Consider the following 66,846-nt stretch of genomic DNA (forward strand, 5'->3'; position numbering starts at 1 on the left):
AAATTGAACAATTTAGTACGTATTTGGCACAACTTTTTGGAATTTTGGGTCCTCAATGCTCTTCAACTTTGTATTTGTTTGGCTTTTTAACTTTTTTGATTTGAGCGTCACTGATGAGTCTTATGAGAGGTTTCCAGATTTGCTACCGTACCAACCGTATTACGAAGTTGGAGCCGTCATTTAACTTTTGGAAATTAGTGATGCATACACTTTATATCAACACATGTTTTAGGAATCATATGCAGAACTGTTTTGAGAATTTTTAGCTGTAATTTGGGACTAATTTCACGTGGTTTCTTCTTGTATTCGTAAGAAACAATAGTGTGTGCACTCGAGTATGCTTTCAAGCAACCGTTGCAAGTAACCGTTGGTACGAAAGGTTTATAGTTAAGAGTTATTTCCCCGTGAAACTACATAGATACAAAGAAGCTAAATTACAAAACAAATTTAAAACTTTATAAATTTTGTTTGTAATAACTTTATGTATCATTGTAAAATGTTAAAGTTTTGTATTTATTTTGGTAAGTTTTTAGAAAACATGATCAAATAAAATGAATTTGAACAAAATAAATTGACCTTAATAACAAAAGAAAAATGACAAAATTAATATAAAACCAAATCGTTGTTCAGTCTGTATCCGCGTGAGGTCTAAACCCTCGTGAATGGATATTGAATGGAGATAAAAAAAAAAAAAAAAAAAAAAAGTCCAGGGAGACATACTTTATAAAAATTAATACTCTTAAATAACATTGCCTTGTGATAATTTGGTGTTATATGTAATATATATGTTGTATATATATGTTGAAGAATTAAATAAAGATAAAAAAAAAATCAGATGTCCGGAAAGAAATTATAAAAAATACAAGGTCGTTTACATCTTCAATTTGAACAATTATGCATAGAGATATGGCTGATATCGTATTTACTTGACATCCTTCCTTTTTGGACAATTATCTTTACGGTCGAGCTTAAAGTTTGTCTTTATAAAAAAAAATCTCATAAAATCAATATGCTCTATAAATTTTAGAAACACGACCTTTTTATTAACACAACTGTTCATATATCTCTTTCGCATTAAGCCGAGAGAGAAAACTCAGAAAAATTGGAGTTAACTATTTTAAGTAGTATCGTATTCATGATACTAGTACATATAAACCAGAACAAATTACATAGAAACATTTACCAACCGATGAAAATGATCCTTAATTTTGAGTCCATAAATCAGTTGTAAATGGTGCAAAAGACATTTCATGTATATATCAATATAGGATTTTCCGTACAACATTACGAAGAGTTAGAAAGACATATTCATATATATATTGCATTAGACTAAGTGTAAATATAGCGTCAAATTATTGCCGTTATCAGTGAACAAAATATGCTGTGTTGTATGAAGTTTTTTTGGCAATGCTGTACGACAAAAGGATTAATGGATGGATATTGGTATAACATTACCCCTCGTAGATTATATTATACTACTCCCAGGCACGTGCAATACACAATTTTTCTCGCGACAATATTTACAAATAGTAATGTAATAACAATATCTAGTGACATAATAATAATAAGCGAACACGATGAAGTAACATCGTGATGATAAATATTTCGACTCAAAAAATGGTTTTCTTTAGTGTCATAAAATTTATATTTATTTTTTAAGTAATTAATATAATCAACAATTTTATTAAAAAGTTCAGTGACAAAATATAAGGAAAAAGATAGATCGATGGTTTTACAATGTGTGTTGCGTTTTATGAAAAAATGTTACTCCAATAATCGAAAAGATAGCTTAATTAATAAAAAATTATTTTCAACACAATTTTGAACTCATTTTTGCCATAGGCACGTGAACTAGTTTAGTGACGCATCCAGAACTTCTCATAAAAGGGGGGCGCTCCATCCATGCTTCAGTGATTCCTTGCCACGAAAAGGGGGGCGGGCCCCAAGCCCCTCCCCCTGGATCCGTGTATGTATTCTTTAACGACACCAGTAAGGTTCACGTAAGATATTATTAATAAGTAATTTCTAATTATTCCAATTGATATTTGAGTATTAGGAAACATTTTTTATTCTAATTCTTTTCTTAATATATACAGAAAACAAAAACATAGCCATACAGAAACGCAAATCTATTTTTAGAATATAAAGGTCGAGGCAACTCAGTTCCAGTAAGGACTGTTTGATTCATTCTCTTGTGCATAAAATAAATTTTATCGTATAAAATCACGTGCAAGGTTTTCTAGAAGCAGTGAAATCGTCATAAAATAGAAGATTAAGGTTTTTATCACTGATATGCAATTTTGTTTCTTTATTTTCATCATGATACATACAATAATCGCATGTATTAAATGAAACCTCCCTAACAACACCAACGGTTGTGTTACGTACCAACCGTACCTGATACGTAGCAAATCTGGAAACCTCTATGTAGACGAAACGCGCGTTTGGCGTATAAAATTATAATCCTGGTACTTTTGATAACTATTTACACCACTGGGTCGATGCCACTGCTGGTGGACGTTTCGTCCCCGAGGGTATCACCAGCCCAGTAGTCAGCACTTCGGTGGTGACATGAATATCAATTATATGGTCATTTTATAAATTTTCTGTTTACAAAACTTTGAATTTTTCGAAAAACTAAGGATTTTCTTACCCCAGGAGTAGATTACCTTAGCCGTATTTGGCACAACTTTTTGTAATTTTCTACAGTAACAGTTTAATATAACTAGTATGTGATATCTTGTTTGTAATATTCTACAGTATCTGTTAATTATTATATACTTAGGCTAAATAACATATGATTTTTACCGTATGATAAAAGCATTAAAGTAACGTAAATTCAATATTGTTTCGAATTGGTGCTTAGCGGGCTGATATGAAAAGTTTATCACATGCTTAGGTTGTTATCAAAAGCCTTTCCGTAACGTTATCGCATGGCATTCCGTGATACTCGGCAAATTCCGGAAAATACACCTCAATGGTACATTTGCAGTGAAACAAAACAATAATTTGGATACTGGAAAGTATATTGTGTAAAAAAATAAGAAAAAAACAAACAAAACCAAACAAACAAATTATTTAATAAATGCATTTTTTAAAAGTTTTAAATATTTAGAAAGTTGACTTTTCCAAACAGTCTTCCTTATGTATATTTTTGTCGATTCGTCCATATTAAAATGCTTTTCTTCTCTGTTGATGTATAAGATAGAAAGATTTCATATCAAACATACTAACTTTTGGGTCCTACGTCCATGAACTTTTCACTCTTTGAACTTCTATATGGGACCAACACGTAAAAGGATAAAAATATGAATCTGTTATTTTTCTCCATTGTTGAAGTATATGATAAAAAGATCATAACATGTCATTTTTATATCGCATGTATTATGAACCCTTGATCAACATCAGCCCACGAGCCATGCGGCTCTTGGGCTGATAATACATGCGATATGTAAAATGCCATGTAATAATCTGATGATATCTCGTTTGTAATTTTCTACAGTAACAGTTTCACTTCCAATCTTTGTACCTACCACCGGATGTGTTTGCTAGTATTTGATTATGTTTTAATAAATAAAATTCATATTGTAATGCCTTTAAGATTTTTGTATCTAAATATCATATACACAAAGTTGACATGATTATTTTATACAATAAATTTTGTATGATTAAGATACATATATCCTTGAGCTATATTTAACAGACTTTTGACTAGAATAGATCAGGTGACGTCAAAAAGAAAAATCTTGTCAATTCAATGACATTTGTTACTTTTCGTCACAGAATAAGTCAAAGTATGATCACTATTCTTGTCTTATATACCCCTCATACCAGTTCTTATCCCCTACTTTTATAAAATAAAAATAAAATATACAGTAGAAAAATAAACAAGTAAACTGAGTAAAGTCGAAGAAGTTTGATCTATTGAGTTCTACAAGATGTGGGTTACCTTATGCATGGAGTTATAAATTCATAAGCAATATTTTGTTTTTAATTGCAAACACGACTTCGATCACAAGAGGGGGTTGCGTAAATGATACTCATTATCACCAGTTGGCAAATAATCAATTTGAATAATTGTATTTGTTAGTATCTATTTAAAAACAACTTTAGTTAGCTCTATATGTTACAACAAACAAATGGAAGTTTTTAACGACCTTGACTGGCTATACAGCCCTTGCACGGTCGGCCTATATGTTACCTCTACGTACGATTAGTTGTATATGTTTTCTTCGGTAAAGGAGGTTTCTGCATTCTCGGTACGTTTTGTGAACGTGAATCAAACTTGTTAGAAGTTGATTATAAAACACTTTGTGGTATATGTTTTATGGAAAACACATTATGTAATTGTTTACTAAAGAAAATCTTGCATTAGGTACGGGACTGATGAATATCTCAGAAATGTTAAACCTATTTGTATTGTCTTCATGAACATATTTATATATGTGAAAAGCTTTTTATTTGACTATGCAGTCTGGATAACATGAGTGTTAATCTTAAATTCACAGGTGTAGGATCATCAATATATACCATAGATTTGAAAGATTTTCTTGACATTTGAGCTAGTGCACGGTTCTGATGAACACATGTCATTTAATTATTAAAAAAAGCAACGAAAAGTTAATATAAGAAGCAGCTGTCAACATTTTAAAGTCTTTATCTAGAAAAGTGGTCTTCAATTGTTTATTTCCTGATTTTACTTTTTCTAAGAGGTTTTTGGAAATGTAACATTTCTGAATGTCAAATATATATCTAACTAAAATGAAACATTTTCTAAGCTAAAACAATTATTGTTATTTGATCTTTGGTAGTTTTTTTCCCTCTCTTTGGCACATTCCCCATTTCCATTCTCAATTTTATTGGTTTAAATCTCACATCTAAAAGATTTTTACTACTTTTGAACGAACGAACGAACGAACCCTTTAATAATTAACACATCATAAATAACAGGATTAAAATTTCATAATCACGCCAGACTCGTGTATCGTCTACAAAAGACTCATCAGTGATGCTCGAATAAAAAATGTAACAAAGGCCAAATCGAGTACGAAGTTGAAGAGCATTGAGGACCAAACATTCCTAAAATACAGCTAAGGTGATCTTTCCCTGAATTAGAGAAGCCATATTTTTGTTAACAGTTAATTTATAATTATGAACATATCAATGATGACTCAAGTCAACTCAAAAGTGCTGACTACTGAGCTGGTGATACCTTGGGGAAATAAATCTCCACCAGCATTGGCATCGACCCAGTGGTTGCAAATAGAATCATATTCAAAACAGTGTGGTCCTGGCCATTGATTGACGACCTAAATTATGCCATTGACTGGGACAGATTAGGTGAACGTTTGTCTGTAACGACCATTGCTCACTTCTTTCTTATTATAGAATTTAAACTATGGGGTCACCAAAGGTTCTTAACGCCTTTAATAATAAAATAATTCGAAAAATTATTCAGGAATAACCTTTATGTTTTGATTTATATTATTGATATAAATCAACACATTGTATTATTCGGATTCGTTATTCGAATTGCTTTATTTAGTTGTTGAGAACCTTTGATGACCCCACCGATTCAGTGTCTTTAACAAGTACAAAGTGAGCAGTGATTGTTACCGACAAACGTTCACCTTATCTGTCCCAGTCAATGGGATAATTTAGGTCGTCAATCAATGGTCAGGACCACACTGTTTTGAATATGATTCTAAACTCATCATAGATACCATGCTTCAAATTTTACATTTAAGCCAGACTCGCTTATAATCCGCCAGCTGCAGAATCGACACAGCTCGAGTTAAATAAAGTTAAAGATTTTATAAATCATCTTTACCATGTAAGCCTAATGCCAAATTGTTAAAGCCAAGGATGAGAGATTACAACAACAAAACAAGGATCAAACCGGGAATGATAACAATCATAGCTAAATAAAATAATGGTTTGAGACTCTCTACAAAAATGCTCAGAGTTGTGTAATCAACAATGGCAATTTGTCAATTTTTTTCAATCTTAAGAGAGATTGCAGACAAGGTGACCCGCTCTCCCCTATTTGTTTGTTATTGGTGTAGAGTTATTATCGTTAAAACTTAAGTCAAACCCCAAAATTCACGGTATCCACATTAATGAAAAACAAACACTTTTAAGTCAGTATGCAGATGATACTTTTCTAACTTTAGATGGTAGTGAGACATCACTACAAGAAAGCCTCAATTGTTTTGATTCTTTTTATATGTTATCTGGATTGAAAATGAACAAATCAAAGACAAGAGCTGTTTGGATTGGTAACAAAAAATATTCTGATCAAATATTGTGTCCTAATTACAATCTTATGTGGTCACACACAAACTTTAGACTTTTAGGAATAGATTTTTCGCTTGATTTAAAAAGTATTCTTGATATTAATTTTAGAAAAAAGATCAAAGAGGTTTCAGCTATACTAAAAAGCTGGCAACATAGAAAATTAACATTACTAGGTAAAATTACTGTAATTAAGACTCTGGCATTACCAAGACTGATTCATTTGTTGACTGCCCTGCCAAATTTACCTCACTCACAATTAAATTAGCTGAGTGCTATGTTTTTTAATTTCATTTGGAATGGTAAGACTGATAGAGTAAAGCTTAGTACTCTTATTGCAGATTTTTCACAGGGAGGATTACATATGGTGCATCTGCAGTCTTTCTGTACATATCTTAAATCATCTTGGGTAAAGAGATTTTTATCAAATTCAGAAGGTTCTTGGCAGAATTTATTACTAGCAGAACTAAAACAGTTAGGGTGTGACAGAGTCTTTACATTACAAAAGGATAAGATTAAAGAAATTTCTAATTGTGTAAAAAATCCATTTTGGAAAGACATATTTGAATGTCTACACATGGCAAAGCCTTATACAAAGTTATGTGTTCCAGAAATTTTGTCATTGGATATTCTAAACTTTATACCACTATCTGAATACCCTGTTTATATGAAATGGAAATTATATGGTATACAGTTTATAAGGGACATTGTAGATAGTCAAAGTAAATCACTACTAACATTCCAACAAGTAAGACAAAAACTTAATTTGGAAAATTTTTTGAGATACTATAGTTTATTATCTAACATTCCAAAATATATAAAAAAAATACATCAAAAACTATTGTGATTTGAACATAGAAAATTTTGTTCCTTTTGATGCATTTTCTAAAAGGATCTTGGAAAATAAGAAGTTAAAATTTGTATACAGAGATCTTGTAGATAAAGTATGCATACTCCCATATTAGAAATTTTTAAAATGGGAGGATGTAACAAATTCTGAAATCTCAGAATGGTCTAAGTATTTTTCTCTTTTGAAAAGATGTTGTAGAGATACATATTTAAAGAATTTTCAATATAAAATATTACATAGAATTTTACCTACCAATACATTTTCATATAGAATTAAGCAAAAGGAAACAAGTCTATGTACCTTCTGTAATGAGGAAGAGGAAACAATAGAACATTTTTTTTATGATTGTAATGTTACACACAATTTTTGGTTGTCATTTTTACAGAAAACTAAATTATTTGATGAGCATTTCAGCATTAGCAAGATGGAAATTTTATTAGGATTTATTACCAAGAGTTTGTTTATAAATTTGTTAATAATTATAGCTAAAAACTACATCTTTAGATGTAAGTTAAGAAATATAGCTCCTAGTTTTATAAGACTTAAATTCAGAATAAAACAATACCAATCAAATGACTTTTATATTGCAAACAAAAATAATAGAGCAGCATCTTATGAAAGATTCTGGTCCCCACTACATACAATTTTGTCATGATTTATTATCATTTATACTTTAAATTATTCTATAGTGAGCAGTGGTATTTTGAATTTTTACTTTATATATATACATGCATGCATACTAATGGTAAGATTGCAGCGACTGTGTGTAAGTAGTGAGAGAAAGTGTGAGTGTGAGTAGCTATATTCTTCTTTTCTTTAATAATTATATTCTTGTATTATGAATATAAATTTAAAAAAACCAAATGGATAGTCTTGTATATAACTTTCAATGTTTACCCAAAGAACCATAGTCAGGTGGTGGTTGTAGGGGTATTGTAAAATCCTGACTATTGAAAAACAAATAAAAGATGAAAAAATAAAAAAAATATCGGTCCGTTCATAATCTGGAGGTTGAAACAATAGTTTCCAAATAGTTTCAAATTTTACGGATATAACAGAGGCAAAAGATAGTAAAATGATTGTCAAAATCGTAAATTGAAAATAAAATTTCCATTGCTACGGCAAAGCAAAAACAATGACAAAAAATCTCATACAAATGTCTATAAAACACAACATATAAAGGTTACGACAACACGAGAACGACGTTTATAATATAATATTTTAAAGAACAACATGCATAACATCAAATACAATGTTTCTGATTAGGATTTTTATAATAAGGAGCTGCTTAAAAAATATTATCTCAAATCATACGTATTGATTCGACATTTTGGTCGGTAGTCCCAATTAATTTATCGTTTCGAAGTGTGTATGCATTCAAAGGTACGACGCACTATTTTCAGAGTTACACATTATGATTTAGTCATTGTTTGTTCTGTGACTGCTAACGCGCTTGGGTGGGATCGATGTGTATTCTTTATGTGAACAGTAAAATCACAAAGCTACAAAAGCTACCAAAACTACCAAACTCCATTGAAAATCAAAACTGAAAGACCCTAAGAAAATAATTAATACACATCAAACTAATATATAATGTGAAATACATCGATACTTCATATAATACAAAAACAGCATTTGAATGATTAGCTACAAAATATAAAACATGTACTTTAAACAAACTAATTTTAACTTTATTACATTCTAATAGACTGAAGTATAAATACTAACTTCTAATTTTGACTTCGTAAATTAACAAAATGACTTCTGATTTTTTTATGAATGAAAATTAAGTTGCTTACAAAAAATATGGAAATACTTATTTGTTTATAATGGTGCGACATAATGCAGAGAATACTCCAGATTATAATGAATATTAATATATATATATCAATAGAACACAGAATCTGCTAACTTAAAACATCAAATTATTTAAACTTCATATTTTGATAGATATGAGACCTTTATCTACCTAAAGTGGTCGTCAATCTTAACACATTATTTGATGAGGTGAGGGCGTAACCTATTATTTGTAATTGACAGATTTGACCATAAAATTACTTAAGCGAGTGACATTGACATGTTGGTCATAACCTTAACAAACTGTGATGGTGTAATAAAATAACCTACGTAGTTCAGTTGTTTTATTTTAGGTTTTATTATTCCCTAATTTATATTTCCTTGTAACAAAATAGTATAAAAGAGGAATGCTATCAGAGATCTCTATCCATTTGTGTCTTACAAGCCACTCAAGTACATCAAAGACTAAAAGACAACCATGTAAGTTGTATATTGTTTTGTGTCTTTGATATTTATCTATAATTCCTTTGAATTCAGCTATCAAATACCTCTCAAAGATGATCAAGAATGTTGTCATAACACTGTGCATTCAAAACAATTGCAGGCAAAAGCCATTAAACCCAATAGAAACAACTGTTGTCATTTTTTAATTTGGAAACATACATTGTTTTACATTGTCTTATCGGGGCCTTAATTAGCTGACTTTGCGGTATGGGCTGTGCTCATTATGGAAGGCCTTTCGGTGACCTATAACTGTTAATGTTTGTGTCATTTTGGTCTCTTGTACACAGTTGTTTCATTGGCAATTATACCACATCTTCTTTTATATAAAGTTTCCATACTTAGCGTATATATCTTTTACTTGATTCATAAATTAACTTTTTTTTCTCATTGGCTATCATTCATATATTCCTATATCTATTGTAATAGAAAACGCTTTCAAAAAGATTCAGATATTATAGCAGATATTTAATTCTCTTTTGAAATAAATTGATAGCAAAGAGAACGCCTCACTTTTGTAATGTTCACGATCAAATAACGTTAAACATACAAGAACTTTTATCATAGTTTATTTGATGTTATAATGCTGAAGTGTTTTTTGTTTGACAGAAAATATGAATACATTAGCAATAGTTATCGGGCTTGCTGTGTTGGTTACTTTAGCCTCTGCTCGCAGTTATAGTACCAATCAAGGATCATGGGATGGTCTGAATAATGGCTGGAATAGTGGACATCTGCCTAATAGGTGGAATAGTGGACGTTTGACCGGAGGTTGGAATAGCGGACATCTAGGAGGTGGATTGATTGGTGGACACCGAAGTAAGATTTTACAAACGATATGTCTTATTACCAAATATATTTAAGTTTTACTTGTATTAACTATTGTTAGGGTTGGACATTCACAGTTCAATGTTGGTTACTATCTAACAAATTGGGTATGTCATTGTGTATATTACTCTCGTATGAATATCCTTCAGAAAGTATAGCTTTTTGAACATTCGCCACTATACAATCCATCAATCAAGCAACGAGTTTTCACTTCTATATACTGTTCGTCGAATTTTGTTTTTCCTAAACGTTGAGCATGTAAAGATTCCTTTGCCAATAAGAATCAAAGACATTGTACATTTTAACGTCTTCTTTCATAGCATCAAAATACTGTAAAATATATCCAGGAGATATAGGATCATAATAGACCAAATATAACAATAGTTATGAATTTTCTAGGATACAGAAGAGCAGCTGTTGCTTACGGTTCAGTTGATCCATACAGAAACAGTCATCTTAACAGTGGAGTAGGACTTTTGAACACATGGGGTATTAATTCAGGAAGGAGATCTAATTTAGGTTGGAGATCTGGTTCAAGATGGAGTCAGCGAGGTAGGTTTCGAATTTTTGTTCCTATCAAATGTAACCCGTATTTCATAACTCTCATTATGTTGATTAATGATCAAAATTCAACGTTTGCTTGATTACTTCTAAAGACATAGATGTTACACTGAGTATAAAAATATAATAAGGGAACGTTGCCTTAGATGCTACACTGAGTATATAAATATAATAAGGGAACGTTGCCTTAGATGCTACACTGAGTATATAAATATAATAAGGGAACGTTGCCATAGATGTTACACTGAGTATAAAAATATAATAAGGGAACGTTGCCTTAGATGCTACACTGAGTATATAAATATAATAAGGGAACGTTGCCTTAGATGCTACACTGAGTATATAAATATAATAAGGAAACGTTGCCTTAGATGTTACACTGAGTATAAAAATATAATAAGGGAACGTTGCCTTAGATGCTACACTGAGTATATAAATATAATAAGGGAACGTTGCCATAGATGTTACACTGAGTATAAAAATATAATAAGGGAACGGTGCCTTAGATGCTTCACTGAGTATATAAATATAATAAGGAAACGTCGCCTTAGATGTTACACTGAGTATATAAAGATAATAAGGGAACGTTGCCATAGATGTTACACTGAGTACATAAATATAATAAGGGAACGTTGACATAGATGTTACACTACGTATAAAAATATAATAAGGGAATGTTGCCTGAGATGTTACACTGAGTATAAAAATATAATAATTGAACGTTGCCATAGATGTTACACTGAGTATAATAATATAATAAGGGAACGTTGCCATAGATGTTACACTGAGTATATAAAGATAATAAGGGAACGTTGCCATATATGTTACACTGAGTATATAAAGATAATAAGGGAACGTTGCCATATATGTTACACTGAGTATATAAATATAATAAGGGAACGTTGCCATAGATGCTACACTGAGTATATCAATAAAATAAGGGAACGTGGTCATAATTTAATTTTGACACATTTTATTTATTTAAATATAATATACCTCAGGGAAATATATGAAAACCTATCCAAAATTTCAAAAAATAAATCTAAATACCGAAATCCTAGGTAAATTCAAAAAGGAGAGGTATATAAAAACCGACAACATGTGACGTAATCCAACAACGGAACAAGTAAAAAAGAAATCATCTCTCACATTCCTTTTGGGCAGGATGTGTCTGATAAATATCCACAAACTTTTGATTGGATTGTTTTCCACAAATTTTGGGTTTCTAATTTATATATTACGTTCTGTTTTCGACTTATGAGTTTTAATATTTTATATATAACTTTGATCCTTTTTTTTTTGTCTTAGTACAGGCATTTTACAAAAAAACCTCGGTTACATTGACTTGATTACGAATTAACAATTAAAGAAACTAACAAGCAGATGATACGTCAATATTACTGGTTCGAATTGGTAAAATATAAAATAAGGTTGCAATTTTGAGAGAGAGAAAAAAAAACAGTTATAATTTTTTCTAACGTAGCCATTCAGAGTTTATTTCAATATAATTCAGATATGAAGTAACTTTAGACCATATCGAATATAATCAGCAGTTACATTTATTTGATGCGTACATTATCAAAAAAACAATTTCTCTTCGAATTAACTAAAAGAACTTTTATTTTACAGGATATTGAGAAAAGAGAAGGATAAAAGAAGATCATTACAACATCTGAACATTACATATATCATCCGTAGATTTTTTACTTTTGCAAATAAAACTATAAATATGATATGCATTTGTTCAGATTTTTATAATGTTGAAAATATATTTGAAACTAAATAACATAATAATAATAATACAAATTCATACGAAAATACACGCCTAAACAATCACACAAAATTATTCATAGTTTCTAGAAAAACTATCAACATGGAAAATCATAACAAATCAAAAATGAGAGACAAGAATAAAAATATATCTGAAGGATTGAAGACTTTCTATGGGCGGTATTGGTACATGTATAGATGGATAACAACTGTCATATTCCTGACATGGTACAGGCATTCTTTGATGTAGGAAATAGTTAATTAAACCTGGTGTCATCGCTAGCTAAACCTTATAAATCCCGTATTCCGGTAGGCGCGTGCAATTACGTAGACTTTGCTTTAATAAAACGCAACACAACGGGTTCCACAGGGTGCCACATGTAGAGCAGGATCTGTTCACAGGCGTCGTCAGTTTGATTTAGATTTATGAGTTTGACTTTGACTGTACCTTTGGTATCTTTCGTCCCTCTTTTATCAAAAGGCTATTATAACTGAGGACAGAGGTCTTATTGTAACATGGATATTGAATATTATATTGTAATATTATAAGTTTATCACCTATGTTGTGTGTCCATTGGATTACCTCCCGTCTATTATTTTGTTGTGTATTGTTCGTTTAAATTTGTATTGCAACACACATTGTAAATGTTAAAGGATAATTGATATAAACAAAACTATATTCAATAAATTTATATTATTGAATATTCTTCATGATTCAGACGGATTTAAATAAAAGGTATCTTCTTAATTTTAAAGTAGTTCATAGGAACATACCAAGATCCTGTTAATAAATATTCTGTATCAAATTCACAAACAATACATGATGGTCTTCAAGTATTAATAATAGGTGCTGACGTTGTTAATCAACGTAGTCACGTGTTATAGTGTTCCATTATTTGTCTATAGATATAGGAAGATGTGGTGTGAGTGGCAATGAGACAACTCTTCATTCAAATAACAATTTCAAAAGTAAACCATTATAGGTTAAAGTACGGGCTCTTTGGTCGGGTAGTTGTCTCTTTGACATGTTTTCCATTCCATTCTCAAATGATTTTGATCTCTATTATAATGAAACTGAGAAAAAATATCGTCAAATATGATACATTTAAACTATGTCATACGTCGTCTACGTTTGTGCGTACGTTTTCATATCATTAGCTGTGAATTGATGCCATGATTATTGATGATGTTATCCATTCAAAATTAACATAACAAATAGAACAATTTTAGAATTATGTTTTGTATTTTTGTTTTTCATTTCTGCGTATTTGCTTTGTCTACATAGTGGTAATATGTCATTGTGTTGTCTTATACTAACAAAGTTATTCTATTTTGTATAGTGGTTACATTTCATTGCACACTGTTGACTACTGTAATCAAATTTTGACATTTTTACCTATTACATCTGGTTGTTTTGTTCAATTATTGTTGTCAATATAATAGAAGTATATATTTATCAAATATAACTTCAATATAAAAACTTCATTAAGAGCCAAAACTGTGTAATGCAACGATTTAGTTATCGACGAATATAAGACCGTAAATGTTATAACTGCAAAGTTATGTTTTTAATAGATAACTTATTAGAATAAGTTAATTTTAAGTAAACGTGGAGCGTCCTTAAATTGTGGGCTCTCTACACAATTACTTTGTTATAACTAGTATGTGATATCTCGTTTGTAATTTTCTACAGTAACAATTAAATATAACTAGTATGTGATATCTCGTTTGTAATTTTCTACAATAACAGTTTAATATTACTAGTATGTGATATCTCGTTTGTAATTTTCTACAGTCACAATTAAATATAACTAGTATGTGATATCTCGTTTGTAATTTTCTACAGTAACAGTTTAATATAACTAATATGGGATATCTCGTTTGTAATTTTCTACAGTAACAGCTTAATATAACTAGTATGTGATATCTCGTTTGTAATTTTCCACAGTAACAGTTTAATATAACTAGTATGTGATATCTAGTTTGTAATTTTCTACTGTAACAGTTAAATATAACTAGTATGTAATATCTCGTTTGTAATATTCGGTCAACATCAGCCGTCGAGCCATGCGGCTCTTGGGCTGATATTGAGCCTAGGGCTGATAATACATGCGATATGAAAAATTCCATGTAATAATCTGATAATATAACTAGTATGTGATATCTCGTTTGTAATTTTCTACAGTAACAGTTTCACTTCCAATCTTTGTACCTACCACCGGATGTGTTTGCTAGTATTTGATTATGTTTTTACAAATAAAATTGATATTGTAATGCCTTTAAGATTTTTGTATTTAAATAATTTATACACAAAGTTGACATGATTATTTTATGCAATAAATTTTGTATGATTAAGATACATATATCCTTGAGCTATATTTAACAGACTTTTGACTAGAATAGATCAGGTGACGTCAAAAAGAAAAATCTTGTCAATTCAATGACATTTGTTACTTTCCGTCACAGAATAAGTCAAAGTATGATCACTATTCTTGTCTTATATACCCCTCATACCAGTTCTTATCCCCTACTTTTATAAAATAAAAATTAAAGATACAGTAGAAAAAAAAAAATATCGGTCCGTTCATAATCTGGAGGTTGAAACAATAGTTTCCAAATAGTTTCAAATTTTACGGATATAACAGAGGCAAAAGATATTAAAATGATTGTCAAAATCGTAAATTGAAAATAAAATTTCCATTGCTACGGCAAGGCAAAAACAATGACAAAAAATCTCATACAAATGTCTATAAAACACAACATATAAAGGTTACGACAACACGAGAACGACGTTTATAATATAATATTTTAAAGAACAACATGCATAACATCAAATACAATGTTTCTGATTAGGATTTTTATAATAAGGAGCTGCTTAGAAAATATTATCTCAAATCATACGTATTGATTCGACATTTTGGTCGGTAGTCCCAATTAATTTATCGTTTCGAAGTGTGTATGCATTCAAAGGTACGACGCACTATTTTCAGAGTTACACATTATGATTTTGTCATTGTTTGTTCTGTGACTGCTAACGCGCTTGGGTGGGATCGATGTGTATTCTTTATGTGAACAGTAAAATCACAAAGCTACAAAAGCTACCAAAACTACCAAACTCCATGGAAAATCAAAACTGAAAGACCCTAAGAAAATAATTAATACACATCAAACTAATGAATAATGTGAAATACATCGATACTTCATATAATACAAAAACAGCATTTGAATGATTAGCTACAAAATATAAAACATGTACTTTAAACAAACTAATTTTAACTTTATTACATTCTAATAGACTGAAGTATAAATACTAACTTTTAATTTTGACTTCGTAAATAAACAAAATGACTTCTGAATTTTTTATGAATGAAAGTTAAGTTGCTTACAAAAAATATGGAAAATACTTATTTGTTTATAATGGTTCGACATAATGCAGACAAATACTCCAGATTATAATGAATATTAATATATATATATCAATAGAACACAGAATCTGCTAACTTAAAACATCAAATTATTTAAACTTCATATTTTGATAGATATGAGACCTTTATCTACTAAAGTGGCCGTCAATCTTAACACATTATTTTTGGAAGACTTTGTATTAGTTTCGAAATTAAATTATGTCTTGCAATAGTTTACTATCATGTAAAATAAGTAAAGTGAGGGCGTAACCTATTATTTGTAATTGACAGATTTGACCATAAAATTACTTAAGCGAGTGACATTGACATGTTGGTCATAACCTTAACAACCTGTGATGGTGTAATAAAATAACCTACGTAGTTCAGTTTTTTTATTTTAGGTTTTATTATTCCTTAATTTATATTTCCTTGTAACAAAATAGTATAAAAGAGGAATGCTATCAGAGATCTCTATCCATTTGTGTCTTACAAGCCATTCAAGTACATCAAAGTCTAAAAGACAACCATGTAAGTTGTATATTGTTTTGTGTCTTTCATATTTATCTATAACTCCTTTGAATTCAGCTCTCAAATACCTCTCCAAGATGATCAAGAATGTTGTCATAACACTGTGCATTCAAAAAAATTGCAGGCATTAAACCCAATAGGAACAACTGTTGTCATTTTTTTAATTTGGAAACATACATTGTTTTACATTGTCTCATCGGGGCCTTAAATAGCTGACTTTGCGGTATGGGCTGTGCTCATTGTGGAAGGCCTTTCGATGACCTATAACTGTTAATGTTTGTGCCATTTTGGTCTCTTGTAGACAGTTGTTTCATTGGCAAATATACCACATCTTCTTTTATATAAAGCTTTCCATACTTAGCGTATACTAGTATATCTTTTACTTGATTCATAAATTAACTTTTTTTTCTCATTGGCTATCATTCATATATTCCTATATCTATTACAATAGAAAACGCTTTCAAAAAGATTCAGATATTATAGCAGATATTTAATTCTCTTTTGAAATAAATTGATAGCAAAGAGAACGCATCACTTTTGTAATGTTCACGATCAAATAACGTTAAACATACAAGTCAGGAATCTGATGTACAGTAGTTGTTGTTTGTTTATGTAATATATACGTGTTTCTCGTTTCTCGTTTTGTTTATATAGATTAGACCGTTGGTTTTCCCGTTTGAATGGTTTTACACTAGTAATTTTGGGGCCCTTTATAGCTTGTTGTTCGGTGTGAGCCAAGGCTCCGTGTTGAAGGCCGTACTTTAACCTATAATGGTTTACTTTCTAAATTATTATTTGGATGGAGAGTTGTCTCATTGGCACTCACACCACATCTTCCTATATCTAAGAACTTTCTTTATCATATTTAGTTTGATGTAATAATGCTGAGGTGTTTTTTGTTTGACAGAAACCATGAATACATTAGCAATAGTTATCGGGCTTGCTGTATTGGTTACTTTAGCCACTGCTCGCAGTTATAGTTCCAATCAAGGATCATGGGATGGTCTGAATAATGGCTGGAATAGTGGACGTCTGACTAATAGATGGAATAGTGGACGTTTGACCGGAGGTTGGAATAGTGGACATCTAGGAGGTGGATTAATTGGCGGACACAGAAGTAAGATTTTACAAACGATATGTCTAATTACCAAATATACTTGACAAAAAATGAAAATATCGTTAAGTTTTCCTTGAATAACTATTGTTAGGGTTGGACATTCACAGTTCAATGTTGGTTTCTATCATCAAATGAGGTGTTTCATTGTATATATTACGTCTGGTGTATAATAAATTTAGTCCTGGTATCTATGATGAGTTAACTTACACTCATACTAAAAAAAGAGTAGCTTTTTGAACGTTAGGCACTTTACAATCAATCAATCAAGCAACGAGTTTTCACTTCTAAATACTGTTCGTCGAATTTTGTTTTTTTCTAAACGTTGAGCATGTAAAGATTCCACTGCCTTTTAGAATCAAAGACATCGTACATTTTAACGTCTTTTTTCACAGCATCAAAATACTATGAAATATATCCTGGAGATATAGAATAATAATAGACCAAATATAACAATAGTTATTTATTTTCTAGGATACAGAAGAGCAGCAGGTGCATACAGTTCAGTTGATCCATACAGAAACAGTCATCTTAACAGTGGATTAGGACGTTTGAACACATGGGATATTAATTCAGGAAGGAGATCTAATTTAGGTTGGAGATCTGGTTCAAGATTGAGTCAGCGAGGTAGCTTTTGATTTTTATCCTATCAAATGTAACCCGTATTTCATATCTCTCATTTTGTTGAATAATGATCAAAATTAACGTTTGCTTGATGACAAATTAAGACATAGATGTTTTATTGAGTATATACATATAATAAGGGAACGTTGCCATAGATGTTACACTGAGTATAAAAATATAATAAGGGAACGTTGCCATACTAGTAATTTGATTTTGTCACATTTCATTAACTTTTTATAAGTTATACACATTTCATTTATTTAAATATAATATACCTCAGGGAAATATAAGAAAACCTATCCAAAATGTAAAAAAAAAAATCTAATACCGAAATCCTAGATAAATTAAAAAAGAAGAAGTACATAAAAACCGATAACTTGTGACGTAGTCCAACAACGGAACAAGTAAAACAGAAATGATCTGTCACATTCCTATGTGGCAGGATATATCTGATATATATCCACAAACTTTTGATTGGATTGTTTTCCCAAAATTTTAGTTTTCTAATTTATATTTTACGTTCTGTTTTCGACTTATGAGTTTTAATATCTTATAGATAACTTTTATCCTTTCTTTTTCCTAACTTGGTACAGGCATTTTGCAAACACAACTCAATAACATTCACTTCCTTACGAATTAACAATAAAAGAAACTAACAAGCAGATGATACGTCAATATTACTGATTCGAACTGCTAAAATATAAAATAAGTTTACAATTTTGAGAGAGAAAAAAAAACCCAGTTATAAATCATTTTTTTCTTACGTAGCCTCTCATATTTCATATCAATATAATGCAGATATGAAGTAACTTTAGACCATATCGAATATAATCAGCAGTTATATTTATTTCAAGCGTATATTATCAAAAAACAATTTTTCTTTGAATTAACTAAAAGAACTTTTATTTTACAGGATATTGAGAAAAGAGGAGGATATAAGAAGAACATTACAACATCTGAACATAACAATAATCATTCGTAGATTTTTTACTTTTGCAAATAAAACTATAAATATAATATGCATTTGTTCAGTTTTTCATAATGCTGAAAATGCATTTGAAACTAAATAACAAGATACTGGTGTGAGCTATTGGCCGTGGTTATACATATTCATATGTAAAAACCACGCATAACCAATCATACAAATGTATTCATTGTTTCTAGAATAACCTTCAACTTGCACAATCATAACAAATCAAAAATGAGACACAAGATAAATAACTACCTGAACACTTGAAGAGCTGTGTATTGATGGATGGTTTTTTTTCTAATTTTCGAAGGCCGTACGGTGACCTATAGTTGGTTATTTCTATGTCAGATAGTGTCTAAAGAAGATGTTGTCGTATTGGCAATTTATACCACATCTTCTATTTTATATTTGTGATAAAAAAAAAAATAACAAAAAAAAATAACACCGAGAATAATTCAAACGTAGGTTAATATATACCTGGTTTTATATCTAGCTAAACATTTGACTTGTTTTACAATCGCATAAAATTTCATTATTTGACGATGTGTGAACAAAACAATTAGACATAATAGGTAAAAATATCAAAAATAGCATATCAGCAAGCAACATTGTGAAAATCACTATAAAAACAAGCAAATATTACAACCCACGCAAATAATAAAAAATGTTGATAAAAACACCCATCAAAGTCGAAAGAGTATATTGTAAATTTTGTGTTAACTGGTAATTTTGACAATGTGCACATATTGATTTTGTGTGACTCGACACTTCAAACACAAAATTCATATTAAGAAAACTCATATTTGTTCAAGCAGTTACAGCAACAAATGATTTTCAACAATTTGACAAGCATGAAAAAGATAATAAGCATGAACTTTGTTGTGATAACTTTTTACACCTTTTCCTCGAACGCCAACTTAGTTGTAGGGGTAAATTGTTGATAAATCAAAGAATCTTTGCATTCAAGGAAAATAAACCATTGTTGTCAATAAAGTAGGAATATGCGACTGTCATAAGGTTATAAGTTAAGCATTCTTTAAAACCAGGTTTAGTAAATAAATATCTACATCAAGTAAATGTCTGTACCAAGTCAGTTGTTTTCCATTCGGTTAATGTGTTTTAGCCTTTGATTTTGCAAATTAATAAGGGACTTCCGGTTTTAAAAAAATTGTTTGAATTTCGATTTGTATTTGTTCTTTAATTTTTTTTAATGTAAATACGTCACAGAGGTCAAATTAAGAAATCATTCCTTCATGTCATGCTCTATGTTATTTTAACATGGGTAGGCATTATATTTGTCGATATTTTACACTGAGCGTTAGCGAGGTATAAAATGTGGTCAAATATAATGCCTACCCATGTTAAAATGAGCATAGAGAATGACAGGTAGTAAATATTTCGATTCTAATATGACAAATACAATATATTTATAGATCGAAGCGTACGAAAATAACGTTAGAATGTTTGGCTGTTTTCGTGTCCTCCCCGAGGATTCTGTATATTACATTTCTTATTAAAGTTTAAAACTACGAGCAGGGCAAATATATGTTGTTTGATAAAAATATATAATAAAAGTTTATGTTAGCTGCTTAAATGTAAATATTTAAAAGGATAACGATGGAAATAACGTTAACAAAAACAGTAAGTCCATGCGCATGTGTCAAACATATTTTTTGTGCTCATTAGAACACAGCTTTGTTAACAAATCGTAATAAGGACGTCATATTAGAATGCTGTGTAATTTCCCGATCAAATTATCGACTAAATATTGTTACGGCCAGAAATCGCCTTTAAATTGGAGCCAACAAAAGACACAAATCAATACTAAAATTTAACAATATTTATTATACAAAAGTTTACAAGAAGTATTTTACAAATATTACTGTTAACTTAACTGTCAAAATATGAGTCCACTCTTTTATCTGTATCTGTATCCGGAAATCTTTCGGAATCCAATCTGAATATTATGTGCACTACTAAGGTCACAATCCAGTATGCTGTTGTTTGTAGAATAAAAGTGTCAATCCAAATGCTGTGAATACTAATGTCTATCAATGTCTATGTCCAAGTTTAATTATAATTGTTTAACTTTAGTGTCTGTATATATACAGATGTGACGGAAAATTCTAGAACACGCTAGAATGGAACGTACTAGAAAGTTACAATGGAAGTTTCTAGTAAAATGTAGAAGTTTATATAACACATCTTTTATTAGGATCATTCTAGAATCATCAAATAGAAAGTTCCAATCATTCCATAAGTATCTGTGATTGTTCCAGTGATTTCTAAACTGCACAGTTATAGGATTATTTGGTAAACAACTATCAGGCCATACAACACAAATTAGGCCAACATAAATAAATACAATAATTACAATATCATAAAAATATATAGGACCGTAAATGTTCAGGCTTTAAAGTTATCTTTTAATTTATTGATAACCAAATTAATTGTTTAAACGATGTCAACAATATTCAGATTTTGTGATACATTATTTAATAAATAGCTTACAAGATTCGCTTATTTAAAGTAAAAATTCTAATCCGATGGCAACAATATTCAAATATTGTGATACAGTATTTAATAAATAATTTATAAGATTAGTTTAAATAAAGTTGACATTGAACGGATTGGATTTGAAATTTGGATTTCCATACACAGTGACATCATTATTTCTGACTGTGATATCTTGTTTGTAATTTTCCACGGTAACAGTTGAACTTCCAACCAAATCTTTGTATCTACAACATGTTGTCGTTGCTTGAAATTGACTATTTGATAGGTGTTTTATGAATACTTAGATGCTTAAATTAAATATGTAAGATTGTGTATATGTCAATGATATAAACACAAAGTTGACATGTATGCAATACTTTTTGTAAACATAAGATATATATAACATTGAGCTATATTCAACAGACTTTGACTAGAATAGATCAAGAAATGTCAAAATGAAAATCTTGTTATTTGAATGACATTTGTTACTTTGCTTCACTAAATAAGGCAATTTATAATCATCACTCATTTTTTATATTACCCCTCATATCATTTCTCTTCTTCTTTTGTTATAAAAGGAAGAAATTATAGTACAATAAAATAATATAAATTATTTAAATAAATAAAGATTTGTTTTCATTATAGTGAGTTCAAAACGAATTGAATAAAAAATAAATTCACCGAAAAAAACCAACGTTATTTTTCGTTAATTAGATATTGGAAGATGTGGCATGAGTGCCAATGAGACGATTATCCATCTAAATAATAATTGATAAAAGTAAACCATTATATGTCAAGGTACGGCCTTCAACACGGAGCCTTGGATCACACCGAACAGCAAGCTATAAAGGGCTCCAAAAATTACAAGTGTAAAACCAACGGTCTAATCTATATAAAATTTGAAATAAAATACGTCATATTATACACAAGTAAATGAAAAAAGTGTTTTGGTTAAGTATAATTTTTCTTCAGTGTGTATAATCTACCGTTTAGGAATACCAAGACATGTCTTATATATCAATAAAACTAATGTAAAACTTGGTGCATAAGGGGAAAATATTACTGTGTCCGTCCAGTCGATTCGGGGAGACATTTTCAAATGATTTATGATTTCGACAATGATGATGCTTTGATTCTTGATAAGGGAAAATAAAGTTTCTTAAATTTTTTATTACAAATAAATGCATCAAGTTTAGACAAACATTTCTGTCGAAAAAATTATTAATAAGTGTTATGAATATCAATTTTATTCCAACAACGTTTCTTCTATTTTAAAATCCATGTTATAAATACCTGCCTAAGCCTTAGATTTGTTTTCTCAGTCGAACGATTTTTTCATTTTTTCAAGAATTTTCAAGGAAAAACACATTACCCAACCCCCTCTTTTTGAAATCAAATGGTCGTTCCCTAACTGCTAGAAAGTTGTCCGCTAAATTGTGCATTCAATTCTATCTAATGAACATTTAAATGACATAAAGTTTACAAGTGTAAACAAATTCTATGAACAGGTAATTAAACAAGGTGTATGGATGTGAACAAATTTAATATGAAATCTTTGTTCATTACATTAAACTAATTGTTTGTTTTACTGTACATGGAGTTTGGTGTAAAAATTACCTTAGTTGGGATACGTAGTGTGATTAAAAATGACTCAACTATCCACATGTAAAGTCGGCTTTGTTGATATTCACATTTTTATATCATTGAAATACACACAATCTTAAATTTTCTTTCTAAGCATCAAAGTATTCATAAAACACCTATAAAATAGTCAATTTCAAGCTAAAACAACCTGATACAAAGATTTGATTTGGAAGTTCAACTGTTACCATGGAAAATTACAAACAAGATATCACATCCTAGAAATAATAATGTCACTGTGTATGGAAATCCAAATTTCAAATCGATTACGTTCAATGCTAACTTTATTTAAACTAATCTTATAAATTATTTATTAAATACTGTATCACAATATTTGAATATTGTTGCCATCGGATCAGAATTGATTTTGTTATCAATAAATTAAAAAAATAACTATGAAGCTTAGATCATTAAAGGTCCTTTATTTCATTCTGTCGATAACAGATCGTTGCATTATTTGGTTCCTTATGAGAAATTTACATAAAATATTTAAAATAACATAGATATTTATGGATTGAACTTGGCTTTTAAGCTTGCCTAATCTATAACTTTATGACAGTCAGATATTGCCACTATATTGACAACAAGGGTTTATTCCTTAAATGACAAGATCGTTTGATATATCAACAATTGACCATACAATTATGTTGGCATTCGAGGAACAAATGTAAAAAGTTATTACAACAAAATGCATGATTATCATAACAATCATACGTTAATAACAGGTAACTAAATATTTTTCTTCTTTTTTTATATTCAACATTTGTATGATTGCCAATGAGACAACTATCCACAAAAGACCAAAATGACACAAACATTAACAATTATAAGTCACCGTACGGCCGTACGGCCTTCAACAATGAGCAAAGTCCATATCGCATATAGTCAGCTATAAAAGGTCCCAATAAGATAATGTAAAACAATTCAAGCGAGAAAACTAACGGCTTTATTAATGTAAAACAAATTAACCAAAAACAAATATGTAACACATAAACAAACGACAACCACTGAATTACAGGCTCCTGACTTGGGACAGGTACATACATAAATAATGTGGCGGGGTTAAACATGTTAGCGGGATCCCAACGAAAATCATTTGTTGTTTTGTATTTTTCAATATTTTTCTTCTGTGTGTTTGCTGTTATATCCTCATACATTTCTGTATTTCCTGAAACTTCGTATCTCGTAGATTAATATAATTGTACTAACACTTTGTTGTAAATAAACTCATCATAGATTCCAGGACAAAATTTTAAATATACGCCAGACGCACGTTTCGTCTACAAAAGACTCATTATTGACGCTCGAATCCCCAAAAAGTTTTAAAAAGCCAAATAAAGAACGAAGTTGAAGAGTATTGAGATCACAATTTCCTAAATACAGCTAAGGTTCTCTATGCCTGAGTTAGAAAAGCCTTTGGTTTTCAAAAAATTCAAAATTTTGTAAATAGCTAATTTATGAAAGATATTCTGTATCATCTTCTAAAATAATACACGTCTTAAAGAACATATTCTGGGTACTGACGTTTTTTTCACCTCAATAGAGTGTTACAGTATTCTTTTATGTGTCTGTATGTATATTACTTTTAATGTCTAGTCTGGTAATTATGGATATCCGTGAAATGTGGCTCTGTATTTATACATTCTTGTCGTATTCTTGTTGATTTTTGGTAAAAAATTTGTATTCTTGTATTTCATTTTTTTCATAATGTGCTTTTTTTTATGTCTTTTAGTGTTTCTATGGTACATATCTGCTTGTTTTTTTATTGTTATTAAGATTATTACACAATGTTGACTGCTTTACCCCCATTTTTGAGATTTTTACCTTTTTTGGGTTTTTTTGTTCACACATCGTTGTCAATACAATAGAATTTTCTGCGACTGTCATACAGGTTTAAGGTTTAGTTAGCTATAACACCAGGTTTAATTAACCATTTCCTACATCAAATAATGGCTGTACCAAGTCAGGAATATGACAGTTGTTATCCATCCATACCTAAACCGCCCATACAAAGCTTTTCAATTCTTCAGATATATTTTTATTCTTGTCTCTCATTTGCGATGATTTATTATAATTTTCCATGTTGATAGTTTTTCTAGAAACTATGAATAATTTGTTTGATTGTTTATGCTTGTATTTTAGTATGAATTTGTATAACCACGATTTAAAGCTCACACCAATATCTGGTTATTTAGTTTCAAATGCATTTGCAGCATTATAACAAAACTGAACAAATGCATATCATATTTATAGTTTTATTTGCAAAAGTAAAAAAATCTACGGATGATGAATGTAATGTTCAGATGTTGTAATGTTCTTCTTATATCCTCCTCTTTTCTCAATATCCTGTAAAATAAAAGTTTTTTTAGTTAATTCAAAGAGAAATTTGTTTTTTGTTAATGTACGCATAAAATAAATGTAACTGCTGAGTATAATTGATATGGTCTAAAGTTACTTCATATCTGTATTATATTAAAATGAACTCTGAAAGGCTACGTAAGAAAAAATGGATTATAACTGGGTTTTTCTCTCTCTCAAAATTGCAACCTTATTTTATATTTTAGCAGATCGAACCAGTAGTGCTGACGTATCATCTGCTTGTTAGTTTCTTTTATTGTTAAATTGTAATTAAGTGAATGTAACCGAGTTTTATTTGTAAAATGCCTGTACCAAGTCAGGAAAAAGAAAGGATAAAAGTTATCTAAAATAAGATATTAAAACTCAAAAACTCAAAGTCGAAAACAGAACATAATATATGAATTAGAAAACCGAAATTTGGAGAAAACAATCCAATGAAAAGCTTGTGAATATTTATCAGACATATCCTACCCCATAAGAATGGGACAGATGATTTCTTATTTACTTGTTCCGTTGTTGGATAACGTCATAATTTGTCGGTTTTTATGTACCTTTCCTTTTTTAATTTACCTCGGATGTTTTAGATTTATGTTTTGAATTTTGGATATGTTTTCTTATATTTCCCTGAGGTATATTATATTTTAATCAATGAAATATGTATAACATGTCAATGAAATGTGACAAAATTAAATTATGGCAACGTTCCCTTATTATATTTATATACTCAGTGTAACATCTATGTCTTAATATGTCATCAAGCAAACGTTGAATTTTGATCATTATTCAACAAAATGAGAGATATGAAATACGGGTTACATTTGATAGGATAAAAATCAAAACCTACCTCGCTGACTCCATCTTGAACCAGATCTCCAACCTAAATTAGATCTCCTTCCTGAATTAATACCCGTGTGTTCAAACGTCCTAATCCACTGTTCAGATGACTGTTTCTGTATGGATCAACTGAACCGTATGCAACAGCTGCTCTTCTGTATCCTGGAAAATTAATAACTATTGTTATTTTTGGTCTATTATCATTCTTTATCTCCTGGATATATCTTATAGTATTTTGATGCTATGAAAAAAAGACGTTAAAATGTACTATTTGTTTTATTCTTATTGGCAAAGGAATCTGTACATGCTCAACGTTAAGAAAAACTAAAATTCGACGAACAGTATATAGAAGTGAAAACTGGTTGCTTGATTGATTGATTGTTTAGTGGCGAACGTTCAAAAAGCTACATTTTCTGAAGGAGATAATCATACGAGTATAATATATACAATGCCATACCCTATTTGTTCAATAGTAACTAACATTGAACTGTGAATGTCCAACCCTAACAATAGTTAATATAAGTAAAACTTAACAATATTTGTCAAGTATATTTGGTAATTAGACATATCGTTTGTAAAATCTTACTTCTGTGTCCGCCAATTAATCCACCTTGTAGATGTCCGCTATTCCAACCTCCGGTCAAACGTCCACTATTCCATCTATTAGTCAGACGTCCACTATTCCAGCCATTATTCAGACCATCCCATGATCCTTGATTGGAACTATAACTGCGAGCAGAGGCTAAAGTAACCAACATAGCAAGCCCGATAACTATTGCTAGTGTATTCATGGTTTCTGAAAGAAAAGAAAAAGAAAACACTTCAGAGTTATTACATAAAAATAAACTATGATAAAGAAATCTTGTATGTTTAACGTGTTATTTGATCGTGAATATAACAAAAGTGAGGCGTCTCTTTGTTATCAACTTTATTTCAAAAGAGAATTATATATCTGTTATACTATCTGAATCTTTTTAAAACGTTTTCTATTATAATAGATATAGGAATATAGGAATGAAAGCCAATGAGAAAAATAAGTTCATTATGAATCAAGTAAAAGATGTATATGCTTAGTATGAAAGGCTTTAAAACTGACAACAGTTGTTCCTAATGGCTTTGCTGCCTCCAATTGTTTTATATGCACAGCGTTATGACAACAGTCTTGATCATCTTGGAGAGGTATTTGAAACGCAAAAGAAAGTTTTCTATTGATCAAGTACAATACCAAATAAGATTTAAGAACTGAATTCAAAAGAATTATAGATAAATATGAAAGACACAAAACAATATACTTACATGGTAGTATTTTAGTTTTTGATGTAGTTGATTGACTTGTAAGACACAAATGGATAGAGAGCTCTGATATAAATCTTCTTTTATACTATTTTGTTACAAGGAAATATAAATTTGGGAATAGTAAAACCTAAAATTAGACAACTGAACTACGTAGGTTTTTTTATTACACCATCACAGGTTGTGAAGGTTATGACCATCATGTCAATGTCACTCGCTTGAGTAATTTTATAATCACATATGTCATTTACAAAAAATAGTTTCATTATAACGCATTCACTTTACTTATTATACATCATTGTAAACCAATACCAGTAATTAACATTTAATGTTAGAAATTAATAAAAACATAAAAACTACCATGAATAATTGGTATGGAAGTAACTTTATAGGTAAATAAAGGACTTTTATAAAAGAAAATAGTTTAACCAAACATCAAGTTTAAGAAATTCTATGTTTTTTTAAATATTGATGTTTTATATTACGGGGGCAGACCTAGTAAATGGATACAACTCTTACACATGTATTGACAGTCATTTGTGTGTTTTACCATAGCAAACTAGTTTCAAAAGTGATAAAGCACTTATGTTGAACACATTTGGATGTGAGAATGATGCAAACAGATCTAGTAAACTGTACATGTTACACACCACCATTTATTACAATTAGAAACTTCTCATTTTTAAGGATTAATAAGCAAGATATAAACAAATACCATGCAGACATAAAATACTGTAAAAAGCATCAGTGTCACAAGGAGTTCCAGAACGACTATACTTAATTAGTGTCTTCTGGAATACGTTAGAAACAAATCATAGTAGGTTTTGGGAAAAAGCTTTGGACATATGGATTAAACAATAAAGTTATATAGTTTTATTGCTTAGCTATTGCTCCAGAGTTTGTACTTAACTGTATATCTTTGGCATTTTTGAATATAAAAGGCATTATTCTAGATGGTATGATCTGAACATCCTAGTACAAGCTAACGCTTATATATAATTTACGTTTAAACAAAAGTGGTACTTTAATAGTGACAGACTGTCAAAACGATGAATTCTGATAGCGTCTGATATTATTGACAGGGGCTTTTGTAGTTTGAGGAGACTGAATTATAATTTCGTACTTTATGAAAGTAGATGAAGTGAGATGATATGAGTGGCTATATAAGTAATGAATAGTCATCATATTTTGACTTATTCAGTAACGCAAAAAAACAAGATCTTCTCTTTGACGTCACTGTATCTATTTTTAAAAATCAAAAGTCTGTTTAATATAGCTCAAGGATATATCTTTCTTATGTTTACAAAGCGTATTGCTTAAAATAATCATGTCAACTTTGTGTATATGACATTTACATACAATCTTAGATTTTCTCTGTTGGCATCAAAATACTAAAAAAGATGCATTTATAAAATATTGTACATATTACAACTTGTATAATGCAAAAATACAAATTATAAAATGTACAAAAGTACTTCGTACATGTTACAACCTGTACAACCTTAGGAGTTAAAAAATTTCAAAATTTTGTAAACAGTTATTTAATAAATATAACAATATCAATGATAATTCATGTCAGCACAAACAGGGCTGACTACTGGGCTTGTGATACCCTCGGGGAAATAAATCTCCACCAGCAGTGGCATCGACACGAGATAGCACATCCAATGTATAAAAATGTAAATAGTTTTGGAGCCGAAATTTTCAAAAACAAATCAATTGGCAAAATAAACAGATAGTATAGGTAAACATTTCAAAATTTGATTACCGTAGACCAATAAAGGTAACAGTAGTATACCGTTATTCGAAATTCATAAAATCGATTGAAAAAAAACCAAATCGGGGTTACAAACTTAAACTGAGGGAACACACATTACATACAAAAGAACTACGACAAAACAGAAACACAACACTAACATGTACATTTGTAACACGCACATAATAGAACTATAATAAAACAATGGCAATTCTACTGACTTGGTACAGGATTATTTTAGCAAAAATAAACAGTGTGCTATTTAACTTAATCACTATAAAACAAACAAATAACTATGTCAACAAAGAACAACACAAAGTCATATAAACACTCTAACGACTAAGCACATACGGAAACAATTGAGGACAAAAATAAAAGATTATTCTTATGCAACATTGTTAAATTTGTAACGATCATTTTGATGTGATAACTTCACCAATACTCATGACATCAATTCACGAATGATGCTATGAAAACGTACCGGAAATCGGAGACAGATTTAAAATGTTTGATCTGGCGATGTTTTCTGTCAGTTTCTATCGAGAAGATTAAATTAAAAATGGATGTCGGGAATATGTCAAAGAGACAACAAACAGACCAAAGAGAAGATAACAGCGCAGACGTATGTTCAGTTAACTTAATTTTACAATCATCAAATCACCAATTCGGAGCTTAAAATATAATACTGTTTTCTCCTTAAAATAGATCAATAGCAGAATTAATCGATGTATGAATACCGAGTCATGTAAAACAAAATTACAAAAAAAGAACGAATCAGTAAGGTTAATACTTTTCAGACACAAATGTAAAAGAACACTATAACAAATTATTAAGATGTTAAACAACATCAGTGCCTAGATTCTATAACTCTAGACAATCACGTATTGTTGGTGAAGTTGATATTGATCATTTTTCTACAGAGTCTTTGTATCTTTCGATGAACTGTGTAAGCAGTTTATTTAACTTTGCCATAAAGCGAGAGGATAGCCTAACCGCAAAACCAGGTTCAACTCATTATTTTTTCTTTAAATGTCCTGTACCAGATCAGGAATATGGCATGTATTAACTGCAAGTTCGTTTCTTTGTATGTTGCATTGTCGTTTGTTTTTGTTGCAGTTCAGTGTTTATGTTGTGTCGTTATTTTTCACTCATAAAGTTGACGTGTTTCCCTCGTTTTTAGTTTGATACCCGGATTCGCTTTCTCTTAATCGATTTATGATTTTGGGATAGCGTTATTCTATTGTTTCCTTTATGAGACTTCTTTTAGATAACCCTGAATCATCGTATTTCTATTAAAACATTTGTGACGTTTAATTAAGTCTTAGTTACAGCTACGGGTTCTTCTACTGAATGAGTTACGAAACGTAAATCTCATTTGAAAGGGAAATTGGGTTACTGCTACTAAAGTAGGGGAAATTGATAATTTTTAAAATTGTTTTTCAGGTAAAAAGCTTAAAATAATTCAATGGAAGCAAGGTATGTTGGTTATTTCAGTTCCTTTTGTTAACTTTTAAAAACATGCTGATTGGTATTCTATAATAATGAACTTTAAAGTGTATGCTACAATTTTGTGTTTGAAAAGCATGTTGAACAATTTGGCGTAGCGAATCATATATGCATTCTTAATAAAAACAACACTATATATATGTCGTATGATTGCCAATTAAGTAGATTTTCGATTAAAAAACAAATAAAGTAAACCTTAGCAACTGTAACTTACAGTATGGCCCTCAGTAATGAACAAAATGGTAAACATAAACCATATATGATATACAGCATCAAACAACAATAACTGAAGTACAGGTTCCCATCTTTATTTAGTCATAAATAGAATGTGGCTTGGTTTAACAAATTAACCCATATCCTGGGACTGTGTTCTACCTGAAAAGTTGTCTCATTGGCACTCACACCACATCTTCCTATATCTATAAACAAAAACAATACCAATCACTTGAAAATGCTCGATTGATCAGATCGAAACAAAGGAAATGAAACACAACTAAAACTGAAATTTCACAGCTAGTGTGCCGTTTATAGTAGAGTTATTGTTACGGTTTCGATTAACTTCATCAACGAGTTAAAGACACACATGCAACTTGCAAATTACCAGGTATCTCAAAAATACGGTTTTGAAATCACTTAGAGTTTTTGCAAATTTATTATGAAAATGCATATTTTTCTCAAATCGCAAGAAGTGTTTCATGGGGATAAAGAAAATGTGTGTTAAGTTGAATTTAATGTGTGTTAAGTAAAATTTAGAAATAAAAAAATGTTGGCATAAAGAAATATATCTATATTTTTGAGACTGATCTTTGAACTTTTACTTCGGTCTCTAACTCTAATTGTTTTAACTGTTAATACTTCATCATTATATAAAACTGAATGCTTAATAATAGATGTTAGTTGTATATGACAGACGTGCCCATAAACATAACACAAAAGACTTAACATCTAGCCAATGACATTGATCTGTTGGTCATTGTCGTAACCTTTACATATATAATTGTTTATTGATCTACGTAGTCTACTTGTGTTATTTTGGTTTTCAAAAATCCCCATTTAGCAGTGTTTCCTTTAAAAAATAGTATAAAACCGAAATGCTATTTCAGTGTTCTTCATCGCATATCGTATTATTCATCAAATACTTTTAGAAAAGAAAACACAGGTAAGTAATTTACTTTATTTGTTTATATCAATTTAGAAAATGTTTACCATTTCAGCTGTTTCAATCTGATATTCATTAGAAGAAAAAAATTTCGTACAATAAACATTTTTACGTATAAATTACCATCAATTTTAATCGTTAGATATTTTGTGAAAAGAGTCAACGGCAGACAAAAGAGAGAAATCGATTAAAGTGAGTACTTAGTTTTATGTACCTTTTCGAAAAGTTAATAATTTGTCAAACGTTTTTTGTTGTGTCTTATATATTAGCAATGCACACTTTTTATTCGATTTTTTACATTTTCTTATTGATTTCATTTGCCCTGTTGTAGCATAAATATTTATGTTGTAGCTGTAATCACAATTAAATTGATATAATATTTAATAATTTAATTTTTCCTTTTTTCAGAAATAATGAATACCTTAGTTTTTGCTGTTATGCTTGCTGTGCTGGTTGTTTCAGCCACTGCTAACAGTTATACTCAACGATCACAAGGATCCAGAGTTTTGGGAAGTAGATGGAATAGTAGACAGCTTAATAATGGATGGAATAGTGGTTGGAATAGTGGACGCCTGTCAGGGGGATTAAATGGCGGATATCGAAGTAAGTTATATAAACTTTATTCCATGTAATCAATAGATTCACAAATGTCCATTATTGTTGGTTTATAAACTACAATTTCGTCTTCTTATCCATACATATTCCACGTTCTTTTTTATATGACGAATGTTGACCAACAAAAGTATACTAACCCCTTTCATAGATGTAAGTCATTCATATGAGCAAGTTCTTCCGACATTGGGTCCATTCCTAAAATTCAAAACATAAAATGAAATAAATAATGTTTTGTATTATTTCTTTAATGTTAAGAACAAATTTCAGAATAGTCAATAAATATTGTAATTTTTTAATGAAAGAATGCATGAAACATATTGCCATTGCTTTTTCTTAAACGTTTAATATTTTTGGACGTTATGTTGCTATCGTATTACTTTATTTCAATTATACTTTTAAAAAAAAATGGGACGAAAGATACCAGAGGGACAGACAAACTCATAAATCGAAAATCAAACTGACAACACCATGGCTAAAAAGAAAAAGACAAACAGACAAACAATAGTACACATGACACAACATATAAAACTAAAGAATAAGCAACACGAACCCCACCAAAAACTGATGGTGATCTCAGGTGCTACACAAGGGTAAGCAGATCCTTCTCCACATGAAGCACCCATCGTGTTACTCATGTTATAATAATTTATTGTATATGAAAAAAAAAGATTATAGAATAAATATCAAACATGATTTTACTTCTGTAGGACACAAAAGAGCAGCTACATATGATTCATACAGAAGCAGTCATTTAGACAGTGGATTAGGACTTTTTGACAGATGGGGACTTAATTCAGGAAGGAGATCTAATTTAGGGTGGGGATCTTATTCAAGATGGGGTCAACAAGGTAGGTTTCGAATATGCATCAGAATAAATTTTCGTAGCACCTCTGATATATCATATGTTGCATAATGTTAAATTAATCTTTTAAATGAGAGTCGGACATAAGTCTTTTATTATATCTTTATACTGCAAGAATTTTACCATTTAATCTTGTAAACTAAGGGGTTGTTATTTTTAAAAGATAGTACTCCCATTTACTTTTAATAAGGTAGGGGTTTATACAAATTTGATTTATACTTACAGACGGTATATGTTTATCATCGTCGACTTTTTAGGGTAGTTTGTCTAACGTATTTGTTATAGTTGATTTCGAATTAATGAAGTGAATGTAAATAACATGGAAAAGACGCAGAATTTAATTCATATGTGTATTCTGTAAAGATTTTTTTTTATTTCTATGTTAACAAAAGTTTTTTGTATTTTACAGGATAATAGGAAAGCCGAGGACACAAGGAGTATATTCCAAGATATGAACAATCATCCGGTTATTTTTACTTTCTTTTAATAAAAATTGTGTGAATTGATATGCCTCTTTTTACTTCTTTTTATTATAATGCAAATGCATGTCTAAGTAATTTCAAACCTCTAGAGGTAGGCTCACATGGACAGTTTAGAAATAAATCAAAAACACTTCATCATAACATTTATTGTTTTATCTCTTGGGTTTACATTCACATTCAATGATCATGATTATTATGCATGAGAGACAACGATCTGATGAGGCTCATCGTACACAGTCAAATAGCTCTAGATCAAACCAGACCTGAAAGAAGGCCACCAAGTCAAATTTGAGTGAGGCATCAGCTTTTATTATAATTCATCAATAGAATTGAAAAAATAGGTAACTAAACATGTATGTACCTACGCAATGACTAGAAGGTTGCTTACATCAAGTTGGGACTAACATCCTACCAGCAGTACAGTCGACCGTATGGTAAAAAATAACGCTTTATGTATGTTTTATATCTAACGCTCTTTCTAGTGTAAAAGAGGGGCGAACGAAATATACCAGACCTAAAAAAAAAAAAAAAAGGCCATCAAGTCAACTTTGAGTAAGGCATCAGTTTTTATAATAATTCATCAATCGAATTGAAAATATAGGTTACTGAACATGTATGTACCTAAGCAATGACTAGAAGGTTGCTTACATCAAGTTGGGACTAACAGCCTACCAGCAGTACAGTCGATCTTATGGTTAAAAAAAACCGGTTTATGTATTGTTTACATCTAAGGCTCTTCCTCGTGTTTAAAAAGGACCGAAAGATACAAGAGGGACAGTCAAACTCATACATCGAAAATAAACTGAACACGACATGGCTAAAAAAGGAAAAGAAAAACAGACTTATAATAGTATATAAGACACATCATATAAAACTAAAGACTAAGCAACACGAATCCAACAAAAAACCTGCGACCTGTCTCGTTGGAAATTCCAGTTTCAGAAAAAAATCGGTAAATGTAAAAGAGGGACGTAAGATACCATGGGAAAGTCATACTCATAATTTTGAATAAACTGACAACGCCATGGCTAAAAATGAAAAAAAGACAAACAGACAAATAATAGTATATAAGACACAACACATAAATTTAAAACTAAAGACTAAGCAAAACGAATCCCACCCAAAAACTGGTTTTATTATTAACAGAGTAGGCTTGATATTTGTTTATTGTCATACTAACCATTTGATACACCGTTTTTTTACATAGTAATTTAATATCATAGCATCATTTCACTAGAAGCCCGATTTCAGTCTGAAACGGTCATTTTGGTCTGATCACATCTTGATTGACTGGATTTACCGCTAGAGAAATTCGTCACGATATTTCAGATCGTTAAGTCGCCGTTCAGATCGATAGCCTCATCAGGTAAATCAGTTCGTTAAGGCGTATCAAGACGGAAAAGACTGAATCGTCTAGCGGGTTGTTTGGACCCGTTAAGACCATGTCAAACCAAAACAGACCATGGATACAAAGTTACGTCAAGATGTTGTCAGACCGTGTCCAGTCGTGTTCAGATTTTAATCATTTGGACACAAAACGAGTGAAACTTTCCCATTGTTTATCAGGGGTTGCTCCCCTTTTAAAAATATAAAAGTAAAATAAAAATTAGAAAGAAGACGGTTTATGTAACTGAAAGTCTACCACGTCCCTTTAATCATGTTAATTGAATAAAAAAAATATTCAATTTGAATTCTTACTACATCCTATTTAACATGTTTTGTATATTTTAAAAAGTAGCTCAAAGTCATACTGCTGAACAAACCGCCGCGAAATGACTAAAAAAAATCAACAGATTGCCGAAATAACATTTATTCATTGAATGTAAGCACCTGAACCTTAATTATATTAAAGGTTTACAAGTGATTACAATACATGTTTTTGCAATTACAGACTGTCGTAAGTGGTGAAAAATTTGTCGTGTTGACGCAATAGATCATTTTTACACCCTTATTAAATAATTACGGATGTCGGCCGTGAACACTTGAAAACTCGTGATCTTAATAATTATGTTTAATTAAATTTAAGATGTAACATTTTCTAATATTGTAAATGAATGCATTCATTTAACTTTTAATATTTATACTTCCACATAAATTGCATTTGAGTAAATTTGAGGCAGGGAAAAAAATATATATATAACTAGAATCTATGTCTTTTCTCGTTTTCCGTTTACTGTCATGCCATTGTCCGTTCATTTTTGCCAGACTCATGCGTTTGACTTTCCATCTTTATTTTTCAATTAGTCTATAATTCGAGAGCCTTTTATAAAAAAAATATTACATACCAGAAGACTCCGTTAAAAGATAAAGTTTGAATATTATAGCAGAAAAGGCCAGTGTACCTGAAGTACATTTGAAGACCAGGTTATATATATTACATGAATACAGCATAGTAAAACTGGTTTAATTTGAATTACTATATCCATTAAGGACATTTCCCGACGATAATTAATCAAATCTGACAAGTTTGATTAAAAACGGAAAAGTACGTACGCCCGTAAACGATTTAACGTTACCGTACCCTCTTTACTTGTCGCATGTCGGCATCTTCAAATGACAGATTTATTTTACACAAAATCGTTGACATGGTAGATGGACACTACAGCACAATATAAGCTGAGCTGGAAATTACAATTGGTGAGTAGAAATGAATAATATTTTAAAACATGCCTATCAGACATGATAATAATCAATGATTCGGCCAAGAGTTTGAAGGAAAGATGTTTACATTTGTTACATTTGTGCACACAGGTATGAATCGACTTTCTAATACACCACATTCTTGTACAGTAACTTGTTCAAAGGCAAAGTAAGAATTTGGGCTTGTAAAAAAAATTGTTTCTGTGTTTGGACCCCCCCCCCCCCTTTTTGGAAGATCAATGCATGATTTGAAAAAGGTACATATAAACTATGGTTTAAATCCCCCCTTTTAAAAAGGGCTGGATACACACCTGTTAATTGCCTAAACCATTGTGTGTATTCACAATGGTTTGGTTGTGGGGGTTGTGGCCTATTACCAGACCTAACCCCCTGATGGAGTAACCCTACTTATTCATATGTATTGTATGTTTAATAATGTATTGATAACTGTCACGTCCTAAAATTTGCATGAAATATTTGTCACTGGATTTTTTATAACTCATAACCAACCAATCTTCTCATGTATGTTACAATGATGATGTACCTATTTATATAGCCACCGGTGGGTGATGTACAATAATTATAACTTATCACATATTTGTTATGAATACCTTCAAGGCTTGGGTTTGCATATGCAATAACCTCTTAATTGCCTGGGGCAAAAAAAAGAGTATATTGATATTGTGCCCTGATTCCAAATGATGTGACAGCATTGCGTCCTTAACGACAATGTTTTACACTTATGTGATAAGAAATTTGAGACAATTTTTCAGGCATGTTTCATTAAATTGCAGGCGCGGAGCCAGAGGGGGGTTCCAGGGGTTGGAACCCTTTCTCTTTTTGAGGATCAATGCATTTGAATGGGGACATGTATTTGGAACCCCCCTTTGTCCTGGTTTTCAAAATGGCTGGACTCGTCCCTGAATTGTTATCAATGATTTGTTTTGCTCTAACTTTTGTAGAACTTAAACATATACATATATTATAACATGTTATAATCTATACATACCATTGCTTTGTCATGTATGTAGTAATATTTATACAAATTCTATTTTGAAATAAAAAAGTATTATTAAAAGAATTTGTTGAATTATTATTACTACAAATATGACAAATCAAATACATGTAGTTACTGTAAATTCAGAAATTATAAATGCTTGCATTTATTATTGCGAATTTGTCATTTTAGACTTAAATGCGATTTTATTTTTTAAGATTTTGTGAAAAATCCTGTTTAATTCATATAAAATATCACAAAATGCGTGTTAAGTTATTGCGTTTACAATTTAGTCGCATTTTTCGCAATAATAAAAACCTCACATTAATTTCTGAATTGACAGTAGTATATAAAACAGTATTAATGCTATTGACTTATTTAATTTTATACATGTTATAGAAGTCGCATGTAATACATGTTATAAATACTTAATTCTTAATGCATATTTTTTTTGTAGATAAGATATCTCATTGGTTTGAGCATGATTCCCAGCAAGATTATGAAGGGGCGGTGTCTTCAACCTATGCCAACATTTGATAAAAATATATTCAACCTATGCCTACAAACAAAATACAATAGGTGTTGTTATAACAATTATTAATTAATAAAAGGTAAAATACAGTCAGCATATTTAAGCATTAAATAATACTCTTTAAAAATTCACAAACAAAAATATTTAGTATACATTTGCAAAATTGTGTTGCAGTAAAAAATGGAGTTACATGTATAAAAAATTCTAAATAGACAAAAATTATTAAAAAAAAACTTGATACTAGCAAAATTAAGTTGAAATAAATATTAAATTATTGTAAAAATGAAAGACTATTTTTTTTTAAATTAATCACATAACAATACTTGTTAAAAAAGTGACAAAAAAATGTTTCAATTGTACAATATTTTTTTCCATTTTTTTCCCTTTATTTTGTTGTTTTAAATATGAAACATACTTTTAACAAGCAATAGAATATACAACTATAACATACTTCAACAGAAACTTTTTTTTAATCAAATTAATTTTGCAATATAAAATTAAAAAAAAAATATTAAAAAAAAAGATTTTTTGGTTCATTTACAGGCGGCAACTTTCCAGTTGGCACTATTTATCAACTTTGTTTTACAGATAGTTTAGAAAATTCAAGTACTATGTGTTTTTTTTTATTCATTACATATTGATTTGTGAGCTTCTGTCCAAGTTTGGTACAAATCCAGGATAGTGTAAGAAATTTGTTAAAATTTTAAAAACTTTGACAATAGAGTGAATGTAATGTTTCCTGACAGAAAAACTAAGTCCTTTTATAAGTAAAAACTTTCACCACAGAATGAATATTTGTGGACACCGCCACCGCCGCCGCCGACAGAATGTAGGATCGTTATGTCTTGTTTTTTTACTAAAGGAAAACAACATGACACCAGTTGCTTGTGCAGACGCAGCATCAATACATATATCTTAAAGTATGACTTTTGAGGCAATCATATTAGTGAAATTTGTCTAGTTCTCAAAATGTGTTGGAATTAATAGTGAACATTTAAAATAAATATTTTACATGAGTCAGTATCTATGAAATTCATGAGTTTCAATAGTGGTGTATGCCATTTTATTTTAAGGAATCTATTTAACATAAAATTGAATATTTTTATCATATATTTCTATATTATTCATGAAAATGGCACTCATAGATATTCAATATGACTGGATGATTGTTTCTTAAATAAAAATTCATAAAATCCCTTTTCCCCCATTATTTCATTATACTAATTTTAAACTTATTCCTTTATGAAATAGAGATCATCAATACAAACAATTACCTACATTTTCACTAGTACTTGTAAAAAATAATTATATTGAGTAGACATCAATGCTAGGTTTAAACTGGTTGTAGATTGATTAGTCCCTAATAATTTATGTTTTTATAACACTTAATCTGTAACAAATTATTCAACCTATGCCAACATTTTTTCACACAATATTATACCTAAATTTTAAAATGTTGGCATAGGTTGAATGAACCGAAGGGGCATATATATCATATATATACATAGGAAATATATAGTGTCACTAAATTACTCTCATACGGTACCTCATTTGTACCTGTACCTGTAAATTGCGAAACGGTGGATTCATTCATAATTTTGAGTTACTTATTGCAATTGGAAATAACGTTGATAAAGCTAACAGCATTATGCCATGATGTTGATGGGATGTTCTGATTGGACAAAAAGGAAATTGTGAATTGAACAAACAGCAAACTTGAAATTCATAGGAAAAAAAGTAGGAAATTGGAATAATGAAAATTCATAGTTTCAGTGATTATCTTACAATCATCATGATCATTGTCAATACTACAAGTGCATCATCATGATCATGATCATATATATATATCTGAATTAACCTTGGATAATTATTCATTTAAAATAAGAATTTGGATATAATAAGAATTTCTATGCTAACGTTGCTATTGTTGGCTTCATGTACCACCAGGGAGTGTTAAACCTTTTTGACCTTTCGTGAGGGTCTGTCACGGTCCGTCACTATTGGTTAGTGTCACATATGCATGATGATGGAAGTTTCACCAACCTAGACAAGATTTACAGCCCTGGCACGGTTGTTGGTTGGACTTAGAGTCAAATGACAGCTTGCTGTATACATTTGTAGTTCAAATAGTCTGAATGAATCTACATGTATTTTGACAATCTTCTAAATTGCTGTTCATTCTGAAACTGGCATTTTATACTAGTACATGTAGTAGTCGAACATATTAAACAATACATGTACTTCAAAGTATCATTTTATTTTGTCTCGCCTTACATGAAAGTCATGAAAGTTGGTTGTATATATGCAAGAAATATGTATTACAGTCTTGGGGTGATGATGTAAGCTATTTTTAATAGAGCTTTACATTTATTAAAGCTAAAAGAGCTGGATGTGTGGTTCAGTGACTGAGTGTAAAATATACTGTTACATTTTATTACATGTATTAATTGGATACATTTTATTGTATATGAGTACCTTGCAAGGTCTACTTGTCTATGAGGTTAGGTTGACCTGACCTTAATTTTATTTCATGGATAATTTAAGTGATTTAGGTTATTTCAGTTTAATACAATGTTATCATGGTTAGGTTTGTTTCTCAGATACTTGGTAATGAAATTAGAGACTGGAAATGGGGAATGTGCCAACAAGAAAACAACCCCACTACAGAGCAGACAACAGCAGACGGTCATCAATGTTTGAATTGTTTCTAAGAAGCTGTAAGCTACATTGTACATGTTGGAAACAAACATAATTTTTATTTTTGCCTAAGGAGATATGGTATCAGGGGTATATCCAGCCATTTAAAAAAGGGAGGGTTCCAACTATATGTCCCCATTCCATGATCGTCCAAAAAAGGGGGGTTCCAACCCCCTGAACCCTCCCCCTGGATCCACCACTGGGTATGAATTTTGATGAGACGACTTTCATAACTTAGGCCTTAAAAAAAAATGTTGTGTTTCCGGTCACCCGACCGACCGTCCTTCAGACCCCGACTCAAAAGTTTTTAAAGCTGATGTGGGAAAAATAAAAAATTTTATTCCTTCCGACCGTTTTTTCTGAAAGCAAATAAAAAATTCTAAGTCCCTCGATCTTTTTATCGCCCCAAAAGAAAACAATTAACGTCTGTAATCCACATTCAATATACTGAATGTTGATTTATTCTAATAAAATTATTTGTCTAGTGTCATGTGTTAATTTATTTTGTTTCTTTTAATATTAGACTATAAACCATAAACCATGAAGACCAAGTGATTTTCGTTTTAGTCACTATATAATAGGTCACTGCACACCCTTCAGCAATGACCAAAAACTTAAACTTCATAATGAGCACCCTATAAATGGCTCTGCTTGGAAAGAGCTAGGCACATAACAGAGTTAATGTAAAAAATTCAGACAAGAAACCAAACAGTGATGACAACTACAGCTAACGTTTTCTAATGTGTAATCGAGACATCTCTAGTATGTTCAAACTACTGCAAATTTCAAAAATGGCTTTCATAAAGTAGCAACCACTTAACATAAAAAAGGGGGAGGGTTATTTTTTTTATCTGAGGCCAATTTTTTTACGCGCGTACGTTTTTATTCCTTTTTTTCGATGCTGGTGATCAAATACTTTTTTTTCAATAATGTATGGGGAAACTCTTGATTCAGAATATTTTTTTTTATCAACTGTTTCACCATTTTTTTTTGTTTTATCAAATTGGGGATCTGAATATTTCTATTCTTACCCCGACCCCCTTTTGAAGTCAATTGGTTGTTTCCTTACCGCTAGCTAGATAAATTGTCCAAAAATTTTGAATTCAGTTCTACATAATGAACATTTAAATGACATATAGTTTACAAGTGGGAACAATTCTTATGTACAGGTAGCTAAACAAGGTGTATAGATGTGAACAAATGTAATGTGAAACCAGTGTACACTACACTAAACTAATCTTTTATATCTATATAGCTATTACTTGCAACTGCCATGTGTACATGTTCCAGACTCGTGTCGCTGAAAGAGGTCTCCTTTCAAGTTTGAAAATAGGTGGAAAAAAGCCACACCCACTTATAAGATATATACATGCTCTGACTGTTGCATTTTGAACAAACGAGTGAAAGTCCAGCGCCATGTAGAACAAAATAGTTTCAACATTCATTTATCATTATCATGATCTTGACCTGCATGGATATATGCATTTAACTTGCAACTGTACGGTTAAACAAACCGGTTATTGAAGGCTGCACAAAAATCTTTAACCTCAGACAAAACATGAAATTAACTGTTCAGGAAAATCGAAGTCCATCTAGTAGTAAAATACGGAAAAATGAAAATAAATATATGCAAAATTTTCCCCTGGATACTGTATGTTGGACATAAAGAAGCCAATGTCCCAATTTCCCGAAATTCCATTATGTTTGACAACGATTTTGATGTAAAACAAAACTTTAACCACAGAATTAGTCGGCGTGACTGCTGACGACGGAACCTTTATTTTTTAACATGAAGTAATTAACATAATTTGGAACGAAAAAAAATAATGAAAGTTTTAAAGAGCAAAAAATTGATAAAAAATTGATGAATGAGTAAATAAGTAAATAAATTAAAAGTTAAATACAGTTGGGTACGAAATAATAGCTTAAACCCTTTCAAACTGTTCTAGTAATCTCTTCATGCCGTATGGCCGGCGTTTTGCATTTGCGCCGATCTGCATTTCATTTGCGCCGATTTTTTCTTTCATTTGCGCCGATTTTTCTTTTCATTTGCGCCGATTTTTTTACAGGTAAATAACAGGTAAATTACAGGTGAAATTATATAAGAAGATGTGGTATGAGTGCCAATGAGACAACTCTCCATCCCAGTAATGTTATTTTCATTTATCATTAAAGGCCTCTTTCGTCAGCCAGTTGTTTTATATTTTATGAATTGTCAATCATAACATGTATATAACTGTTGTCTCCTGTTTTAAATCAAAAAGTAAAAACCTATTAAGATAAAAGCACTTTGCTTATACTAAAATGACGAATTAAAAATATATGTACAGCATTCAAATCCATAAAAACGGAATACATTCAAATCATAAATCCGAGTATGTATAGTAGGCAACACATCTAACATATTCCTTTCTTATGATTTCGTCTCTTCTACATTTGGTGTAATTGTCAATAAAGAAGGCCATCTTTTCTTTGTCTGGCATACGTACTGGTTGTGGCATTTCTAGAGTTCGCATTTTCTCACAAGGGAGCTATTAAACCAAGAGTTCCACATTCGTTAATTTTATGGACGCCATCACGAATTGGTTGACCGTTATGGAATGTGTACTTGTACGTTGTCTACGAATGTATGAAATTTGTCATCAGAAGGAGCGGAGCGTCAGACAATGTCAAACGTGAAGAAGTCATCGATTTCATTTAGGGAAAGAAATGGTAACCCGAAACATTGGGATAGCCATTTACCAATTGCAATGTCACTTGATTTGTCTTTATACTATGTCCTAGGCCAATTAAAAGTATGAACTTACCTGTAAATCCAATTAGGAAAAAATATAAAATCGGCGCAAATGAAAAAATGAAATCGGCGCAAATGAAAAAATGAAATCGGCGCAAATGAAAGAATGAAAATTTTCAAAATCGGCGCAAATGTCATACGCCCCGTATGGCATAGGTTATGATTAGCCCTCGGGAAAAACAGTCAAATGAATGGATAATTATTACAAGTACGTGTATTCCCGACAAACAATAACAATTACCAAATTCGTTTATTACGTGTAAATGAATGCATTTTGTATAAACATTAAATCTGTATTTATATAACTGTACAAATCACCCATGCAGAAACATATATACACATGGAAAAAAGTATTGCAACACCTTGATTTTTTAAAACATAAAAAATAAGTCTCTTATTTTGGATGGAATATGATAAAAATTTTGTAAAATAATATTGAAATGTAGTTAATGATAACATTGGCTTCAAATCGAACAAAAAATGTATAAAAAAAAAGGTTTTATCGAACCAAAATTTTTATAAAAAAATGAAGTGTTTTTTTGTACAAAAAAAAATGCATTTTACAAGTTTTACTGTAGTCGAACTTTACAATGTCAGACATTTCAAAATTAATCTTTAGAAGATTGTTCACGTCATGGTTGATCGTTATACGCCAAAGAATTAGAACTTTGTGCGCAGCTTCCATTCAAGACGACGAAAGCAAGCAATCCATGGTAAAAAAGACATTTAAAGGGCACATATTTATCTTTCGTCTGACGTATACACCGCAGTTATCGTAAATTATATAAACATATAAAAAAAATAAAAAAAATAACATTATTTTTGTAAGACAAAACAGAGAAAAGAACTGACAAGTGCGGGTATTCCATGCGCCTTGCCTCCTTTATGTTTCGATATTTTAGAAATTAATTATTCTTTTATCTATAATAACACGTGAAAACTACACCGGTGAGTTCCATATATGTCTTTAACTTACAGATGGTCCTGAAAATGCATGAAATATTTGCCACTGGACTTTTAACAACCAACAATCAATCAATCACACTACAACTTAAAGTATATGTAGTAGTGAAATACAAAATGTATATTATAATGATACAATTAGCAAAATAAATAGAATACAAATACACACTACTTTATTTAACTGACACAATTTAAAGGAATACTCTCTAAACTATATAAGTAGAGAAGCGAAAAGTTTCTTTTGAATACTTAACAAACTTCCAAATAGTTCATGTTTTTTTGGTCAATTTAAAAACTTGAAATCATAAGCATGTATATTAAAAACTGACGATCAGACATCACTAATACGTGTATACACAAATTCATTAATTCTTTATTAACGTTTAGCCCTACGGCACCTTTCTATTAAGAATGATGATGAGAGTTATTGTTATATATAGAAGGCATGTACTTTCTTACGTTAGGGATCATTGATTTTGTTACCTGTTGACCCGGTTGATTACTAGCACGTGCCATCGAACTCGACAATTTTGACTAAAACAGATTTTGTTTAAGTTAACGCCATGTATGTATAAATATACTAAGTACAATATACCTATCATATGGATTAGAAAATAAATATTATAAGGATACATTGTTTGAATGAAAATTCCTATACGGTGAAACTTTAACACCGTCCCGACAGAGACTGAATGAATGCTGAATGATGATCAGGTTTCGGGATCCGAGAAGTCTTTTTTTCGAATTTCCGGATGTCGGGAATATTTTTTTCCAACTTAAATAGAGCAAATCGCACTAAAATAATAAACATACAAACAAAAAGCATCAGCTTCAACGGTTAACTAGGACATATATCAACAGAAAACGAATTAAAGCAAATGTCATACATAAAACAAAAATGTGCATGTGTTAATTTGACTCCGGTGCATTTCTGTGGATCCTTAACTTTTTTAGGTTACGTTTAGGATTTTCCGTCACTAATCTTCAAATACGAAAAACATTTTCACCGGTGTTCAGAACATTTTAAAGTTTATGGCATGCATTCTGGTGTATATACAATTAACATACGTCCTTGCATTTAATTACTAATATATATTTATATAAACTAACAGTTATTAAAAAATAAACAACATATATAGACGAATAATTTATTAGTTCCTCGAAAAAACAAGAAAAGAAAAAAAGAATCAACAGAAGATTTAATTTTTCTTTTTAATTAATCAAAATATACTTCAAACAAATCCTAATATTAAAAAAACATATATACAAATTAATCTAAAATGTATTATCGAGTAGAAGGGGCGCAACTCGTGTTATCAAACCGGTATACTGAACGGATCTAAACAGGGTCTGAACATGTTGAACGTAATTTTGTATCCATGGTCTGTTTTGGTCTGACACGGTCTTAACGGGTCTAAACAACCCGCTAGACGATTCAGTCTTTTCCGTCTTGACATGTCTTAACGAACTGATTTACCTGATGAGGCTATCGATCTGAACGGCGACTTATCGATCTGAAATATCGTGACGAATTTCTCTAGCGGTAAATCCAGTCAATCAAGATGTGATCAGACCAAAATGACCGTTTCAGACTGAAATCGTGCTACTAGTGTTTGTTTAGGATTTTCAATTTTGAAATTATTGCATAACAGTATCTTTTTTTTTCTTTTATTATTACTGTTCTGACTCTTTTGAATGATACCTTTAGCTTTACTTGAAAATATGATATTAACCAAATTTTGATTTTGTGGAAATAATTCTAAAGTGTATTTCACACACTTTGATTGTGTTATTGTTCTATAATAAAAATCTGTTATCCTTTGTGCTAATGCTTAGGGGCTTTGTTTGTATATAGTCTATATGCCTTTTTTTATTGACACAGTTGTAATTCTATAGTGTTTGAGATTATAACACAGTGTTGACTGCTGTTCTTTTTACTAGGTATACATATAAGATGTGGAATGACTACCAATGAGACCAAAAGAAATAGTAACAAAAACTAGTTAACATTCGACAAACGAAAAACATATGATTTATGACCTAGTGCAAATAATAAAAAGGGGGTCAGATGAAAACACAATAGGAAAGACAACCATAGCCTACGCAAAAATGACGTTAAATACAATATGTCTGTTTAGTTTGGCAGCTGAGGAGAGGTCCATGTAGAACTAAATATGGCACATAGATTGATAGAATGGAGCTTTTAGAAAAAAAGACGATGTGTGACAAAAATATAGTTTAATCTTTTTAGTTCATTGTTAAATTGTTATTCATAATAACTAACCCGTTTATACAAATCATTAACAAATACGTCAATGAGAATCATCCCTCCATCTCTGGTTGCTATGGGATTCGTTGTTGCTAGGTTGCTATCTTATGGTCCGTGTTATAAGTATATCAATACACCAATACATTATGCGAGTTTCCTGATATCTGATTTGGCTTTTAATGGTTAAGCATTTAAAAGAGAACACCAGCAAATAAAAAAGTTCTTACTGAGATGTTTATAAACCAGTAAGTTTGAATCAAACAATTGTAGTTTGAAACAAACGTTTAGCAGTGTTTACGATTGTTACATGAATGTGACCTCTCGAATTATACTATTTACCGGATTTGTTATTACATAAGCAACACGACGGATGCCACATGTGGAGCAGGATCTGCTTACCCTTCCGGTGGGGTTCATGTTGCTTATTCCTTAGTTGTCTATGTTGTGGCACGTGTACTATTGTTTGTCTGTTTGTCTTTTTTTCATTTTTAGCAATGGCGTTGTATTTTTTGTTTTAATTTATGAGTTTGACTTTCCCTCTGGTATATTTCGTCCCTCTTTTAATCTATCGATTTGTTCTGAAATTGGAATTTCCCACGAGACTGGTCGCAGTTTCTCAAACAGGTAACTTGTTAAAGTAAGGTAAGGTCAGTGCTTTAAAGACTAGTTGTCTCCACAACTGGGTGATTTGGAGACTAAGAGTTTCAGAACTGGTTGTCTCAAGAACTAGGTATCTCAATGAATACGTGTTTCAGAACTTTTGATTTAAATAAAAATCAGATATATAATAAGGCTCATTAAAGAATTCTTTTTTTTTGGCTTTGTTTTATATAAAGGTTATTCGCTTCGATATGAGTAACAATCGCCCTTTTTGATATGTATCTATAGTTTGACTGTCATCAAAATGAGAGGGTTAGCGTTATAAAACCAGGTTAAATTCACCATTTTCTACATTTGAAAATGCCTGTACCAAGTCAGGAATATGACAGTTCTTGTCTATTCGTTTTTTATGTGTTTTGTCATTTGATTTTTCCAAGTGATTAAGACACACTGTGCTGAAAAATAGTCACCCAAACCGTTAACTTTACTTTCCGCTATAAAGATCATGTTAACTCATTCAAAAATTCAAAATGTGGTACCTATTTTGAACTCATCTATCTAATAGAGTTAGAAATAAAGAATACAACCGTTACAGTTTAGTCTGCCTAATATCTTGACTTATATCTAGCAATTAACAATAAAGGTCAGTTTTAAACACAACTATACGACAAAAGAGATGATTTTAGCTTCCAAATGGTGAACTTTATATTTTTATGTAGAAACCAGCCGGCAGCGCCAGCATATGAATTATGTATTTGCCAATGAATACGATGTTCCCGAGCTTTTTTAAAAAAAAATCAAGATTCCTTGAAAGAGGGCTGCTGTACACAACCCAGCTATTACACCAAGTGTTCCAAATGGTGATTTTTTTTAGCAACGGTGTTTACATTTTGTGGTCGAATTTTGATTTTGACTGTCCCTATAAAATCTTTTGGCCCTCTTGGATATTTATATAAAATTTACTTTTAGAGTTGATAATTTTATATATCAAGAATTTGAATTTAAACAGATATATATTGTTCTAAAGATCTATCTTTTTATTCTTTATACTAAAATGTGTGATTAATCCTTAGTATTATAGCAAATGAGACAACTAGTTCAAATGAAAAGAAGAAATGATAATAAAAAAATGTCTACGCCGTATCAACATATATTGGATAAAACGAGTAGAGAGCAAATAAACTCATCATAGATATCAGGACTTAATTTTGTATATACGCCAGACGCGCGTTTCGTCTACAGAAGACTCATCAGTGACGCTCAAATCCAAAAAAGTTCAAAAGGCCAAATAAAGCAGAAGTTGAAGAGCAAATCCTGGTATAAATAAACTCATCAGATATACAAGGATTATTGTTTATATTTACACCAGACACGCGTTTCGTCTACAAAAAACTCATCAGTGAGGCTCGAATAAAAAAACTTTAAAAAGGCCAAAGTATTTTGGTGATTTTCCTTTTTTTCTTTATAAGTTTATAAGTTCTGTTTTTGGTATTAGTAAAGCCGTAAACATTCAGAGGTTAAGTGTTTATTTTACATTTTTATGTTAGATTTTCTTTGGTGGTTCTTCAACACGTGTCGGCAATGGGTACCGTTGTCGGTTTAGTTTGGTAATGTCCATTTAACATAAAGTGAATTGTCTTCCGCAATGAGATATTTTTCTTTAGTTTTTGGTATTTGATACATGAAATGAGAAATAAATGACATTGAGACAACTCCCCATTTTTGTCACAGTTTATAAAAGAAAACCATAGTTATAGGTCAAAGTACGGCATTGAACACGACGCTTTGGCTCACACCTAACAGCAAGCGTCTCGCTATTCATTAATCCCGCCATTATCTTATTCTGTTATGGTAATTTTTCATAAGTTTTGTCATTTTTAATTGCTAATGTTTGCTAATGTTGAATTCTGTATCCCTGGCTCGGTATTTATACATGGTTCCATTATGTTATTGTGATATGGTTATAAGAATCTTTATTTTCGGTTTGCTTTTGTAGTTTGTCTATAGAGTGTATAGACGTATTTTTGTCTATCTTTTTTTGTGGTTTTGAAGATGATAAGATTATAACACAATGCTGACTGTCGTGCCATTTTTTTGAATTTTCATCTTAATATTACAAATTTTAGAACGTAACACATTTGCCTGTGACATTATTCATTTTTGTCATCCATTGTTGTATTGACTTATCTATTATAGATCGCTTTTTCTACATGTTTTAATAAGTATTTAATTTGCACAAATATCTGTAAACAATTTTATCCCGATCCTATTCTCTTTTGAATTGTGGTAAAACATCAAATGTAGGGTAACACATTTCCACAATAAAACCAAATGTAACACCATTTCAGTCACATGAAGGTACAAGAATATTCAACAAAGTAAATATGTTGCCAATGTTTTATTTTATTTAAAAAAAGTAATAAAATCTACGAAATGTAACGTTGTATGTACACATGATATATGGTTGTCCCTCCAGTCCATCTCAGTTTAAATATTCTGTAAAATTAAAACAGATGACTTTAGAATTCAGATAAAAACATAACTTGATTAACCATATCATTATTTCGATGACATTATGTTTGATTCAGATACATTTTGCCTTGTACCGTTTGACAATTTTCTATTCTTGTTTGTGTTCCATATTTATGCACTTTTGACTTGCTTATAAATACATATCAGAATTGTTTTAAGCATAACTACTTTCAAAACTATTTATGTGGCATATATAAACCTACATACTATATGTAAATGTTAACGTGCTTGTTAGAAAAATATATTTAAAATAGTCTAACGCTACATTCCTTATGGCAACATACTTATTAGAAATTTGAAGTCTTCAAAAAATGATATAGAACCCATAATGCGGAAGCATATGTTCTCTGATTTAGAAGTAAGTACTTACACCATCGTGAAGTATATCCTGAGTTTGATCCCCATCCTGAATTTCTACCCAATCTATTAAATCGTCCACTGTCAACACGATTACGGATACTGCCTCTGTTACTTCTGTATGAATTACGTGGCCATTGAACAGCTGATCTTCTAGATCTGTACACTACAGAAAAAAATATTTTAAATGTAATGGTTTTAACTATTGATCTCCTACAAATATGTTTAAAAAGCAAATAATTGCTTCATCTTTACAATTTGTCTGAACAGATTTTTTTTATCAATTTAATATATATTTTAGTTGTATGCTATCAATTTAGATTCGCACGACCAATGACTGTTCTTAGGCTCTAGTGAAAAAGTCCCAATATTCTAGAAAAAACCATATGCATGTACATGAAAACATATTTGTTGTTGTTCCGTGTCTTTGTATTGTTATAGTTGACGTATTCACTCGAATTTAGGTTGTAAACCGTTTTTATGTTCTCTTAATTGATTTTTGATTTTTGACTATTAAACAACGTTTTATAACTTTATTTATATTTATCAATCTTAAATATCAATGAACTCATTTGAAAGTAAATATTCCTAATGTCTTACGTCTTTTTCCACTATTTAAACCTCCATTCTGATGTCCCCTATTCAATCTTCCGGTCAGTTGTCCATCATTCAATCTTCCGGTCAACTGCCCGTCATTCCATCTCCCAGTCAACTGTCCGTCATTCCATCTTCCGGTCAACTGTCCGTCAGTCAATCTTCCGGTCAACTGTCCGTCATTCCATCTTCCGGTCAATTGTCCGTCATTCAATCCACTGTTACGATGCTCATTGTTCCAATCTCCGTTAAGTCTAGATTCCCTCAATCCTAATGATCTCCGAGTTGATGGCAAGGTGTTGCTGTTGTATACACGAGCTGAGCCCAAAGTTACTATAGCAGCAAGTCCAACGATAAGTGATAACATATTCATGGTTCTGAGGGAGAAAAATTATGTATTAGCCTACAATTCTCTGATGCAAAGCTTCAAAATGTATGCAAAGTTTGATACTGTAAAATAAACACAAATACGGTAAATTAGAACCACCCGAAATCATAGAACTGATTTATTTAGCACATGAGCAGTTATTCCATAAAAACAGATAATACAAAAAATATGTTGATATATTTATAAAATGCAGCGCATTCAATTGTTAACACTTGAGTATGATCTGACAAGATAGTTTGGTTTTATAAATCAAACCATGTAATATCATGTATGGTTAATTTTAAAATGCTCAGGAGCTATTTGTCTCTGATTTGTTGTTCATTAGAGGCAACTATTTTTTGTGGATATATATATTCTTAGAAGAGTAACTCTTATGAGAAAATGCATAGATATGAAAACGGTATCAGGACAATGCACATAACATTAATAAAATCAATTTTCGTATGGAAAGTACGGATGTATCATTCTCATTAAAGTTTAATACATAATACAAACTTTCCAAGGACGCTGCGTAAAATTCAATGTTTTTGTCATCAGACCAAAAGTTTGATTTCAATCATGTACAGTTCAAAAACAAAACATCGTTAGAAAAAAAGATACAATCAAATTACTTATTTATCAATTAAATGCATTAATAATTTCTTATGTTTTCAAACATTCAAATTGATTTTTCTTGTCCAAAAATTTTAAAAACAAATTAGTTCTGAAAACAATATTTGATTACGTTAATTCAAAATACAAGCTTACAAGATGAAAATGAGCTATACCTGAAAATTCTTGCTTTTCACCTTATGCAGATAATCACATAGATATAGAACATTGGTGAAACATTCATCTTTTATACTTATTGTTAACAAGGAAATAGTTTTATTTTGAAATATTTCAGAACGCAAATTACATTAAAAAACCACATTAATTTGATTGAAACATTTACAGGTTGTAAAGTTAACCACAATGACCTTCAGGTCAATTTCATTAGCTTAATGGCAGAACAGGTAACAACCTTTGATATTCTCATTTGTTTTTATACACCTACTGATTGATCATTATGAATTAAGTATGCAGAGTTTGTTTTCGACATTGTAACGTTGTAGTACGTCATTGTTAAAGCGAAATATACATTAAACTTTTGCCTATACTTATGTCTTTATAAATGTTCTTATAGATATATGAATCCGAACTAAAAATTTCTTGAGAAATTTGATTTGGAATTTTATTCGATAAAAATGCCACAGTTTTCTATGTCTTAATCACTACAACTCATTCAGTTATAGCACCACCCATTACATCAATTAAATCAACATAGATTAATTTCTACATACGAACTAATGTTATGATATTTGTGCATATCTCCTGAGTTCCTTGAATGATTTAAATCAAATAATAAAACTTAAGGTGGTACCCATCACTTTCACTAAAATATATTTTGCATGTGTAATTTTCATAAAATTTTGACAAAATATTTACCTTGACCCTTTAGAAAAAATATAAAAATCTTGAAAAATTTGTCATTAACAGATGCAATTTAACTAAACTTGTTATCCTAGAAGTGACGATGATCTAAATGGTAAATCAATATGTCTACATTGCAAGTCACAGACTTTTCAATCAGTTTGTACTGGAAAAGATGAACATGAGAACAGTTTCACCCTTAAACTTTGTTTTGGCAACAACGGTCTCGATGCCATCAAACTGGGTTATATCCTTGATCATAATTATTAGAGTTAATTCAATCGAAAATACCTGCCTTTTTTATAGGTCAGTCTGTATCTATTATTTTATTTTACCAAACCAATTGCAACTATAATTTTCAATTACTAAGACGTGTTGTAGTATCTCAACATTTACGACTTCAAGTCTCAACCTAACAATTGCACATGTGCTAGTTCCCCATTGATATGTGTTTTCTATAGGTCTGAAATATCGTAACACCTGTATCTTGACTCTGCAGAAAGTAGTTTTTTCAATGAAAACAAATATAAAAGAGTGGCAAAAGATACCAGAGGGACACTTTAACTCGCGATTAAGAAGACGTCAGAACCAAGAATCTCTACTTTTAGACCATCATGTATTTTCTGTGAAATTCAAACGAAACGTTCATTTATACGGTATTGTTATCTTTAGATGATATAATTCTTTTAGATTGAAAAATGGTCTTTGACATTAACCTGGCACATAAACTCTCTGATCAGTCACATGTGACGTATTATAAAGTCAGAGTAGCAGGTAGAACCTCTGCAATACCTAAATGTATTTCCCATATATAGGTGAGGTTGATATTTTGTTGCTCAGGTTAAGGGAACTTATAATTATTTCAAAATTGAAATCGTCAAAAATCTTTCAACAATAGAGTACCATAACCGTATTTAGCACCAAGTTTTGGAATGTTTGGTCCTCAACGCTCTTCAATTTTGTACTTGTTTGGCGTATGGACTTTTTTATATGAGCGTCACTGGCTGAAAAAGAAAGGACAAACGGACAAACAACAGTATACAAAACACAAAATAAAAACTGCAGGCGGGGCAACACTTACCAAATCAAAACCTGGGGGTGACTCAGATGCTTCGGCAGGGAAATCAGATCAAGCCTAACATGAGGCACCCGTCATATTGATCATCTTTGGGGTTCGTGTTGTTTATTCTTTACTTTTCTATGTTGTGTCATGTGAACTATTGTTTTCTGTTTGTCTTTTTCATTTTTAACCATGGCGTTGTTTTAGATTTACGAGTTTGACTGTCCTTTTGGTATCGGTCGTCCCTCTTTTAGTACAAATCCGTTAATTAGTCTAATTAGACAAATGAGGAAGCCATGTCTGTTTTGTTTTATCTATAGTACTGACAAAACCAAACACCATCAATATATCTTAATGTGAAATTAAATTATCTTGTTTTTTTAATCTTCGTGTGTTTTTTTACAAGAGTTTTATGAAATGTACCCCGATCTTTTCAATAATAATTGTCTTAAGGATGTACTTAGGTGAGGTTTTGCCATTTGTGTCAAATGGACTCCTTGATATTTTTCCATACAGTACAAAGTACTATTAATTTTTCATACAAGATTTAATAGCTTAAAGAAAGTTATTTACTAAAAATAAAGCAGTTGTTGATCTTTTTCTATTTAGACTAATGTCTGTTAGGTTTTTTGCGAATCTTGATAGTCTATTTCGTTTTTTTAAACCTGTTGTTAACGTTCCGCGGTTTATTTTATTCCGCTCAAAGGCGACATTCAACTCTGATGAACAGAAAATTCTTTAAAATTTAATATTTTGAATATTTAAATAATTCACATGATTCACTAACATGCGGTTTGTTTATTTGAAATAAATAGACATGTTCAAGCAAAGTCTCTTACTTAATATTTATATTATTACTAGAAAATATTCAAAGAAATACCACATTAGGAACAAGTAAAAATGGCATCACAGAAATTTGCCTTTTTTTTTGCCAGAAGTTTTCAATTTGTTTTAGAAGTAAGTCATAATAAGCACATAGACAAGCGGCAAGGCAGACGTTGGAAACTTTTAATTTAGATTCTGCAGAGGAGATGCATAAAATATACCTCATTCTGCTCAGACTTTTTCCTTGGAGCTCCGTATTTTTGTTATTTTACTTTTAATGCATAGCGCCAAGACCGTGAGACAGAATTAATAACGGGCATATATTACGGATATATTTTTCAAACATAAATCAATATATATTTGTTTTTCAAACTATCATTGCATTGCCCAGTAAATAAATGACTGTATCTTCTAGAATTTTGACGGGACCTTTATAAATGTATACGTGTGCTGCGGAAGTATACAATTTATAATAAAGTGATGCTTTAAATAGAGTGAGTCAATACTGCTGCCTGTGGGCTAGCAAGCACCACGGGTATCATCCACTCAGTTGTCAGTATTTCGGTACTAATATGAAGTGATGTTTTATACAGCGTGTGTCAATACTGCTGCTGGTGGGCTAGTAATAGCCACGGGTATCATCAGCTCAGTTGTCAGTACTTCAGTACTGCCATGAAGTGATGTTTTATACAGCGTGTGTCAATACTGCTGCTGGTGGGCTAGCAATAGCCACGGGTATTATCAGCTCAGTTGTAAGTACTTCAGAACTGCTATGAAGTGATGTTTTATGCAGCCTGTGTAAATACTGATGCTGGTGGGCTAGTAATAGCCACGGGTAGCGTCATCTCAGTTGTCAGTACTTCAGTACTGCTATGAAGTGATGTTTTATACAGCGTGTGTGTCAATACTGCTGCTGGTGGGCTAGTAATAGCCACGGGTAGCATCAGCTCAGTTGTCAGTACTTCAGTACTGCTATGAAGTAATGTTTTATACAGCGTGTGTCAATACTGCTGCTGGTTGGCTAGTAATAGCCACGGGTAGCATCTGCTCAGTTGTCAGTACTTCAGAACTGCTATGAAGAGATGTTTTATACAGCGTGTGTCAATACTGCTGCTGGTGGGCTAGTAATAGCCAGGGGTATCATCAGCTCAGTTGTCAGTACTTCAGTACTGCTATGAAGTAATGTTTTATACAGCGTGTGTCAATACTGCTGCTGGTGGGCTAGTAATAGCCACGGGTAGCATCAGTTCAGTTGTCAGTACTTCAGTACTGCTATGAAGTGATGTTTTATACAGCGTGTGTGTCAATACTGCTGCTGGTGGGCTAGTAATAGCCAGGGGTATCATCAGCTCAGTTGTCAGTATTTCAGTACTGCTATGAAGTAATGTTTTATACAGCGTGTGTCAATATTGCTGCTGGTGGGCTAGTAATAGCCACGGTAGCATCTGCTCAGTTGTCAGTACTTCAGAACTGCTATGAAGTGATGTTTTATACAGCGTGTGTCAATACTGCTGCTGGTGGGATAGTTATAGCCACGGGTAGCATCAGCTCAGTTGTCAGTACTTCAGTACTGCTATGTAGTGATGTTTTATACAGCGTGTGTCAAAACTAATGCCGGTGGGCTAGGAAGCGCCACGAATATCATCAGCTCACTATTCAAAACTTTTTTTCATTAAACATCCTAAGATTATTTAAGAAACACAAATGATGCACAGAAAAATTAAGTTATTTGTTTGTATGGAAAAACGTAACATCTTTTTTCAGGACAAGGTCATGTGTCGATTGGTACATTTTTAACGTAATAAAACTATGTAGCATTTCAATTATATTCGGTTATTTTTCTTACATGAGGTATGAGGTATGAAAGCGTTTTAGTGTTAAAACCAAACTATGCATTCTGAATTCATAATGATTAATCAGTGATAGCAAAAAAAAAAATGAATATTAAAGGTGGTTACCTGTGCTGACATTAAGTTAATTAGAATGACATATAGGTCATTGTGGTTAACTCTACAACCTGTGTTTTACTTTAGAAAAAACTGACGTAGTTTGTTTGTGTTATTTTGGGTTTTAAGAAATTTCCGAATTTACAACGTTTCCTTGTTTGCAATTTGTATATAAGGAGAATGTTTTATCAATACTTCGCATTCGTTCTCAGTAAATATCTGCAAAGTGTAAACAAAACAAAGAAACTTCAGGTAAAGTGTTGTTTATTTCACTGTTATTATCAATGTAAGCTTATACTTAGAATTTTGCTGAACATATATTATTTTTCATAATTGTGTAAGATATTAATGGTAAAAAATAATAATAATTTAAGTGTTTTAATTATCAAACATCCATCAAATAGCTTATATTAGGGATTAATTTATATTCGCGGATACCAATTGTCATGGATTGAGGGAAACTTACATTTTCATTAACATGTCATGTTGTGGCTTTGGCAAATTTTGCGTATGTTCCTTTAAAACATTTGAAATTCATTTAATATTTAACTTTGTGTTTCCCCAATACCCACGGAATCCACAGAAATTTGTAACGAACGAATAATAGTTAATATCCAGTATATAAAATAGAGTAATTTAATGTGACCCTGTTTTCTAACGATGTGTTGTATCGCTTATGCATGAGTTTACCCAAACTTCTGTTCAATAATAATAATATTTACTTTATTTTGGCGTCACTGATAACAAACGTTGCTTTAAAAAAATATATAGTTTGGAAACAAAAATATAGCAAAATTTATACATACATTTTTAAACTATAAATTTAGTAAAGATATAAGGGTTAAAACCACATGCTTTACTATCGAAAGTTGTTTAAAATCATATATTGTACAGTTTTTATGTTTCGTGTTTTAATTTGTCTTGAATTGAAATTCTATTCTAAATTAATACATACATAATATATATCTAACGTTAAGGCTCCCAATGTATAACAGTCCAAAACATGGATTCATATAGATTCTTACATTGATACCAGTGGATTATCGGATTTATCCAATCGAGATAGTTAAATTATCAATTTTAAAGTCCGAGACTCCTCGGCGAGGACTTTAAAATTGATAATTTAACTATCGAGATTGGATAAATCCGATAATCCACGAGTAACTATGTAAGAATCTGTTTCTCTAATGATTAAAAAGACATTTTCTTTTTTTGTTAACCGAAAATCCCCTTCGAGTGCCTTTCACATTGCACGAAGTTGTCAATTTCATTAACACCTGTTATCATATTTTGATTCATTCAGTTAGCTAAAAAGGTCATGACCCTTAAAATCATCCAATGATCTTTTGAGATCACCAGCAACCACACGTTGATTAAATTTTTTTATACAATGGGTTCGGAAAGGGATAAATTCCCATTGAGTTAGAGAAAACAATTTAAGAACTAACTCTGAGTGTAATTATAGATTATCATTGGTTATCTCAACGAGATTGGTTTTCTCGCTTGGTACAGCGAAAGCGAGAAATGCTATCGAGTTGAGATGACCAAAGACAATCTGTTTATCGCTGTTTTACCTATGACGACATTTTTAATTTCATGTCACTTTCTTTACCAACGCCACGTGGCTCCATTGTTTCTAGCGATATTTTTCATTTCAAGCGGGTAGCATGAAATGAAAAATTATCACCAAAAAAATATCAAAGGAAAAATGCACAAAATAGCGATAATGACATTGTTAAATAAAGAAACACATATGTTAGGTTACATTATACTCAAGTACTAACACTTTGACATTTCATAAATAATGACTTTTTTGTTTTGATTTTAAATTTTTTATTCAATAACTGTTCATACTGTATAAGTACAATTGGATTGACATTAAGTGTTTTACATGACATCTTGACTCTAATTTTACATCCGTTATCTGTGCACATATTTTGTAGCTTTCTTTTGAAATATTTAAATATAATAGATTCATTCTCTCCAACAGAACCATGCATATGTTATCACTAATCGTTGGACTTGCTGCTATAGTAACTTTGGGCTCAGCTCGAGTATACAACAGCAACACCTTGCCATCAACTCGGAGATCATTAGGATTGAGGGGATCTAGACTTAACGGAGATTGGAACAATGAGCATCGTAACAGTGGATTAAATGATGGACAATTGACCGGAAGATGGAATGACGGACACGTTACCGGAGGATGGAATGACGGACAATTAAATGGAAGATTGAACGACGGACTTTTGACCGGAAGATTGAATGACGGACAATTGACTGGAAGATGGAATGATGGACAATTGACCGGAAGATTGAATAGGGGACATCAGAGTGGAGGTTTAGATAGTGGAAAAAGACGTAAGACATTAGGAATATTTACTTTCAAATGAGTTCATTGATATTCAATATTGATAAATATAAATAAAGATATAAACAGCTGTTTAATAGTCAAAATTCAAAAATCAATTAAGGGAACATGATAAAAATGAGAATCGAAATGGGGAATGTGTCAAAGAGACAACAACCCGACCATTAACAAAAGTAAGGTTTGCACACTATATTCGAGGGAAACGCGTCAACTGTTATAATACAAAGAGACGGAACAACAACAATTTATTTTATATGTACATGTATATGTTTTTTGTTTAGAATTTTGGGACTTTTTCACTAGAGACTAAAAACAGTCATTGGTCGTGCGAATTTAAATTAGTAACATACAACTAAAATATATATTAAATAGATAATTAATTTCTGTTCAGACAAATTAGTAAAAATAAAAAAGATAATTTTAAAAATATTTGTAGGAGAACATAAGTTTAGATAATAATTTAAGAATAATTTTTTTGTAGTATACAGATCTAGAAGATCATCTGTTCAAAGGCCTCGTAATTCATACAGAGGAAACAGAGGAAGTATCCGTAATAATTTTGACAGTGGACGATTTCATAGATTGGGTAGCAATTCAGGATGGAGATCAAACACAAGATATTCTTCACGATGGTGTAAGTGTTTATGAGAACATATTGTATTATCATCTTATTATCTACGATACAAAACATATATAAGAAGATGTGGTATGAGAGCCAAAGCGACAACTCTCGATCCAAGTCACAATTGGTAAAAGCAAACCGTTTTAAGTCAAAGTACGGTCTTCAACACGGAAAATTTACTCAAAACGAACTTTAAGCAATTAAGGGCCCCAAAATGACTAGTGTAAAACCATTCAAACACGAAAACTAAAGATTCTCTATATAAAAACAAAGAAACGAGAAACTCTATTAAACAACGTCAACAAACGACAACCACAGAAGATCAGGTCCCTGACTTAGGACACCAGACTATTTATAACAATTGGGAATTAGTAACACACATAACGTCAAAGTAATAATATATTAATCAAGTTAATATGTTTATTTTCTGATCAATAAATTATTTTTTTTTTTATTTTGCAGAATATTGAAGTTGAGATGTTCTAAGGAGACAGCAAAATATCGTGTGTATATTAAGTGGCATAATCCGTAGATTTTTATACTTTTAAAAAAAATAAAATTGAAACATATTAATTACTTGCATACGACTTTTCCTTTCATAAATATTCCTAAGAAATATTGTTACCAAAATCATCATTGATACAAAATAGTATTGTTCATGAGTGTTACCAAAACATATACAAATTCAACAGCAAGCCTGGTTAGAACATATTTAAGATAATTGTGCGAAGAAAAACTAGTAGATTTAAGAAAAAAACTAAAGAGAGGTTTAAACAGTACACCAAAGCATGACTTAAATGATCAATGATACAGACAAGTATTAACGTACCAATAGTGGTAACAAATATACCAGTTTTTGTGGGGTTTGTGTTGCTCAATCTTTAGTTTTATATGTTGTGTAATGTGTGTTTTAGATTGTCTGTTTGTCTTTTTCATTGGTAGACATGGCGTTGTCAATTTATTTTCTATTGATGAGTTTGACTGTCCCTTAGGTTTATTTCGTTCCCCTTATATATATATATATACATATTATGTAAGAATTGAAAATAAGCAATTGTGTGGAAAATCAAAATACATTGCTAAGCATGAACATATACATACCCATTAGCCATACATGTGTCGACCTTATTGCAGCATTAAGTTAGATGGATACAGAAATGTCATCAATATTAAAACTGATGTTCAAAGTTCATTGAGTTCTTCATAGTATTTGTCAGATACGGATTACGCCGTAAAAAAATAAAAGTCAAAAGATACCAAAAGGGACAATCATAACTTATGTAGAAGAAAATAACCTTTATACGGGGTATATATCTCCCAATTGATACGATATTTCCGTGCTTGCATTTCCTATCATGATTTTCTTGATAGAGGGTTACTGCTCACAAGGAAGCTATTAAACCAAGAGTTCCAAATGGTGAAGTTGAAATCATCCCTTCGTAAATTTTACGGACGCCATCACAAGTTGGTTGACCGTTATGGAATAACCGTTTCACAAATGATATCGGATATGTTCCTTACATTGTAACTACAATCCCCTTCCCTTTCATGAATTTGACCTACCGAATTAGACTATTTACCGGATTTGTAATCACATAAGCAACACGACGGGTGCCGCATGTGGAGCAGGATCTGCTTACCCTTCCGGAGCACCTGAGATCACCCCTAGTTTTTGGTGGGGTTCGTGTTGTTTATTCTTTGGTTTTCTATGTTGTGTCATGTGTACTATTGTTTTTCTGTTTGTCTTTTTCATTTTTAGCCATAACGTTGTCAGTTTGTTTTAGATTTACGAGTTTGACTGTCCCTTTGGTGTCTTTCGTCCCTCTTTTATATATATATATATATATATATAAGTACGTCTGAGTCAGTGACAACTCTACAACAGATGTATCCATTGGATCGCCATCAATGATGGTGATACATGGCTGTGTACATAATGTATATACAACTCGTCTAAACATCAACCCAACAATGTTAGATCTGTAAATTTGCTTTCGCAAATTTTTGGTTCTTCCCTCACCGGGATTCGAACCCATGCTACTGTGATATCGTGACACCAAATCGCCTGCACTGCAGCCGTCCCACTAGACCACACGACCAGCTGGGCTCTCTAAAAAAGAGCTTTCGCTGGCCGTATGTTACCTTTCCACGTCAGTTTTAATCTAGCGGCGTACTACAGTACATGATATATAAGGCATGAAGATGTGTGGTAACACCAACATCTTCATGCCTTATATATCATGTACTGTAGTACGCCGCTAGATTAAAACTGACGTGGAAAGGTAACATACGGCCAGCGAAAGCTCTTTTTTAGAGAGCCCAGCTGGTCGTGTGGTCTAGTGGGACGGCTGCAGTGCAGGCGATTTGGTGTCACGATATCACAGTAGCATGGGTTCGAATCCCGGCGAGGGAAGAACCAAAAATTTGCGAAAGCAAATTTACAGATCTAACATTGTTGGGTTGATGTTTAGACGAGTTGTATATACATTATGTACACAGCCATGTATCACCATCATTGATGGCGATCCAATGGATACATCTGTTGTAGAGTTGTCACTGACTCAGACGTACTTATAAATATAATTATTTTCTGTGACTGTATATTACATTAATTTGTAGGATCCTTTACTATAGATAATTTAGCTGATCTGTAACAATAACATCTTCATGCCTTATATATCATGTACTGTAGTACGCCGCTAGATTAAAACTGACGTGGAAAGGTAACATACGGCCAGCGAAAGCTCTTTTTTAGAGAGCCCAGCTGGTCGTGTGGTCTAGTGGGACGGCTGCAGTGCAGGCGATTTGGTGTCACGATATCACAGTAGCATGGGTTCGAATCCCGGCGAGGGAAGAACCAAAAATTTGCGAAAGCAAATTTACAGATCTAACATTGTTGGGTTGATGTTTAGACGAGTTGTATATACATTATGTACACAGCCATGTATCACCATCATTGATGGCGATCCAATGGATACATCTGTTGTAGAGTTGTCACTGACTCAGACGTACTTATAAATATAATTATTTTCTGTGACTGTATATTACATTAATTTGTAGGATCCTTTACTATAAATAATTTAGCTGATCTGTAACAATAACATCTTCATGCCTTATATATCATGTACTGTAGTACGCCGCTAGATTAAAACTGACGTGGAAAGGTAACATACGGCCAGCGAAAGCTCTTTTTTAGAGAGCCCAGCTGGTCGTGTGGTCTAGTGGGACGGCTGCAGTGCAGGCGATTTGGTGTCACGATATCACAGTAGCATGGGTTCGAATCCCGGCGAGGGAAGAACCAAAAATTTGCGAAAGCAAATTTACAGATCTAACATTGTTGGGTTGATGTTTAGACGAGTTGTATATATATATATATATATATAAAAAACCATGCATAAAAAAATCTATAATCAGCCAAAATCTAAAGTTTAGAATGTCAAATTCATATAGATTGTTCGTCAACGTATATTCAGCGCATGGACTTTCGAAATTGATTTTCCTAAGAGTTCGGTATTTTTGTGATTTTACTTTATACTAGGGGTGGCAACGAGTACTCGAGTACTCGGGTACTCGCTCGGAAGGCCGAGTACTCGAGTACAGTTTTAGTACTCGGATACTCGTTTGCTTGTTATACATTTTGAGATATTTTCTCTTCACATTTCCACACACTTTAGTTCCGTTGAAATGTCCCCTTCGTGATATTAAATAAAATCAATTAAGATTACAGATATGTTTATCCTGAGGCTACTATTTGTTAGTAGTATCAGCAACGTCCTTTCCTTCCGAGGGAATGTTTTCATGTGCACTACTTGTAACAAAAAATAGAAAGTCAAACAGCCTTTCGTCTGAAATTGTTGACCAGATCATATTTCTAAACAAGAACAAAATCAAAGTGACCGGCGGTGAACCCTACGCAACAGATTAGGGACAAATTTAACGGTGTTTGTATACGGATCAGCACTTTCATGGATTAATAATTAACTCGTCACAAGCCATAAAACTCACCTTTGTTTGTTAATCGAGACTTCTATGTAAACGTGATTGGTATGAGATGTACATTTAAATTAATTTAATCACTCTGTATTTTTAACTTAACTATAATTGTTTAATTTAAAAATTAAAAAAAGCCGAAAATAAACTGACAACGTCATGGCTTTAAAAAAAAACAGACAAACGATGGTGCAAAAAGGGAAGACTGAGCAACACAAAACAGTAATTTGAAGTCCAATATTATTGTTGCCAAATCAATGGACAAGTCCTATCATTAAAGATACCAACTCCTCATGAACAGATGATACATATATTGGCTACTTTGTCGGATTTATATGCAAATTTTTTTTAAAGTTTTTATTGTAATTTGGTTCATGAACACGTACACAAACAATAATTGCTATTATGATAGGTTATTTGTAGAAAACGGCAGTCGGTAATTCATTGCTTAATTGACACAAAAACAGAGGAGCAATGTTTGTAGTACGTTAGTTTTATATGTAACAAAAACACTGCATCCCACCTTAAATCTAAACTTTTCAATAAACGTTTAAGATTCATCCGAGTACTCGCGAGTACTCGAGTATCTTGACCGAGTATCCGAGTATTAAATTTCAGATCTTTTGACATCCCTACTTTATACACACAAAGTGTTTAGAATCGCCTACAAAGTTTTCATACTGCACTGCAAAATGTTCCAGAAAATTATTGCAAAATAAATGCCCTCCGGTGACCTACCGTTGATAATTTCTGGGTCATTTGATCTCCTCGTATGAAGAGTTGTCTTATTGGCAAGCATATTTCATCAGTTTTTGGGCTTATAAACTATCTGTTCGTTACGTTCACACAGAATCTGAGAGGCGCTAATATCAATATTTTAATCAACTTGACAAAAAACTACGAAAACAATCTTTATACTTTGAAACGAACAAAGAAACAACAGATTTATACACAATTCACTTTGTATCAAATAGTAGTCTTAAAGCTATAACCTAAATCTATCTCTTATCCTGTTACCGACTCCGGGGTCTCAACAAATTTGTTAAACAATTATAACCTTTCAAAATCTTCAACAGATCACATGCTTCAAAACCATAGGTTTCTGAAACAGCTAGTTCTAAGACAACTCCTTTCTGAGACAACAAGTCCGGAAAAACTAGTCTCCGAGACACCTAGTCTCTGCGACAAAAAGTTCTGAAACGACTAGTCTCTAAATCACCTTTTTCTTGATAATAATTAGTTTTTGAATCACTTTAGTCACCTTACTTTAACAAGCTACCTGTTTGAGGAACTGCGATCATTCTCGTAAGAAATAACAGTTTACGAACAACTAAATTGCTTGCATCAATCATAAAGACTGCTAAACCGGTAGCCTCAAACCACAAGCTTTCAACAGGAAATTATTGGTTTACAAACTTTTCATTCAGACTTTCGTAATTTTATTGGTATTCTCTTTCTGATGCTTAACCATCAACAGCCAAATAACAGATGAACGTACTTGCACAATGTATTGTGTTTCATATACCTATAGGACCTTAAGGAGAGCAACCCCTCTCAACAACGAGTTTCTTAGCAACGAGTGATAAAGGGGTGATTATCACTATAGTTTTTTTACTGATTTATTCAAACGAGTGAATTATAATGAATTAAAATTAAACAATGAACTGCAAATAATGGCACATGCTTAAACTACATTTGTCTCACCCATCATCTTATAACTAATAACCCTATTCTTTCAATATGTGTGCTAAAGTTCAACATGGACCTCTCATTAGCTAGCAAATTTTACATCATGTTATCTAAGGCCATTGATATCTTTCTTATTTTTTGTCATCCCACCTCCTTTTTATTATTGGCATTTGGTCATAGATAAAATCTTCTCGTTCAGTGAATGTTTACGTGGTTTTTTTTTAACTAATAACCCTATTCTATCAATATGTGTGTTAAAGTTCGACATGGACCTCTCATTAGCTAGCAAATTTTACATCATGTTATCTAAGGCCATTGATATCTTTCTTATTTTTTTGTCATCTCATCCCCTTTTTATTATTGACATTTGGTCATAGATAAAATCTTTCGGTTCAGTGAATGTTTCCGTGTTTTTTTTAATATTTCTGTTGATTGAGAAACCCTATTTTCATTGATATTTTACAGTATGTCTTTCTATGTTGTGATAGTTCACTATTATTTAAGGAAAGGGTGACGATTGACGCATGCTAAAACGTTTGAACATGCTGCATTTGTTTGAAATTGTCCTACGTCAGGTACCAGTTCTCTGTGGTTTTCATTTGTTGGTCTCTCGTTTCTCCTATTATATATATTCTATCGTTGATTTTTTTGTTGGAATTTTTATTTTATTTTTGGGTCCTTCATATATTGCTGTTTGATGTGAGCCGATGCTTCGTGTTAAAAGGCAATACAGTCGAACCTCGTTGTGTCGAAGTTGAAGGGACCGGAAAAAGTATTCGACTCATCCGAGGTTCGACTCATCCGAGGTCGAGTGTGTCGTAATAAATTTTGAATGCATGAAAGACGGTATAAGATGTGTATAAACTAGAAATCATGAACAGTGTGACTTTTTTTCTCGATATGATACTTTATAATTGTGTATTCAATCACCATTGTTGGTCCTTCGTAATGATTAAAACACAAGTATCAAAATCATGCACAAATAAAATCAATAGTCTACACAAATATTTACAAAGGTCAGACGCTTTAAATTACGAAATAAGTTCTGAACGGTCTCTGATGAAGTCGTCTGCTTTACATTAAATTATCATGAATGTATTATAATCGTCCTAATCCTTTCATCTATTGTAATTAATGAGTTTGAAATCTAACGATTTACTTAATCTTGGCTTGGGTCATTTAAATTCGTTTCGTTTTTATCTCAAGATAACAATGTTCAACACACTAACATTCCGCTTGAACGATCAACAAAGGTGTTAATTAGCGGTCACCATAAACATTTATA

The 66,846-nt window shown here is 31.4% G+C and overlaps 2 protein-coding genes and 1 long non-coding RNA gene across 5 annotated transcripts; 2 read left to right on the plus strand and 1 right to left on the minus strand.

The window, feature by feature from the left end:
* Positions 1-9,291: 9,291 nt before the first annotated feature.
* On the plus strand, positions 9,292-19,267 carry LOC134714315 (uncharacterized). Of its 3 annotated transcripts, none has more exons than XM_063575551.1 (4): positions 9,292-9,421; positions 10,052-10,261; positions 10,670-10,822; positions 19,185-19,250. In XM_063575551.1, exons 2-4 carry the CDS (start codon positions 10,057-10,059, stop codon positions 19,190-19,192), a joined length of 366 nt encoding a protein of 121 aa, XP_063431621.1. In that variant the 5' UTR covers positions 9,292-9,421; positions 10,052-10,056; the 3' UTR covers positions 19,193-19,250. The 3 variants fall into 3 exon arrangements, with proteins under 3 accessions (XP_063431621.1, XP_063431622.1, XP_063431620.1); XM_063575552.1 differs by lacking the exon at positions 19,185-19,250 and adding an exon at positions 12,461-12,509; XM_063575550.1 differs by lacking the exons at positions 9,292-9,421; positions 10,052-10,261; positions 10,670-10,822 and adding exons at positions 16,427-16,533; positions 17,441-17,650; positions 18,122-18,274 and having other exon boundaries at positions 19,185-19,267.
* Positions 19,268-25,619: 6,352 nt separating this feature from the next.
* Positions 25,620-27,909, minus strand: LOC134714316 (uncharacterized). Its single transcript, XR_010106541.1, has 4 exons — positions 27,867-27,909; positions 27,157-27,366; positions 26,581-26,732; positions 25,620-25,724 (listed from the first exon to the last, which is right to left on the minus strand). It is a non-coding gene; the product is annotated as an uncharacterized LOC134714316 (long non-coding RNA).
* Positions 27,910-32,192: 4,283 nt separating this feature from the next.
* On the plus strand, positions 32,193-34,259 carry LOC134714317 (uncharacterized). Its single transcript, XM_063575554.1, has 4 exons — positions 32,193-32,284; positions 32,693-32,887; positions 33,607-33,747; positions 34,171-34,259. Exons 2-4 carry the CDS (start codon positions 32,698-32,700, stop codon positions 34,173-34,175), a joined length of 336 nt encoding a protein of 111 aa, XP_063431624.1. The 5' UTR covers positions 32,193-32,284; positions 32,693-32,697; the 3' UTR covers positions 34,176-34,259.
* Positions 34,260-66,846: the final 32,587 nt, after the last annotated feature.

Source organism: Mytilus trossulus, chromosome 4, assembly GCF_036588685.1.
Source record: "Mytilus trossulus isolate FHL-02 chromosome 4, PNRI_Mtr1.1.1.hap1, whole genome shotgun sequence".
Classification (NCBI taxonomy): domain Eukaryota; kingdom Metazoa; phylum Mollusca; class Bivalvia; order Mytilida; family Mytilidae; genus Mytilus; species Mytilus trossulus.

Bases quoted from the DNA above. Each gene is read 5' to 3' on its own strand.
- LOC134714315 (XM_063575551.1), top strand. From the start codon at position 10,057: ATGAATACATTAGCAATAGTTATCGGGCTTGCTGTGTTGGTTACTTTA. The intron at 10,262-10,669 runs GTAAGATTTTAC...TGAATTTTCTAG, and splicing joins ATTGATTGGTGGACACCGAA to GATACAGAAGAGCAGCTGTT.
- LOC134714317 (XM_063575554.1), top strand. From the start codon at position 32,698: ATGAATACCTTAGTTTTTGCTGTTATGCTTGCTGTGCTGGTTGTTTCA. The intron at 32,888-33,606 runs GTAAGTTATATA...TTACTTCTGTAG, and splicing joins ATTAAATGGCGGATATCGAA to GACACAAAAGAGCAGCTACA.